The sequence below is a fragment of the Melanaphis sacchari genome, unplaced genomic scaffold (assembly GCF_002803265.2).
Source record: "Melanaphis sacchari strain LSU unplaced genomic scaffold, SCAv2.0 Contig23_pilon_pilon, whole genome shotgun sequence".
In the NCBI taxonomy this organism is placed as follows: domain Eukaryota; kingdom Metazoa; phylum Arthropoda; class Insecta; order Hemiptera; family Aphididae; genus Melanaphis; species Melanaphis sacchari.
The window spans coordinates 4,976,994-5,043,096 of NW_020271114.1; the positions used below are offsets into that span (position 1 = coordinate 4,976,994).

A 66,103-nucleotide genomic window follows, 5' to 3' on the forward strand; every position below is an offset into this window, starting at 1 on the left:
AAACCCGTGGCTATCTTGGCGTTGGGAGTTTTATGGATTTGTTCGAAGTGAGTATGGCAAAATTTTGCATTGGGATTAAGTCTTACCAGTGTTTTTTTTTTTTTTTTTTTTTTTACTTTCCCATTCTAATTTTGTAATTTTGTTTTTCCTAAGGACCCTGAAGACACTCCTCCTCCTACAAAAATTGAAACCCGAGAAGAACGACTTGAGCGCCGTCGCCGTGAGAAGGCTGAACAGGTGGCATACAAGTTAGAGCAAGAAATTGCTTTATGTAAGCATAGGATTAATGCCTTCTTTGTTTATACAAAATATTTAAAATATGAATCAACATTTGTTCTTAATCTATTTTAGGGGAACCACATTCAGTTGCAAATGCTACAACAGATCCATTCAAAACATTATTTGTTGCTAGAATTGTAAGTAATTTTCTACTGTGTACAGATTGTATATTATTATTATACTACTTGGTTTTAGTTCGTTCTCTATACACAATTATAATTGAAATAACCAATTTCTAATTCTAAGAAATATAATTTAATACTTATTAAATTTAAATCATACAATAAAAATAATATATTTTATTCCTAATTAGAAGTATAAAAATCATTAAATATAATTTGAAAATTTAAAGTACTTAATAAATAATTTACTGTTGATTTTTTGTTACTAAATATAGATTAACAGTTGTTTTTTTCATTAACTAACTAAAGCACAAAAATAACATGCCAAAGATCAATTTAACACTATACTAAGTACTGTAGCCAAAAAATCATATTTTATATTTATAAATTAAATAAGTATTATATACCATGCTTTATTAATGCCTATTATTATTTATATTTTTTGATTAAAACAAGTTTTATAGTGCATTAATAGATCATACAATTAATTTTACCAATTCAGTTATAACCAGTTTAATACCAAAACATCCAGAAATTTAGCTTATTACTAGGGCTAGGATTTATGTGCAATAAAAAAATTGTAAAATATGCATTTGCTTTACTAAAAATGTGCAATTAATATTATATAAGTCAAAAATATGAAATATACACTTAAAACAAAACGTCTTAAAATTAATAAATAATATTCTTAGCTATTCATGCTATTTAAATGTATTACATAAAACAATTACATGTCATTTAAAATTTTTAAAACTGGATGGTCTTTTATTAGACCTTAATATAGCTATTTTTGAACAGCGCCAATACATACTGTTGCATTATATAAATGTTTAGTAACAAAATATTCCATAAAATATGCATTTTTTTTTTGCGTTTTTATAGTTTAAATATACAATAATATTAATTGTATTCTAAATATGCAATAATATGCATTTTGTCCAAAATATGCAAAGTAAAATTACCTCTGTTTATCTTATCATGAGGTGATTCGTGGACATTACTTCTAAAAGCAATAATAAGAAGTTACAAAAAAAATATACTGTTGCATTTAAATGTTAGTCTTATACATTACTCTAATACATTTAGAGATTTCTATATTTTAAAATTGTATTTGATAAATATAAAACTGCCTACCCATTTAATTTTAATGAGTGGTAGATATACATTATACATATATGTTCATATTGTATAATTGTTTTTAATTCAATTGCTTATTTCAGAATTATGATACATCTGAATCAAAATTACGAAGAGAATTTGAACTTTATGGTCCTATAAAAAAGGTAATTTATTGAAATTATTTTATTTAAACATTTTGTATTTGATGTTAAATTACTCTTGTATTTCATTTATATAGATTGTTGTCACACATAATAAGATTGATGGTAAACCGAGAGGGTATGCTTTCATTGAGTACGAATATGAACGTGATATGCATTGTAAGTAATTAATATTTAGATTATTTTTGATTTTCACAAATTGACCTGGTGGTCTCAAATGGCGATTGTTGATGTTAAAATCTATCAAAATTGATTTTACTGACCTATGAATATTTTTGAAATTTGTTTGTTGATTTTCAACCTATTTATCTGGGCATTTAATTTCTAATTTCATTACTATTAAAAAATTTTTATTCCACTAATTTTAATTTACTTTTTATAAAAATGCAACTTTTCTTAACATTATAACAACCTATGTACAAACAGATAAACTATTTGTTGTGAATTTTGTAATGTTAACTGGGAGTTTTAAAAAACATTCTGGAGTCATTTTTAATTAGTGAATAAAAATTTCAAAATATGTATGGATTAGTACAATCAATTTAACTAAAAATTATTCTGAAAAATTTCAAGATCTAAATACTCGCCAGTTTTGAATAATTATTTTTTAAATATTTGTTTTATATTAACCCTTGCGCGTTCTTAAAAACAATGATCTTTAAAATTCAAAATTTAAAAAAAAAACATTCTGGTACAGTTTTAATAATTGTATTTTGTTCTTGATGCAGTGAACTGTGAAGAGCTCGCTGATTGGAGCTTCTTTAATGACCCTGTGATTATACGTAGACGACTTTGTTGATAATAGGTTTGTATGTGTGGTAAGCCCAACATACAAATTACAAAATCAATTAACCCATCATTTCAGTTTCCAAAAATTTTCTCAAGTACAATGCATTCTTAAATGTACATTACTTAGTAGTTATTTCAATAACCCGTATTAATTGGTAAACAAGTGTTATTTACTTTTTTTTTTAACTTACATTAGTTAATATACAAAAAAATAAAACAACTTATGGGACATTACACAACTTGGGGATATTACAGAATATGGTAAACTGTATGTTAGTAACATTACAGCATATGGTAAACTGTAATGTTTTTTGTTTAAATAATAGTATAATATATTTTACTTTATTCTTTCGAGCATGAATATATGCAAAGGTAAGATAATGTGATATTGGTGGAAGAAAACATGATATTTTTATTTCACTTACACTTTCTTCTTATTCTTAATTTTACTGGGTAATAAAATAATTTTGCGCCCATGTGTAAGTATTGGCGTCCCAGGTAAAGTAAAAAAAAAAAAAAATCGACAAATTTTGGATTCACTTGGCATTACAAACTACACTATAAAAACAATCTGGGAATAGCAAATAAGTATAATTGGTAGGTACTTAAATATTTGATTATTTTCTAATTTTTTCTATGAGATTTACATTTTTGTTTTTATGAGGTTGGTAAGTCCTGGTTCTGATACATTTCAAAGATACAATCTGTGCTATTTTATCAACTTTTCAATTAACAAATTTAGTTCAAGAATTTCAATAATTAGTTATACATTTTCATTTGAATTGGGACGGGTACTATTCAATTTTCAATTTTTCTTATGGACAGCAAGGTTTTTATATACAGTCTTAGTTCAGTCTAATTGTTTTCCCCCAATAATATTTATTATAGCTGCATATAAACATGCTGATGGAAAAAAGATTGATGGACGAAGAGTATTGGTGGATGTTGAGAGAGCACGCACGGTTAAAGGATGGCTTCCCAGAAGATTAGGTAAATCAATTTTATTTTTATCTGATTTGTAATTATTAGATAATAAAAATTATTGTAATGTTATATTTATGGATTTTTATTAATTTAGGAGGTGGATTAGGGGGTACAAGACGAGGTGGACCAGAAGTCAATTTGAAACATTCAGGTAGGGAAGATAATGAACGAGAAAGAGAAAGGTATGCCCGTGAAATGGCTGGTAGTCGTTCCGGACGTAGTGTTACTACTGAAAGAGATCGAGAACGTGATTATCGTGACCGAGATAGAGATCGTGAACGTGAACCAAGACGTCCTCGTAGTAGAGACCGTGAAAGAAAACGTCACCGTTCAAAGTCGTACGTATTAAATATATTTTTAACTTACTCATGATAATTAAAACCATTGATAATACTATTGACCATAAATTATTAAGATATGAATGTCTGATTACCAAATTGATAATACATTTTGTTTTTGTTATAAAACAGTCTTTTTAAACAGTTATTTTGAACAAAAAACTTGATTTTATAATATTTTTTTCTAAATTTAATATTTAACATTGTTCAAAGTGTTAATCTTAAAATTTAATCCCAAGTTAGCTATCAGTATGTCTTTGATTTAAAAAATTACTGCTTAATTTTTTATTAAAACTAAATAATTGGAGTACTTATCTTATTTAAGACCTAACATATTTAGATACTTATTTTAAAACTGAATCATCATAATATTTAAAGTCAAATTAATCTTAAAACTAAAATAAATATTTAATCAGTTTTATAAATGTATAATATAAAATATATATATTGGTATCATATTAAGTGAAAAATTTGAACAAATATATTTGATTTGGCATCTTTTTATTTTACAATTTTTTTTTTCTGTTTTGAAATTCAAACCAAGTTTTCAGAAATTTCCAATTTTGAAGTTAACTATCAATAATTTATTATTTAAATATATCTGTTGATGGGCACTTCTTGCTTAGTTCTATTTTGCAAATCAAAAACATCTAATTTGCTATGCAAAAATACCTGGGGTAGGCGACTGTGTAAAAACTAATTTTAAAAGATAGGAGCACATAATACAAAAGTTGTGCATTATTTTAAAAATTATTTTTTTACCAATAAAATAAAATAACAAATTTAAATAATAAGTGTCCTGTAAAATGCATTTATGCTAATAAGTAATTGTTATTAATATACTCAAACTTTATTTTATAGACGTTCACGTGAACGCAAGAGACGTCGTAGTAGAGACCGTGCTAGGGATGTAGATTATGATGAAGTTGAAGAGGTTCCTGTTTCTAAATCTAGAGATAAAGATCATGATCGTGAAAGAAAAAGAAAGCGTAGCCGTTCTAGGGACCGTGATCGCAAGAAGGATCGCAAAGAAAGGGATCACCACCGCCGAGACAAGTAAAGTGTCATTTTAGTTTTTTTAGATATTTCATAAACTAAAACTTTTATGTTCCACAGGAGTAAAGATCGCCGTGACAAACATGATAAAGACAACTCTGAACGTGATGACAAAATTCACATTAAACAAGAACCTGTTGATGGTAAGTTTATTTGCCTTTAATTCTGAGCAATGAATTGGTTTTACAATGATGTATTTTGAAATGTATATGTCTTATGGCTGTGGGTCATTCTGTTGATTTGTGCAACACCATGAATGTTACCATGACTTCGTGAGCATTTTTTGTATTGTATGTGAGGGGTCTGGTTACCCGAAATTAGCGATTATATGAACATTATCAAAATCAGTTGGCGTGTGATCTAATAGTAATATTAGGTACAGCCTGTTCTATAACAATTGTATTCATGATAAAAATAACTTTTGATTCTTATGTCAACTATTCAGTAGAAACAAGACATACATATACCGATGTATTTGCATGTAGTGTAGATACTCTTTATTTTTTTTTTTACTTTTGTGTCTTAAAAAATGGTAGAAACATTTTTTCAATCTTTAATGTTGATAGTTGTTTTCTCAATTTTTATTTTTATTTAAATATAACACTTTAAGATACTAGTATAGGTATATTTTTCAATTTATTCTATAATATAATTCAATAATGTCACATTAGGTGTCTTTTTGTCTCTTATTCATTGACTACCTTTTTTGTCGAGGGTGTATAATCCTACAAATTGTATTGTCTTCAGTATTAATTAAATTTAGTTAATCCAAGAAACAAAATTAAATATTTATAATTTTTCATAATTAATCTACAAATTAGTTAATATTTTTAGCTATTATTTAAAAATTAATTTTATCCAAAATAAATTTACTGAATAAGATAGCAGTTAACATGTTAAATAGACTAAAATAATTTATAAATTTATAAGTATTAAGATATAATTTGTAACGGTTGTTTTTAAATTAACAATATTTAAAATTGATTAATTATTTAAAATCTAAATTGTAATTTAAATAGATTAAAAAATTATGTTTACTGTTTAGTGTTTAGGTACCTATTGTGAATAATTTGAATTATTTACCTACTTAATGTTTTTATTTATTTTAGAATATGACAATAATTATGACAATTACAATAATGAGTATGATAATTACAATAGTCCACATGATGATTATGATCCAGACATGGTTAAAAAGGAAGAACCTGATGAAGAAAATTCAAATGGTGGCCGTTACAGTAATATGATTTAATAGACTTATCTTGTATTATTTTTTACATAAGTAAAATTGTAAAACTTAAGAAATACGGAATTAAAAAAGTAATGATTATTATTTAGTTCAATGTTTCAAAACAAGTTTCTGTTTCTATGTATTAGTACGTAAATAAATTCCGCATCTTCAAATTTTTTTTTTTATTGATATTCCTTGTGTATTACTTTCTATCTAGTAAAAAATTATTAGTTATTTAATCATAACAAAACATTAAATTGATTAATGAATAATGTAATCAGTGTTATAAAAATTGAACAGTCATAATATAAGTGTTGCGTTAAAAAAAAAATTACTTGTATTTACTCAATTTATCATAATTACAAGTAAATTGTAATGATTATTATGTTATGTTAAATACTTTTTCTTGTAGTTTTTCTCTTGTCAGATCTAACAAAAACTTAAAATAGTTTGAATTTAGTGATTTATAGTTTCCACGCTCTTAATAAATTGTCTTAAATATTTTAACTAATTTAGGTGCAACCAAGTTTATGTTTGTACGGATAGAGATTTATGTATTCTATAATACATAAATACATAATACTAGCTATGTAGATGTTATATAAAAAAATACTTTTTATTGGAATTAATATTGATTTATAATATGAATATACTAACATTAATAAAAAAAAATTGTTTCGCATTTGGAAGGATTTAGTTTAAGTTTTCATTTCAAGAACCAATGTAATAATTTATGGAGGGGGAGTCTTGTAGATATTTTATTGAAGATTCAAAATTTTTATTTTGTGTGATTATTGCTGTGTCATCTGCAAACATTGCCTGTCAATTGGCAGTACTGTAGTTGTGTGGTGTTGGACGTTGGTATGTCATTATATATGTCACGGGTAATGTTAACATTCGGATAATGTCGACATTATCCGGCTAATGTCGACATTAGCCATATGTTAACATTACCCGCCATGAATATTATTAAATGTCGGCTAATGTTAACATTAACCGGTTAATATGACATTAGCCAAGGACTTATGGATAATGTCTTAACAACTATAAAATTGCATCATGCATGATAGGAAATCATTTTAAATTATTAGCAATATTAAATATATTTTAGATACAATTAACCATATGCAAAAAAAAAAAGATACAATAATTACTAATTACCATAAAATACATAATACGAGTATAATTTAAATGAGCTTATTTTTCATTTTTAATAACCTAATCTACTAATAATACAATATTAAATTTTATTTTATATTTTAAGATTTTTTTTTAAATAGTATTTAAGAATAGAATGAATGTGTTATTATTTATTATTACACTTAACACTGTACTGGAAACTGTCACGCGTGAAAACTGAAACAGACTAACAACAGATCGAAGCGCGACGTCTCATAGGTATAAAAATAGGGATTAAGATAAATATTAAGTTCATATATATTGTTTATTTTATCGGTAAGATAACTGACTAACTCAGTTATAAGTTAAGATAAGATAAGCTGGGGTCAGTGGTCACGTTAAATTAATATACCAAGCAGTGATGAAACTTAAATAAATTAAATAGTACATAACTTTTAACATTATCCAAAATTGACTGGCTAAGGTTAACATTATCCGGATAATGTTGATATTTCAAGTTTATAAACGAAAAATTACACATTAGCCAACATGGATGGCTAATGTCGACATTAGCCGGATAATGTCGACATTATCCGAATGTTAACATTACCCGTAACATATATATGTATATATTAAATAATGTTGGGCCTGAGATTGATTCTTGAGGAACTCCTATTTATATTTGCTGTATTTTTAAAAAGATGGATCCTATTCTGAATTAGGAATTGTGATTTGTAATAAATAGGTAACAAGAGTTTTGTAAAGGTATGTTGGTAGTTTTAGGACTTTAATTTTCGAGATAAGAGACTAATTATGTATTTTTTATTTTCAAATTAATTTATTATGATTTTGAAGATTTGTTAATCAAACATTAAAAGTTAAAACGGTGAAGTCCTCAAACGGTAGGTCCTTGTTAATCCGGCGCTGATTAAATTTTCTATTTTTATTGCTAAAGTAGAAAAGTTTATAGGTATGATGTTCCTCTTTTAAGTAGCTTATGGTGAAACTATAAAATCTAAAAAATAAGTAAATTTTAATAGATATTTATTGTAAAAAAATATTGACTAAATTACATTTGTTGATTATGAATAACATTGTTTATTTTTCGTTGGTACTTGAAACTTTTATGTACCTATATAGGTACTATAAATTTAGTCACACTGTTTTATAATAAAGTATATTGTTATAAAATTTATAACAATGATAATTATTATTAGTATAATGTTTTGTGAAAATTAAATTACCTTCTGTAATACTATTAGTAAAATCAATTATTTTAATAGCTACAATTACCAAAAGACATATCATGAAATATACTTATCGAAATAGCCTGTCAGATCGTCTCCGCTACGATATTTGATTATATGCAGCAATGTATTATTGAATTAAAATTTTATACATACATTTTATTGACTTAATCAAAATCTAATATACAGCAGAGTATTGTCCACTTTCTGATCTTTTTAAGATTTTGCTGAAATAAGCAAAGGAAAACTCAATTGTATACCTAAGCATTTGCAATCACGGTGATACGTACCGTATTGCGGTATCTACTAATTTTAAATATTATTATTGTAATAAACAATAATAATTAATATCTACACTTAAAATAATAAAAATATAAATTACAGTTAATTATGTTTGAATATAATATAATTTTACATCAAGAAAAAAAACAAATAATGTTAACTTTCTAAGTGTAATTAATGTTACATTAGTTTAAAATATGTTTTTATATTTGAATCGAGACGGGCTATAAATATATATAGACGGACTTGATTAATTTATGAATAATAAATCGTTCTAGTATTTCAAATAATTATTATATAAAAAATTTTTGAAAAACTTAAATATTATTTGTGGATTGTGGGAGCTGTATCCCCCCAATACGGACTCCTTAAATCCACATGAATGGTCTATATGTAGATATTTTAGTTAAGTGACATCATAAAACATAGCTGACTGTTGCAGATGACGTGCAGATCGCTGTAAGACACTTGTGTTTTCATATTTTTCTCTCAGTAACCGAGTACGATGAGGATTTTCGAATTTAGCCACAATTTTCATGGAATAAAAACCACGGCAGACCTGTGATAACCAACATAACCTAACGAACAGCGAAAAATTTGTGTCTGAAAAGACATTAATATTGTGTATTATACATTTGTACATTTTTTTATTTTCGCTACCACTGTGACTGTAGAGTAGACTACACAATGCTATATACAATGCTCTAACACTATTTTTTATAGTGTTTAATATAATACTGATAGTAGTGTGTTCTTATGTTTTGAAACATCGTCAAATAAAATGATTTAAATGCGTTGATAATTTGAGATTTTTTTTTCGACTTATTATTGTTTTATTTTATGTGAAAGTGTCCTAGTGTCTGAAATTGATCGTGCTGCTCTATGTTGCCGCATCAGTTTTAGTTTTTCGTTGGACTTACGGTATCATTCAGATTCCGTACTTGAAAAGTCCACTGCGGTTACGGCTAAACGATCTGCGCGATTTGACTACGGCGATTGTAGTCGGGAAATAATAGTTGATATTCACCAGTACATCGCCTGAAAGAGGAGGAACGAAGTCTTATATATACGGGTATTTTTTTTTTCAGTCTCCAATCTTTTAACCCCCCTCCCATCCCTTAGTCGTACACAACAAATCTCCAAGGACCATCATCAAGTATTGCTAGATCATTTATTTGTGTCTAGACTGATGTGACATGTTTTTTTATACATTCAACCACTTTCATTTGATAGACGACCATCGTGCTCTGATGGTGATTTTGTGCCAATTATGAGTAGTGACCCGCTGGGAAGGAGACGCACTAGTATCATGAACAGTACGGTGCCAAAGAAGAGGGGTAACATGCGTGTCAAGGCATTCCCATCTCGTACTGACGAGAAGTTTGTTGACACCACCTGGGCGATGCTGAAAAACGCCATACAGGAAATACATAAGAAAAATAACTCGTGCCTGAGCTTTGAAGAGTTATATCGAAACGCATACACTATGATACTGTTAAAGCATGGTGAACGCTTGTACAATGGTATGAGGGAGACAGTTTCTGCGCATTTAGAAACCAAGGTGCGAGAGGACGTTCTTGTTGCTTTAAACAACAACTTTCTGCAAACATTGGATGAGTGTTGGAGGGATCACCAAACATCTATGGTTATGATTAGAGACATTCTTATGTACATGGATAAGGTGTATGTGAAGAACAACGAAGTTGACAGTGTTTATAATCTTGGACTTGTGCTCTTTCGTGACATAATTGTACGACATGACCGTATACGAGATCACTTACGCGAGACACTGTTGAGCATGGTGATGAAAGAAAGGAACGGTGAAGTGATAGACCGTATTGCATTGAAGAACGCCTGTCAAATGCTTATGATATTAGGTATACAAAATAGGTTAGTTTATCAAGAAGATTTTGAATGTCCGTTTCTTGCTCAGTCTAGTGAATTTTATAATGTTGAAAGTCAAATGCTTTTGGCTGAAAATAGTGCTTCTATTTATATTAAAAAAGCTGAATCTCGGATAAATGAAGAAGCTGAACGAGCTAAAAACTATCTCGATGTTTCTACTGAAAGTCGTGTTATTCAAGTAGTTGAAGAAGAGCTTATTAAAAAGCATATGAAAACTATTGTTGAAATGGAAAACTCTGGATTTGTTTTTATGTTGAAGAATCAGAGAACAAAAGATCTGGCCTGTATGTATAAGTTACTGAGCAATTTGTCTGATGGTTTAAAAACCATGTCTGATTGCTTGAGTAAGTATTTAAGGGAAGAAGGCCGATCATTAGTCAAAGAAGACGAGACTGATTTAAATCCCGTCACATATGTACAAAGCTTATTAGATCTCAAAGACAAATTGGATTATTTTTTGTATAATTCATTTGGAAGTGATAAAATGTTCAAACAAACAATATCTTCAGATTTTGAACATTTCCTTAATCTTAATTCAAAGTCTCCTGAATATATGTCATTATTTATTGATGATAAATTAAAAAAAGGAGTGCGCGGTATTGATGAAAATGATCTAGAACCTGTGCTTGATAAAGCCATGGTATTGTTCCGATTTCTACAGGATAAAGACGTTTTTGAAACTTATTACAAACAACATTTAGCTAAAAGATTGTTGTTGAATAAATCTGTAAGTGATGATAATGAGAAAAATATGATCTCAAAATTAAAAACTGAATGTGGATGCCAATTTACTTCCAAACTAGAAGGTATGTTTAAAGACATGTCTTTGTCAAACACCATTATGGAATCATTTAAACTGTATCTATCTAATTCGCCATCATCTAATTGCAACAATATTGATTTATCAGTTCGTGTGCTAACTACTGGATTTTGGCCATTACCAACAACTACTCCAAAGTGCAATGTTCCAAGCATAGCACGTTTGGCGTATGAAGAATTTAGAACTTTTTATCTTAGCAAACATAATGGTAGGCAACTTCGACTTCAGCCACAATTAGGTTCTGCAGATTTAACTGCTATTTTTAATGACAACCGTAGAGAGAATAGTGCAACATCTGTAATAAGTTCAAATGGAAGTGGTAGTACTGTTGTATCAACATCTTCTACTTCTGGTACTAGCATGAACAATTCTAATTCATCTGTGCGTAAGCATATTTTTCAAGTATCAACTTATCAAATGGCAATATTGATGTTGTTTAATAGTTATGAAAAGATGACAATGGAAATGATAATGAATGAAACTGACATCAATGAAAAAGACTTAACTAGGGCATTACAATCTTTAGCAATGGGAAAGCCATCGCAAAGGGTGTTGTTGAAGAGCCCCAAAACAAAAGAAATTGAACCACATCATGAGTTTTCTGTTAACGAGTCATATACTTCAAAATTGTACCGTGTTAAAATCCAGTCAATTACTACCAAAGGAGAAAACGAGCCAGAGCGTAAGAAGACTAAAGACAAAGTAGAAGAAGATCGAAAACATGAAATAGAAGCAGCACTTGTACGCATTATGAAGGCTCGTAAAAAATTAACTCATAATACACTTATCATGGAGGTAACAGAACAATTAAGATCTAGGTTTATGCCTTCGCCTGTTCTTATTAAGAAACGCATTGAATGCTTAATCGAAAGAGAGTACTTAGCACGCACACCAGAAGACCGAAATACTTACAATTATGTTGCATAAATCTTTTATCATACCACCATCTACTTATACATACATATGAAGAAGGTAAATATAACCAATTTTTTTTATATAGCAATGAGTTAAATTTGTAATATATATTTAATACATAATAAGTACTAATGAGCAGAAATATCTTTATATATTTACATGTGAGACTTATAATGTTCTTAAAAGTTATTTCATACTTATTTTGTATTGATAATATTTTGTAAATTTAATTTATTGATTTCATGAATTTGTATGAAATTTTTGCTATAACTTTATAAACTTTCATATAACTAATGTATTTAACTAATATTTAATGAAATGGTCAACATTTTGTTGTAAAAAATATAAAGAACTCAATGAATTAGTTTAAGTAATAATAACCGCATTAATACGTTTCCAATTTACCATTCAATTTTAACTTAAATTGTATCTCAATATGTTTCTAATGTACAAAATAATCTCTATATTTATAAATGAAATATGTTTTGAAAATGTATTGTCCAAAAATTACAAAATGTATGAAATAATAAAAACTTTATATTTCTTCAAATACTTTATATTTTGTTTATAATTTTATAAGGATATCATAGTTGTCATATGTTATCTCTATAATATTTTTACTTTAAAATTAGATAATAGGCCAATTTATTTAAAATTTAAATAATTAACACAAGGATCAAGGACTCTTTTGTACAAAAATTTGCTATGTTGTTTGTTTTTAAAATGGAGATAATATATATGCATGCAGTATCCTCTTAACTCATAGTTAGTTTAGTCTTGTGTAAAATTGGAAAAATGCTTAAAATATCAATATACAGCAATAATAATTTATCTCGGGAGCACTATTTATTTTATGAAATTTAATAAATTTAATTAATTATTAATAAAAGTAAATTGTTAGGTATATTATAATAATATACATTATTTAGTTTCATGTAATATTCTAACCTGGATCAAGATCTAGAAGTCCCATTATTTCCTTGTTTGATGTTTTAATATATTTTTGGCTAACTACATTTTTTTACGTTTTAAAATTTAATGTTTTTGTTCTATAAAAATTATAAATTACCATTTAATATAATTTTAATCTGATAGCATTATGAGCTTTTTATATACTTAGGCTTAGAACCTGGCCTACCTATATATATATAGGTAATTCCTCAAGCATGCTCATCCCTATTTTTTACTTTATTAGCGAATTCATTCGGTTCTTTTGATATTACTTAAGCCTTTTCTTGGATTCCTCATAAGTTTGGTATGTTGATGCCATGGGTATACAACATTTTAGACTTTTACTGCAGCCTTTGTACAAATTAGAATTTAATATGCACACAGTAGGAAAAAAACAATGAAAGTAGCCCCCTCAGAAACACCAGTGAATGTAAATATTTATATTTTTTTAATACAAGTCTTAGGTTTCAAAATGTTATCCATTAGTTTGTCACTCAACTTATTTAATTTTTTTATTATTATTAATTGTATACTGGTATGTAGAATATTCTACATTTTTGAAAATTACTACTTTAATTTTTTTTAAAAATAATATTTAAAAATTTGAATATAATAAATATTATTTATTTTATAATTGTTGAGTTATCATAGTTTAATACTAATGGCTATTAAGTAAAAAAAAATATAAAAATTATATATTATTTATATTAGGTATACTTTTATTAGTTTTATTTTAAATAAACAATTTTAATTGATCTAAATAATTTAAACCTAATCAATCTAGTTATTTTTAAACTGATTAATATGGGCAGTGTATAGTTTTATTTTAAATAAAAATAGTTTTGTTACATTATAATAATATAAGGTTTTGTGCTTAATAATGTTTATTATGTTGCATATTGTATTATAATAAAACATTTTATTTTTTATTCACAGATTATTGGTATTCAAGAAGAATAAATACTATGTTTTAAAACACTGAAGAACACATACATTTCAAAATTACTTATTATGTTTGGTTTTAATTTAAATTTAATAAAAAAAACCCATGTATTCTACCAATTATTTTATATATATATATATTTTTTTTTTAATGTTTAAAATAGAATAATACTTAAATATTATCTCTATTAAAATGTAATAATTGAATATTTTATAGCTTATACATTTTTTAGTTACAATCTTATTTTAACAAAATTGATTTTAACTTTTAAAATTTGAATAAACAAACAAGCTGATTTGAAATGTTTAATTTTAATGTAAAATTAATTATATTCAATATTTGTATAGCCAGTAGGTATGGTATACATTTTGTTTATATGTCAAACATGAATTGATCTGGTTTTCAATATGAATAATTTAGTATTTTATACAACTCAGTATAAATATTTTGTTTTATATTTATATACAATATTCATATCGTACATCATTAACATCTCTGTGCTAAGGTGCAGTTTTTAAAATAAAATATAAAAATAAACATCATAATTATTACACTTATATATTATAATATAGTTTATATACTTATACAGTTAATTTGTATGCCTATATTTATGTTATATATATATATATATATATATATATATATATTATAATATTGAATAGTTTTTGATTTTAATTTTATAAAACATGTATTATATAGGTATATATCATTGTTTATAAATAAAAATAAAATACATTGATTTTACTATTGTATATTTTATATAGGTTGTAAGAATTTTTATTGTACTAAAATTATTTATACAACAACAATTGAAAAAAAAATTATTCTGCTATAAATTTGAATATAGATATCATTAAAATTGTTATGATATAGAAATAATGGAAATGTATATTTGTTTCTACTAAATGCAATAATATAGTTGGAGAAACTAGCGTGGATAGGATTTATCGATAAGGTAATGTACCTACAATATACTATATACTATTATACTATACATAAACTGGTGTGTACACAACAAAGAATTGATATTGTAATCGAGCCGTTTTAGTGAACCCATGTATTAAACAAAATCAATTTAAAGAGGAGTCGGGGAAGGGTTACAATTCTCAAACCTCCTCGATAACACCAGTGATTGAGGATTTTCAAACAAGTTATTGTATATTTACAGATTTTGTATGTGCTCTAGGCTCTGAAAGGACCAAATAAAATAGTCGATATATTTTAAAAGAAAGGTTAAATTATGAATAATTAATTTAAATAAAACAAATTGATTAATTTGAAAATATATGAAAATATCATATCCTATTGGTATTATTATATTCGGTTGGTAGTGTTGGTACTATGGTACAAAAATTAGTTCAAAGGGTAGATGGGTACTTTGCTTTGTCTTTATTAATATTTACTAATGTGAAATGTCTACGATGATAATAAAAATATTTATGATTAATATTATGTTAGTAGGCATATCAAATCTGTCGAAACAGTCTTTTTGCCTGTAAGAAATTTAACGATTGTGTTAAATTTTTTTTGTACTTACGACGATTCCGCCGGCAACAAATTCCGAATATTTGTACATACGTCATACAGTTATAATATTTACTTTTGTAATTACTATCAAATACTCAATTTGGCTCTAGATCAGGACACCAGGTAAAAGCACAGAACAAGTTTTTGTAAAAGTATCAAACTATATGGGCACGTTTAAGACTATTTCCAATATCATCGAAACGAACAATGAACAGATGTGAATCATTTCATTCGAAATCTTAACACACAAATACACAATTTACTAAACCACATTTTAATGTAAGAACAATTTTATTATTGTCTTTGATTACGACATAATAATATGTGTATACCGTGTAACCTACCTACTGGAACTTATGCGAATAAGGCATTCTTTTGCTTTATTAAATAAAATAATATGAACATTATTAAATGTTTATGATCTCATATGATCCACCATTCACGAAAAATGTATAACATTTTTTTAGCGACAAACCATTTTCTTAAAGTTTTAATAATAAATGTTCATCAGCTATAGGTAATGGTTATTGCGGACCATGGTCATCAGCCTTTAATATTAACTAGCTGTCATTTTTAAAATCAAAATCTTCTTCTTGAAATGTATCAGTATTTTTTTTTATTAAATACCTAAATGTCTGTAATTATTGGAACAAGTGAATTGGATCCCAAATATAGGTAGGTACCTAGTAAATATTTAATTTTTAAAAAATATACTTGAATTTACTAATTTATCATTAAATTGATTCCGTAGAAAGATACCTAACCTACGTAAAAAAATCTTTGTTAGGTAATAATGGTTTCAACAAGCTAAAAATTCAAATGAATCAGTCAGTAAATCTGTTTTAGAAGAGAAAATAAATTTAGCTTTGCAATTACGTATAGATAAATCATATTGTAAGAACTTATAAAAAAATTATTAATTATCTCACATTTTATACAATTTTAGTAATACTATGGTACATTATTATAATGTCAAAGGGGCCTATTCGTTCTTTTGGTGCAGCGTATTTTATTATAAAGACTAAAAATGTTCTGTATACACCTATAATTCTATCCCGTCGACGATCCTTCTAGCTTCACACACTCACCCCCACTCACTTTTTCAAAATCTCAAACATGTGCTCTCTATTATACCTTTCTTGACACACACATGCTGATCCCAATGGAATATCTCCATCTGGTCATTTCTTTGTGTTACCCCTCGTATGTGACTGTCTTCAAGAGCAGACCTGTACTATCGCACAGTCGCAATCTATATACATTACACACATACACACACTTGTTGTCCGTATTATTATTATCGTTTTAGTGTAAACCAAGATTATTTTTGTGTTCAGTACAGATAAACGTCCACGACTACTCAGACGTTCCTACAATCGTCATCAACTACTCAAACGTTCCTACAATCGTCATCACACGCAAAAAAGTACGAATATTTATATTTTTTTGGTATCAAAACAAGGGAACAAATTTCAAATTATCCACGGCCGATTATTATCGGTGATTTATAGTACTATATCATGCAAAAAGCTATCTATTCGGTACAACAGGTAACTCCGTTGAATAATATATATTTTTTTAATTTGTAAGCGAAGGTTGAACAGTTTTAATGGATTGAATTGTCGTTGATAGATTAAATAAGCTAACTAAGTATTTTTTTAATATATATATATATATATATATATATATATTTACTTTAAAAGATAAATTATTGAATTTACACTAGTAGTAATTATTTTACACCCTTAAAACCTTGTAGACTAATTTGTTATCAAATTGTCCATGAGCTAATTATTTAGATGCTAATTAGGTTAAGTATTTATCTATAAATGCGTATAATTGGATACTTGGTAAAGTCACCGTTCTACGTAAATTATTGTTAGTGTCTATTATTTAAAGTAAGTAATTATCAGAAGCAGTGACGTACTGCAGTCGTATATGGATATTTTTAATGGGGGAAAAGTTTTATTAAAAAAGAAACCAATTCATTTATTATATTATTAATATTCAATTATTATAAAAGTATAAACTTATTTTTGAATTTCAACAGAATAATTAAAATAGTAATTTTTTGTTTAAATATCTGATTTTGATCATACTTTCTGTTTGTGAAAAGACTGTGCTTTTTGGTTTTAATATTAGCTACTTATGAGAAACTTTGTAATACATTTTCAAGTATTTTGATCGAGTGAACATTTTTTTTTTAGTCTGGTTTCTATTAATTCGTTATGAAAAAAACTCATTCGGGTTAAATGGGTTTAAACTGTTTTGATTTCTTAAGGGTGTATATAGGGGTTTAACGGGGTCCAAATAATTCGGGTGCAAAGCATGGTTATAATGTAATGAAATTTCATACTTGCAATTTTGATTTATAGTTAATTATACAACAAGCACAACGCACATGTTGGTCAACCCCCTTTTACTACACATACACACTTATTATATTTTAATAATAATTATGTTAGTGTGTCGATGTGGTAAAAGTTATAAATCAATAGGACTTTGTTTTCTTTCCACCTTTCGCCTTTTAGTTTGCGGTTGCTTGACCGAGAACCCGTCCGGCGGATAAGTATAAAAAAACTGTCCAGTGTCTGAGAGCCACAAACGGCAGTGCTCGGCGTCATGGTGGACAAAAAATAAATCGAATTACTGCCGAAATGCATCTCGTCGTGCGCGTGTAATTTGGAATTCATTTTATTGGACGGGTACATATCATGATGGTTGCCCGTCGTTGATCGCGTATTATTATTATTATTATTATTATTGTATATTGTGCGTTTGTGCACATGGTGTAGGTAGTGTATGCACGTCGGCGAGTGTGTGCACTGTGCAGCAGGTGTTTTTCAAACTCACATTTACTCACAACCGTTAGAGTGCGAGTGCATTAATTTAACGTACTCGGTATTTTCGATTACCGCCACTGTAGTTGGCCGTTGCCTGTCACTAGTCGAGAATCGCAACCGTAGACATTCATCCTCGCTCGTATTATATCGCTGCAGTATCGCGACAAAGGCCACGCCGGTGCGCTACGCGAGCGTTTATATATATATTATGTCATATCCGCGTACAGGTGTTGCGTTGCCGTTTGTCCCCTACCAGTCAAAATAATAATTCAAAAAATGATTACTTGATTCATCATAGTAAATAACTTGACGGTAATAACGAGCGCGCGTTAAAGGTCGGCGCAACTATTTGAGAAACTGGAAAGTTCGTTTTAGAGGACGAAGACTCTTGAACGACAAGTAAAAAATAATCATGTTAGCGGGATTGCCAAAAAAAGTGAGTGATGACAATAATATAATATATATTTTTATTATTTTATCCTCCATGGTAGTTTATACGACGAAGTTTGTAAGGTTCGTCTGTTTAAACATTTGAAATATTAAAATAATTCAGGCACTGGCGGACCTCTGTGTGTTTTCGTACAATAACCGCGAATGTTTTTTTTTTAAATTAATAATAAATTAAATCATTTTTTTTTTATTTGTTTTATATACTCATCACGATTTTTATTGTCATTAATCGAGTATATACGTGAATACCGACTAGTCGAGTATATGACAAATACCTATTGTAATAACATATACCTAGGTATAGATTTTTAATATTAAAATGCATTTTTTATGACACTCAAACATTTTTATTTGAACAACTGGGCACTCGGAATACAATGACATTGATTTTTTGATATTTATAATGTATCTTAACTTTTAAGTAAAGTATCTAAACAGTAATCACGATTTACCAATATGAATATCATTTAATTTATAATATTCCGCATTAATACACAAGTAATATAGGTAGGTATAGATAATTATTCTTTAATTTTAATTAGTTTAATTATTCTTTGTTCCAAAATTTTGAAGACATGTAAGTAAAATGTGCCATTGTTATTTTTTAATAGAATACATACTGTTTAATATATATATTGATAATGTATAATATTATGTTGTGATATGGTTGAACAGAAGGTACCTAATGTCGAAAAAGACACATTATTTGGTTCGACATGATAGTAGATAACACGTTTTATACATTTTGTAGAATCGTATTTTTAATCTTTTTTTGTCGCTATTATTAATTTATACCTAGTGTACCTTATACCTTGTGCCTGAACCCTTCTCTTTTGGGCTACGCATAATTTGTTTAGTCTAATTATTAAATCTAGAATATAATATGATTAATATGAATAAACATTAAATTATCAACTAATTTTGTGATTGTGTAGATTAAATATATGTAACGATGGTGATATACTGATATGTTTCGTATTATGATGTATTAAAAATTATAATAGAACTATGAAAAGTTTCATAACGTTTAACATATCAAACAAAGTATGAGTCCCCTTTAAAAAAAAATATTTTGGTTGCACCAACATAACTAATTCAATCATTAATTAATGAATTGCATGATTTGCCATTTGGTAACTATTTAAATGAAAAATGACTTGCATGCTATGGGACTACAAAATAGTTATTTATAAAGAATAGTGTGTTAAAGTAAACTTTAGAGTTAGCTTTATCAGGAATGTATTTTTGATTATAACTTAGAATTATTATGAAATTTGTAAAATTATAATTAATAAATAATCTACAGCATTGTTTTACATGAGATTGATATAATAAATGTTATGAAAATTAAGTTGTACATACGTTTATAAATTATAAAAATTATTATTTTTATATTTTATAAAATTTTATATGTATTTATAAGTATTGATATAATATATTAATATATACATTTTATTAGATTATGTGAGTGATGTATTGAAAGTACTAGGTTTTTTGGAAACTTTACTGATGAAAAGTCTTTCGATCTTTAAATTCTAGTTTTTTCCGTATTATATATATATTTAATTGATTGAAATTAATTAAGAACAAATCATTTTTCCCAGATAAATGATGATATTTATGCAACGCTAATTTTTAATGAATTCAATTTTTTGATATAATTAAAAATGATTATTTTAAATTTATGTACAATGAATATTGTATTTAATAGGTATTAAACATTAACTTTATAACTCTATCTATTTATGTATAATAACATGTTATGTGTTCTTGTAATTAAAAAAGATAATACTGAGTCAGAAATTACAAACTTTAAATTAATTTGCCACGTGACTTGGTCATACTTGTATTATCATGATTTTACTTAATTTTATAAACAATGTATTTATTAATTATTGATTACGACGAGTGTGTGTTTGTGTGGAGGTGAGGAGTGAATTGACGTGTGTATTGTACCCGTTGTATAATGAATTATTTATTAAAGTTGTTCGAAACTTTATTACATTATAATCAGGCCTAAGTGTCTAACCTGTACACCCCTGGAAACCCTTAAGAAATCAAAATAACTGAAACCCATATAACCTGAATGGTATTTTTCTAAATGACTAAATTTACTGAAATCGAGAAAAAAACAATGTTAAATCGATCAAAAAGCCTTAAAATGTACCTAATACAACGTTTCTTATAAGTGTAATTTCCACTAAAATCAAAAAATTTAAAATGTAAAAGCATAAGTTTTTTTATATATATTTAAATGAATATTATATGTGTAAGTTCATAGGTACTGATTATTGGGATATGGAATTATAGTATATTAGTATTAAATATAGAGGTTTTCAAAACAAATTTTTTAACCTTATTATACATAATATGTGTATAAGGTGGTCTTAAGAAATATTGTAGAATATAGATATCTATATAAAAAGTAAAAACTCGTGAGAAAGTACATTTGGTTGAAACTCATTAAATTTTTATAGATTTCGTTACAGATTTTGTTGTACTTATTACAAAAAATATAAATATTATTTTATCAAAGTAGGTTCTCACAGATTTCTTAATTTCACTAGATTAGGTAGTAGGTTTAGTTAAAAATGTAGAGGAAATGAAATATTAGAACTATTGTGATTATGAATTTGTTTATGTGCTGGTTGGAATATTTTATTGGTACATTGTTAATAATTTTATTAGAAAGGTTAATTTTTTTGTCTTTATATTTATTTATATTCTTGTTTCTAGATTAGTTATCATAATTGATTTTAAATTAAACGTAAATTATTATAAATTTAATGAAGTTATTCAAGTTATGTTAGGTATTATATTAGACCATTGGACCTTGATTTTATAACAATAAGGATTATACTGTTATTGTCATTTCGTTTATTCAACCTTCAGACATTGTTTGATTACTATACTTTGTTTCCACTGTATTTTGTAAAGGTTCGTCTATTTTTAATTACATTTTTAATCTTTTCTAAGGAAGGCATATAATAAATGTATATTGATTAAAAAAAATTATGTGTTTTCTTGTTTTAGAGCTTATCAATTATTTGATCCAATATTATAGGGTAGTTTTTCACAGAAATTTTAATCTATAGTTTGTATTTGAAAGATTGGAGAATTCTCATTTATATATATTTAATAGGGAAAAAAATGTATTTTGTATTGTTAAAAATGGTAATATTTATGCGATGTTAATATTATGATTTGTGTAGGTAATTAATTCTTATTTATAAATAATAGTATTTTTAAAATATTTTGACTTTTTTTAAGATTTATATATATACATATATTTAAATTTTTGATAGTAAGTAACAGAGTATGTAAATGCGTTACAAGATTCCTCACAAATTAGAAGTTTAATTGTTGACAATATGTTTTGAAATCACCAAAATTTAGAAAAGTCAATGAGATTTTTTAATAGAATAGCTATGTATTGAAAATATGATATATCGTCCCAACTTCTTTATAAGTCTTATGCATTATTATCTGTAGACCACCTCCTGATTTTTACAACATTACATTATCGTATGTATATGCCATTAGTTTGATAGATTCTCAATCATAAGTTTGATCTCACGCCAGAGTAAGTACTTTTCTGGCTATTTATTTTAATGCAATTTCGAACAAAATTGGTGAAATAATCACGTTGTCTCAGTCTTGTTTTAATATTAAACTAATAATTAAGAAACTAGTAAAAGTAAATCATTTTTGTACAAAATCTAATCGAATAATTTTTACTTGTGTAATTGTTTTGATATTCGTACCATGACTTCTCAAGCTGTTATGAGAATTACTTTTAAGAATCTTTTTAAAATGTCAAACAATGTATGTTTTTGCTTGATGAATTGAACAAACTCTTCAATTTTCTATGAAATAATTCAAAATTATTTATTGTGTGCACTGTTGAGAATACAAATTAGTTCCCTATCTGTGGAGGAAACAGTGTCGTTGGTTAAATATATTTCTAATATGTGTTCAGTATTATAGAATTATTTCATGGTTGAAATGTGTAATTATATCGTACAAAAAAAAAAAAAAAAAACAATAAACAATATCAAAAATTAAAAAAGAAAGTATAAAAAATAATTAATAAATTTTATGTTAAAAATTATTTATTTAGTATTGTTGTTTATAAAATTAGGCTACAATTGCTGTTTTCCCGTACCAAATTTTACCTAAATGAGATCTACATATTTTTACATAAAAAAAAGGCAAAAATATTTTGTAGTATTATAAATATTTTTTTCAAAATCGGGATACAATCGAAAAGATTTTTTTTTCATGCTCTTTTAATTTTTTATTATTGAATTTATAAATAAATAGTCACAGATAAATTTTGACTTATATTAGGAAACTATTAGAAATTACACAAACTCATCTATGGTTAGATGAATTCATAAAATATTTTTATCGATACAAAAGATAATAATGAAATAATCTATGAAATTAAACTTAAGATTTCATATAAAATAAAAAATATTTTAATAGCTAAGGTATGAAAATGTCATAAAAAGTTCTTTGTAAGTTTTTCCTATTTAAAAATGTCATAAATATCTATTTTTTTTAAATAAAAATTTCAAATGCAAATATTTTGACGTATATATTTAAAGACTTAAATATGTTTGTTACAAATTTATACGCTATGCTTAATGAAATAGTTGAACCTATCTTATTATTAATAAAAATATTTAAATAAAGTATAAAATATTCTAAGAAGTTAGGTTGAAGAATGTTTTCGCTCAGAATCGTTTTTTGTATGCAATGTTTATTACTGAATTCAAATTTAATACAGTTATCTACCCATGTTTTTTTACGTTTATAATCTATGTATTTTAATATCAAGCTATTTTATTTATGTTTTTATACAATATTTTTATTAATTTATATTTAATTGAGTAATTTAAAGCAGAAATATATTTTATTTATAAAAAGTTCTAAATAAGAAACTACGCATTAAGTGACTAGTGCGAAATAAATAGTTAATTTTAAGAACTGTGTCCTAAAATTAATTATTGCCTATTTATTTGACATATGAATAAAATAAATGATTGCATATTATTTTATCATCATTATTCCTTGTTAAAGGATGTATCTACTTCTAAATATACACATAGAAATAAATGTATGCAATGAATGAAGTGTTTTCAGGCGCAATGAACAAAATAAAAAAAATAGGATTATATTTTATATATATTTTGTTGTATCAAATCTTTTTTTTATTTTTTACAATGATTTAATGATTTTTTAAAATTATTATTTAGTTTGACATATATAATATGTTGAACTATAAGGTGTAGTTAATCTTTAGTAATCATTGTTCATAATTTAGATTAGTTCTTTAAAAATAATAAGTTTAAGTTATAACAAAATATTGTAATGAAGAAATTATAATTTGTTATAAATCATATTTTATAGATATTATGTTACGTATTATGCTATAGTATTTTTATACCTATAAAAACTGAAAATTTATGTACAAGGGTAATGGTATTATATTCATACTATATTTTTCTATCTATTCATCGACAATATATAAATAATTATTTATTTTTGTTTAATTTGATGATGACTAAATAGGTAAAAACAATAAATGATGTAATATTATAGTATTAAAACGAAGTAAAGTACTAGTAAATTGTTCACTTTTGAATGTTGGTATAAAGGGGGGGGGAGGGTCAATAAGTCAATGTTATTACTAATTAATTAATCTCTGTTAAATTAAAAAATTGCATGATTTAAATATTTTTCCACAGAATAAAGAGATGTATTGTAAAAATTCAAGGTTATATTAATCATATTAAATTACTTTTATTTAAGATTTATAGTATATCAAAATTAATTTAAGAATTATCTACATCATGTATGTTTAAGTATAAAATGTTCAAAAACAAAAAAATTAATCATAGTATAGGAATAATTACTATAGGGATATTATAAAGTTTTAATTTTAAAAAGGTAGGTTAAATATAATATGTAAATAAATAAACTATATAAAAGTTTTTTTTTTATTGACTACATTATTAAAGTTATTATTGTAACCTGAATCCTGAGAAATTAGAAAATAGAAAATAAAAATTAAAGAACTTTATCTACTTTATGGACGTATAGAGTTTGTCAAGTGTACATGTCCGTGTATCTCGTTATTTAGTATAGTTTGTTTACTTTTATTGTCAGCTTTCATTGTTGAAGATTAACCGCAGCTGAAATATTATTTTACCATGTTTATCTTAGAAAAATGCAAGCTAAAATTGATTCTCAGAATAACAAAGTTTTATTTGCCAGACTCACTAGAGTGTTAACAGTGTGACTTTCGTCGTCACCGTTTACAAAAGCCTGCCGCCTGAGGTTATTCTTATTTAAAATAGAGTATACTTAATGATGACATAAACCGTATACTCGAATAATCGATACATGTTAAATTGCAGAGCGAATTCTCCAATTTTTTTCTATTTTCTAATTAATTTGAATATAATAATATACAATAATAACTTCAATAATTTATTTAATAACTAAAGTTTGATGTACGAGTAGTTTATAATACACTATCTACATATTTAAAATTAAAACTTTTTTTTTTTTTTTATTTAAACGTAATTACAATTAGTTTTAACAATTGAAAAAAAAAAAATTAAAACTTAATATTATAATTTAAAAAAATGAAAATTTTAAGTTTTAACATACATAATGTAAATAATTTGTAAAATAATTTTGATAAATTGGGAGACTTAAATGAAAGTTATTCAAATTTATCATTGTAACCTGGGATTTTAATCTTTAATTATCTTATGGGCCAATAGGTTCAATGAATATTATGTTTAATTTAAATTTAATGGTAAATTATTAAATAAAAAAAATGGTTTTAAGCGGAGGTCTGTCAACTTATTTTTGTCAAAGCAAAATCGTTTATATTATAATATTATTTTATATTGTGTTGCTTTTTATGAACTTATTAATCAATACCGAAGTATGTATCGTAGGAAGTTATGAATAGGTTCCATGGTATAAATTGTTTCAATTTAATCTAAATGTTTTTAAATTTTTACTGACCATTGTGTGTTTAATAAAATTTGATAATATACGTTTAAGTTTTAAGTTTTCACACATATTTTGAACTACAGTAAGGTAACTGTCTATGTGTTACGTTTAATTATTTAATTTTGTTCAAATTTTAATTTTAAATGTCTATTTAAAATAAATAAATAAAGTTACATACTTTTAGATTTATAGGTTTCAGCAAGAACTATTTGTGAGGAATTTTATATTAAACTTTAAGCCTTAGCTTGGTTAAATTTTTTTGTTTATCATTACAAGAAACAAAATAGATTTTGTCGAAATTTAATTTACGTAAACATTTCAGTTTTTTTCTAATTTTTTTTTTTTTTTGTTTATTCCGATTATTTTGAAAATTATTGGAATTTTTTGATCTTTAAAGTTCTACTTAGATCCAATTTGCTAGCAATAACTATCTTCAATGTTTAATCGAAGTATCAAACACAAATTATACATTATTGTAAAAAAAATACATTCATCGTTTCACTCAAAATCTAAAAATATAGATATTTAAATCTACGAGTAAAAATATTATTTAAAAGTAAATAAATTACCTAATAATATAATATACTGATTTTCATTTAGCTGAACAATAACTTTAATGATTTATTAAAAAAAAAACTTCATGTAAAAGGTAATGTATATTGTATAAATTATTTAGTACCTATTCTTATAATTAATTACCTATACATAAACATTTAGATTGGAATTATGATAAAAATATTTATTTATTTTTTTTTAAAAACATAATTGTTCATACTACAAACATTTTATCATCGTATTATTATAGCTGTTATAGTTAGTTGTTGTTATTGTTATTGTTATTATTATTTTTATTTGGTTTAGAATAGGACACAATGACACACCTTGGAATTTTTGTAAATTCTTGTAAAGTTAATAAAAATATTTTTAATATACTATTAAGAATAATAAATAATAATACAATTTATATAATAGAGTGAGTTTTTAAATTATCATAAAATAGTATAGTGAGTAATTATAATTTATAATATATTTTTTAAGTATTATTTATAAATTTAAATTTAACCAAGTATATGAATGAACAAATTACACAAGTATAATAATATTATACTAAAATACCTAATTATTAAAGTTTCATCTTTATTACCAATTAATTGAATAGTATATTGATATAAGTAGTTAAATTTATAATATTTTAATTATAAATAGAATTATAGAACATTTTGGGAAATATCCAATGTATATGTCTGACTTTTGACAATATGATAGAATTTAAGATTTACGACACTAACTGATATAATTTAGGAATTATCATTTATTATTATTATAATTTACTGAGATTTAAGTAAATATATTTATAAATTGTGAGGTATAAATATTGTAGAGAGTAAAAAAATAATTAAATATACACAAAAAAAAAAAAAAATAAATAAATAAATAACCATCTAAATAATGATAAATCTATTTCTTTGGGTTTTAAGATTGTTGTATGAAATTGTATTTAAATTATTAATTGACCTTCGATAGTTTTTTGTTTTTACTTCTTACAATAGTTACATTATTGGATACAATTAACTTAAAAAACAATATAGTACATAAAATAATGTTTGAATAATTTTTTAATTTTTATTACAAGTGCTTTTACCTATAAAATATTGATGTGAGAAAATTATTAAAAGTTTATATTATAGTACCCTTAATTTTTTTCTGAACTTTAAATATGATAAAATAATAGTCATAAAACATGATTATTATTTCATATTTGTCAATATGTAACTAAATAACTGATTTATAGTTGGTAAATAATGTATACATACGTTTGTTCTAAATTGTAAATTATTATAGAAGGTCATCTAGAATTCAAGGTCATAGTGAAGTCTTTAGATGTTAATTATTGAATGATAACTTTTTTATTTTTTTATTTCCGTATATTATTTTTCCCTCGGTAGCTAGTTAAGTTTTAATCTTATATAATGCTATTGTTTATAAAATCAACGATACTACTAATACAATATGATTTTATCACTTAAATATAAATATGATCTACACGTCAAAAACATACAATGTTTTTCGTTGTAAACAATACAAATTTATCTATTTTTTATATTTGATTTTGCTATTGCATACGTCTTTTATAGGTGTAGGTACATATAAATAAATTATTATTTGCACATGTGAAATATAGTCTATACAAACTAATAAGTTAACTGTTTATTGTTTAATTTCTTTTGCAAAGTTACCACGAAACAAATGTACTCGTATAAAAAACTAAATATTTTTAAAACTTATATCTTCAATTATTAGCTATCTATACCTAGTCTATATTAACCGGATATATGAGGTAATACACTAATTTTTTCGGTTAATTTTCATATATTAATTTATTATTATATTTTCACAAAGTTTATACAAATAAATATCTTTTCTATTTTTATAATTCAAATGGCAACAGCTGTTTTTAATTTTTATACTGATGATATCCATGATACAAATGACATCTGGCGGTAACTAATCGGAATAACTAGATTTTAATATTTAGTATGGAAATTATGATTTTTTTCTTTATTTTTTAAGAATATTAATTATAATTTAGAAAGAAAAGTAGAAAGAGGCTAAGAATATGTTATATGACGTTTGATAACTGTTAAAAAAAAAAATTAATGCGAGGAAATTAATTTATTAAGCTCTATATTATATAATTTAACGTTAAATGTGCGTATAATTAAGCTGCATAAATAATCCAAGTATAAAAAAAAAAAATTATATATTTTCAAAAAGTAAAATTTAAGTATAGAGTGGATTAAAGCCAAATGTATTATATTAAAATAAAATTAATCAGTAAACTCTGAATGACAATGTGAAAATTGAAATATTTCATGTGAAGTGATTTTAACGATTAGGAGTGGTTATAATTTATATGAATGAGTCTACATGGTAATAATACTAATAATCATACCTATGTTACAAAACTAATTGTCTGTGATTGTTTTAGGTTTTAAAGATATATAATAACATCAGTTAAAAATCATAATAATGAATGAAATACTTACCTATAGGCTACAGTTATAAACTTATAGGTAACTTATAAGATATATTTTAATATATTTTATTTAAAATGTATTAACATTATTCGATGTATTGTAATGTATTTTCAAATAATTGGTGTTAAGTTCCTATTTCCTGTTAAATATTTATATATAATAATTTAGATATAGTTAGTTTTAATGTTATCATCTATGGATAACTTCATTATTAGTCACTAGTACATAATTATTAATATTAATTTTATCATAAAACGGTTTATGTTCAGAATAATGAACTACTCGTATAAAATAAGACATTAAAAAAAAAAAAAAAAAAACTACAAGATAGGAAATAACTTCCCGTCTTGCCTTCCTCGAAAACTCCTCTAGCTTACATCCACTTTTACTGTGATGTACTGGTGTATTTATTTTTATAATATCGGTTTATAGGTCAATAGGTACTTATTGGCCTAACATAAAATTTAAGTATCAAAATAACCATTTGAATTTATTTACTCTTTATTGTATTAAATATTTATAAAACCTACACAGAGATTTTTTTAATTTTTATTTTTACAATATCAATTTAAGTATTTAAAATTAAATACTGTTATGTGATAGTATTAATAGTAACTATAAAATGCTAACATGATATTAAATAAAAATCTATTTAACCGATGATCTGATAGTATAATATACGAAGAAAATCATTAAATGACTCTATTCCGGCATACCTACATACATATATGTAGCAAACTAAATGATGATTATCGTTGGTTTTAAAACATATTTTGAAATCAATGTTATTACAGTTTATAAAGTAATCAAAAATACCTACTTATATCTATATGTTAGAACTCTGTGATAATGCAGAACGAATGCAAGATGGTACGCGCGTCTGGGATATATATATATATATTGTAATAAAATATAAATACTATAATGGTAGTTATTACCATTATTGTATCTATAGGTATGATCACACAAATTTATTTGCTCTATATATTAAATATTGGTATTTAATTTACAAAGACATTTTTTTTAAGCTTTAAAAATAGAAGTACTGTAAGTGTGATTAGAGTGAAGTACTTATATAGACTAAGTTAGGTATAATTAGATTGGATAGTAAATGTTTTGTCAGTTAGTCTTAAATTTAGATAACATTAATTTCCACGCTGTAATTTGCTTTTGTTCAATTTGAAATTATAACAAATTTGCTTTAAAAGTAATTCCCTACGATATCTTGTCGCTGCCTCACATTGTTGATATATTTTTAAATTGTGTATTTGTATCTATGAAATAGTAGTAAGTAGTGGGTAAGTACAGAAATATTTATTGCAATCAAAATATTCAAAATAATTGTGTTAAAATCTTATTATAATATTAATTATAATAACTGTAACACTTTCATTCGGTGGATATATCTATACATTAATCCTATCCCTATGTAATATTAATTAGTATACTATATTATTGGTTGATAGTCAGCATGTACAATTTTCTCAACGGAATCTTGGAATCAAATGATTTTATTATTTGTGAATAATAATTTCATATTATATTATGTAATAAATACTACATAGTATAATATAGTATGTATTATATGTAAAAATAAATGTATGCGAAAACAAAAATCACCTTATTTGAATTTTGCCGTCATTGTGTCGAGTGTTGATTACATGATTATCATTTATAAATAAACATACGTAGAATATGCATGCTTTTTGGCATTTAAAACATTTGATTTTGATACGAGGTTGGCAAAAGAATTTCAACTAGGTATCATGTCTGTTGAAGTATTATATTATGTTTTAGTCTGCTCAATACTAGCTAGAGTATGGTTATATTGTGCGGAATTCCCATACAGCTGGCGATTCAAGGTAGCTTGAGAGAGTATAATTTTTGCGTTTTGCCAGTTATGTATATTCAAAATTACTTATTCACCTCATAATTATATTCCAGACTGCTGGTAGAAAATATAATCGATCAATTTTTCTTAATTTATATATATATGGTTCATCGAAAAATTGTTAAATGGAAAAATTGAATCTTCCACATTTGTTTTATAATTATAGGCCTTGGAAGTTATTGCATATGGATATTTTTTTTGAGCTATTAAAATTATTGCTAAGTAAACTTAAAATTAATATCACGACCTTACGAAAATAATATTATACGTAAGTTTATAGTGCATATATTTGCATTTTTAGTGGTTTTGTATTTTTAAGAGCATATTTTTCTATTTTACCACTGTTCAAGGCATTTTTGATAATGATATATTTATAATATAATTTGAAAATTCGGGAACAAAAAAAATACTTTATAGTGTATATTTTATTTTGAATATTTTCACCTCTAGGTATTATTGTATCGTGTTTTTTAAATCCTTAGTTGACGTACGATTTCTCGTTTTTATTAATTCATATTCAGTGAAAATTATAAAATATTTGTATCCATGAAAATTGTGAGTAGAAAAAAATATAATAAGGGCATATTTTTAAAGCATATTTATTTTATACTATTATAAACGTATACGTTAAGTGCATGCATATTTAGTACTTTTTAAGTGTACCAAGTTTCGAGCCGTATACAGTTATGGATCTATTTAAAGTAGGTACCTCAGAGTTCAACTCGAAAAACTGTTCTTTTTACGTTCCACATGCTACTACTAGTTATTTTGCAAACGAGTCACTAATACGATTATGTCAACTTATATTTTAAATTTAAATTTCGTGAACTTAAATTTTAAATTTAAATTTGTAGTTACAGTTATATTATAATGACTATTCAAATACTGTTATGTCAACTTTTATTTGTATTTTAAAACGTGTTTGTTAATGTTATTTTAATCATGTATATTACTGTATGCTTGCCGTCGTGTAGTTAAATTAATGAATTAAAAATTAATGTATAACTATGTAAAAAAAAAGAAAAAAAAGCCTAGTCAGTCAAAGTAATGATAAATAAATCATATTATTTTAAAATTAATAACATTTACTAATTATTAACATAACGCATTGCAATAAGTTTTCGTAGATATACACTAATATTATAATATTATATTATTGTATGCAACACATCAGAGTCGTTACTCAACTATCATTGCCCATTATTAACGTACGTATGAAATAATGTGTTGTATGTGTGCATTTGCAGATCACAAGGTCGGTGTCGAACATTTCGGCGATGCGCGGCAAGAATGAATCGACGATGATGACGTCGCACGCCCTGTCGGAAGTGGCGAGCGCCGAAATGTCGTGTTACGGCGTGTTCCGCAAACTGGAACCAGTCGTCGGCGGCGACGGCGGCGGCGGGGGAGAGCGCATCACGGCTGCAGGCCGGCCGCCGCAGTCACGACTGCCCGTGCCGCCGCCGCCGCCGATATCGTCAGTCAGACCAGTCAGTCCGCGAGTGTCAGCGTTCGCGTGCGCTACTGCCGTAGCCGACGACGAACACGAAGACGATAACCGTCACGGCCACGACTGTTGCAATTTCGACCGCGAGACGTATTTGGCGTGCGGTAGTGACGCGGCCACGGCGGTAACTACGACGTCGACCACGGTCACGACGGACGCGGCTTCAACGGGCGGCCGGGACGAAAGCGGGCTGAGCGATTTCGGTGGCGCGGCCGCTTGGGACGAGTACGACTGCTGCTGTACCGCGACCGACGCGGTGGGGACCACGGCGGATTTCCGCGGGGGCGCGGCCGCCCCGTTCAGTCACACCCCAATGGGTTCGACCACTAAGCTCGTGGGGATCGACGCCAACAGCGATGACACGCCAAAGGTACGTGCCTACTACCTATACGTACCTAACCGGTTGCACGCCACCGCGACACCGACTAAATCCTGCTGCAGGCGATCCTGCAAATAACAAATATTTTATTTTGACAATTATTTTGTCAACTATTGCAACACTACACTCGTCGTCCATACTTGTAATGAACAGTATTGGCGTGTACATTACAAACATTAATTATTCGCGCCCGTCGTGGCGCCGCGTCCACTATGTATTACCGGCGGGAGTTCGTAAACATCGGAGTTTTCGCTTTTCTTCTGATTTTCTTTTATGGTCTCCTAAGGCTTAAGAAACTGTTTTCTATTATTTGCGGGAGTAGTTCACGATATTGTAGTTTACAGTTTGCGACCGTACTTATAAAAAAAAGGTCTCCCGATTGTTAACTCAAGTTAGTCGCAAATGTTCAACCGCCTCGGGGTGCGAATCACTGTATAATAGGGGGTGGAGTTTTAAGTATCTATAACTCCAGCCTATAAAAATTCGATCGCTAAGTACATTTGATCATTTTTAAATTTTAAATCTCTTTCAAATTAAAAAAAATTGATCGAAATGAAAAAAGGACTTTTTGCGGAGTGCTCAAAATGAGTTTGTGGATCGTCAGTTGGGATGGGGACAAGTAACAATTGCTATACATAGTTAGGACAATATACACTGTATATGTGTTGTTTAAAAGCAATGAATGTTACATTAGGGTGAAAGCGCGCTACAAGTATAGTCGGTATTATAGATATGATATTTTAAGTACCTACATTACACGTGGATCTGTTTTGATCGGTTATATAAGTGTTTTGTGTTTTTATAAATAATGTGTTCGTCACACCTTTGTGTTGTAATGTTTGTCCCAGACACACATTACTATTACTATTATTAGTTACTCAAAGTAAATCAGTAAATATCGTGTATTTATAAGAATAATCTTTAATGAATTATGTTTGTCTGTATTAAAACCTAACTTAGGGAGTAAAAACCTATTTCATGTAATTGAATAATTTTTTTATAAATTATTAACTGGATTGAATATGTGTGGTTTTGTATTTATTGAAACAGTAACATATAAATTTAATATTTTTAATGGTAATTATAAATTATCTATCATTTAAATTAAAATCCAAAAATATTTGTATAGTTATTTGACCGTTTAACTGAAATAAGTTGCACGTTTTTATATTTTAAATATTATTATAATACTTTAAAGGTAATGTTATCTATTAATTTTATTTATATATATGACAAATTTAAACGCACTTTGTATTACAATATGTAATTAATTATCATTACATTCAAGGTTGTAATAAAAAATTACACATACCTAATGTTAGTAACGATTTGGTTATTAATTTTCTGTGTATATTTTATACTATATACCAAATATCTTGAAAATAAATTGCTTAAATCAAAATAATATGCACGTGTATGGAATGTGCTGCTACTGGCAAAATTTAATTGAACTACAATCAATGGATTTTAGTTTGAACAATTTGTTGTTATTTTCCGTTAGAAACTAATTGCACATCTTCAGGGCTTGAAAACTAAACAATAGTAGGAATAAAAAAGAAAATATTATACATTAATGTAATTCTACCTGTGTATGTGTCGTGTAGGTTCTAAAGTTGTTACTTTCTAATGGTAGTAGGTACCTACGTCAGTTATAGTCAAGCGATCAATAAAATTAACCGTTATATTAATTATGCTGAAGTTTGTCATTTACCAAGTTAAAAACTGATCGTAATGACTGATAGAGGCTTGGATTTGTATACATTTGCATATTATTACTGATGAATCGTACAGTAAGCACAAAATATTATGTGTCATGAAAACGTGATTAAAAATATGAATTCTTTTGGAGTATTTTTGTGCATTTTTGTGGATATTTCACTATTTTACAGTTTTAAGAGCATGTTTTACAATTTTAAGATCGTATAAGATTTTTTTTGTTTATGAAACACTAATTTGTAACTAAAATAAAAACTTGACGTAAAATGTCAAAAAATTAATATTTTTATTTATATATGTATTTTAAAATTATTACTAAACAATAATAAATGAATGAATAAATATTGATTTAATTTTGTATTAATAATAATTATTTATTTTTTTAATAACATCGTGACTTTACTAGTATATTTTACAGTATTTTTGGGAATTTTTAGTACATAAACGCATATTTTAAGGAATTTATTTCGTGATTTTTTTAGCACATATAAATTCAAACCTTATTGATAACGAATTTGTGTATGATGCAAATTAGCATTTCGAGCTGAATTTTTGATTCAATTGCCGTAGAACCTCCAATTATAATAAGTAATAATAACATTAATAACTATATAGTTTCGTATGCGACGGCCTTGACAAGGCGAAATTACACAGGTCGTTAAATTCTGCGGACCGTGAACCACACAAATCTGTTTATTCAAATTATTTTAGAAAAAAGGGACTTAAAAAATGGAAATAGAGGTTTTTTTTAAAGTTTAGTTGATTTGTTTCCTGAATAAATATAAGAAACATCACCAAGTCACCGAAATATGAGCGTAGTAAATTTTCAATTGTGTTAAAATCACGTAATATTAGGGTTAATAAAAAACGAGTGCAATATTTTTGACAGTTAATGATGTTTTGTGTGTTCTGCTTATTATTTTGCTGTACAAAATCATAATGTTCAATTGGTTATGCATATTGCATACATTGTATTAGAAACGACCATCGAACATATATGTATTATGTATATAGACAGGTGTAGTTTAATATTATAGAGAAAAATTCTTGCGACTGTTTAGGAGATAGATGATTAATAATATTTTGTATATTTTAAATAATTTTTTTAAATTATTCAATTATTACTCATACACATAAAACATTCTATTTTGAAATATAAGTATACGTCATTTATTTGGTTTTTAATTTTATAAATTATGATGTTTTTGGTCGTTTTAGTTGAGTTAGTAAGAAGATTAAAAAGCTTCTTAGTAATAATTTGAATATATTTATAAATGTATAATATTATTATTATATGTGTAACTAATGAAATGCATAAATCGTAACGTTGGTAGGTAGGTTTTATGGATTATATTTGTCACATAAACATAAAATAGATGATAGATTTCCAACACAACAGACATAAAAATATTATACTTATTTTAAATTGTATATAACAATATATATCTTTTATCACTATAGTATCTATTGAACAATTATATAATATATTATGTAAAATGTAAATTAACAGAAATATAATTGCATTTTTAAACTATTTAGATTTATAGTGTAATAATAATTAATTCTCAATTTTATAATGTGTTTTTAAAATAATACTTGTTTAATAATGTGGTAGGTATACATTACATAGACATTTTAATGTAACTAATATAAAATCTTATATATGATATATTATTACGTTAAACGTGATTTCATTTGACCGAAGTTATAAATTATAATAATAGTTTTTTCTATGATATAGGTATTTAATTTAGGAAGCACGAATCAGGATGGAGATATATTTTATTATTACAATATGATACGTTCTAAGTTCTTGATAAATTTTAAACATCAAATATAATGTTAATTATTATACCTATTGAAATTTGATATATTTGTTCTCCGTGTAATGAATATTGATGACTAATATTATAAATGATGAATAATAGTACAGTTATAGATTTTAGTGTGCTATGTAGACATGTGGTTTTAATTTAGGATTGATATTGTACTTAAGAGGACGTGATCTGATGGATTAAAATGTCATTTTTACTTGTTGTCTTGTTATAATACGATAAAATATGGAATATTGTATTACTTGATATAGCGGAACTAATAAAATTTAATTGTAAATTATTTACATTTAGGCAAGAACAAAAAAATATATTTTTGTGATAAACGAGATAAAATTCCTTCTGGTTCGTAACTGATTATGGTACACTTTAAGAAGTTGTTTTAATTTTTTTTTTTTGATCATCGGTACTTAAAATCATATATTTAAATATAAATAAACCAATAATTTGTGTTTGTGTTATGTGTATTGTGTATAGGTTTAGTATTTGAACTATAACTTCTAAACTGCTACCAATTCCACTTTTATCGGTATTCTGTAACTCTTTAGGTATAGAAAATTAAAATTATTAAACATTTATCTGTTCAGAAGCATCTTGAAAGTCTACTTACAAATCCAACGAAAGTATGGGTGTATATTAGGCTGCAGATTAAACTCTTCTGTATGTGACAAATTACTTTATAAGATGATTAATGTTTACACTCATTATTTTTAAAACGTATAATATTTTTTTTAAGTATAGTTTTTACATAATTTGATGTCATTTTACAACTTTTCTTACATACAATATGACAAAATACATTTTTGATTTCATTTTTCGTAGTATTCTGATACAAACAAATCTAATTTCAAACGATTAGTAGTTAATTAGTTATAATTTTTGAGTATTTAAAGATTTAAAATTTTAGATTAGCGTAGTAGAGTAGTACATTAAGTAATTTACAAAATTTTAGAATATTACTCGGGCATTGTTTATGATGCTCAAGATCTAGTCATTGTATCCCATCAATAATAACAAAAATATTGTTTTCGTCCCGGTGACGCATGACGTATTCATTATATATGCCCTTAAGACCAACCACTCGAATCTTATATTATATAATCGAGTTATCATTCTATTTTATAAATTTTATCTTCGTTAAAATTAATATTCTTTGGACGACGGTACGTGTCGGTCATTGTTTGTGTGACACCATTTGAGCACGAGTCTCTCACCGTTTTTTCTATAACAATTTTTTTTTATTGTACCGATTTACATTCTATTTCCTTCTATGTGTACTGTAAATATATATATATTAATAATAATAATAATAATAATAAAGGATATGTAGGCGATTCGTAATGGTTATAGTCTTCATGATAAGTACAAGGTCCTCGATGGACTAAATACTTAAATATTATTATTATTACTTACAGTCAACGCGAGGAGCGAATAACAATGAGTGCGCACCATACACACACTGTATTTATATAATATAATATACACCTGTAGGTAACGGAGACGACTGTAGTAGATTGAGGTGCAGTGTGTGTGTGTATGTATAGACATATATACGATATTCGATTACAATGGAATAGTGCGTATATATATACGCTATTCGATTACAATGGAATGGTATGTGTCGTACATATGCACGACCGACACGAAAATTAAAAATTCTCATTTATGTATAGTCTGTACATACGCGATGACAATGTCAACGTGCAACGGTGCTTATTGTGCCGGTGCGCGCCTAGTGCCTACAAAAAAATAAAAATGAAACGATGACTGTGTGCGCAATAAATATAATACTAATACATATATTATTATTAATATTATTATGTATCACCTTTATAATTTATATACACAGTGTAAGTGGATATAAGTTTGGCGTGCGTTGTACTATTTTCATAGTAGTGAAGCTGTGTATAATCGACGTCTGTGAACATTGGATAGGTACAGACATTTTTTTTTTTTTTTTTTTTGAGAAAGAAGATTGTAGAGCAATGTAACCTACGTATTCTCAATAACGTACTTGTCATAATTCAGCCCTATTCGTATTTAAAACATAAAAGATAAAAGTGATCCATTAAAATGGTTATAAGTATTAGGTACTTATTGTTTCGAAAAGATTTAAAAGTTTTTAATACGTTGCAAAACAACATTTTCTATTTTTTTGAATGAAAATATGCATTTTGAATTTTATAATACTTCGAAGTAAAATATTTTTCAAACGTGTAGTTATACTTTATAAGTATTTAAATTTAGAGGAGCGAAATAGAGTAGCACCGGAGAATTCTGCCAAATGTTGATCTACTACTTCGCATCTCTGTTCATTTAAGTTTTAAATATTATTAACTAATAAAATAATTCGTTAAAAGAATATTCTGTTTGGGAATATAAAATGAAAGAAGTATGCAACAAAAAAAGTAAAATCCTTAAAAATTGTAAAATTATGATGAATAATTTAAAAAAATATTAGGTACATTCGTTTTTTTTACAAATTATTCTAATTTTCTTTTCTTAAAGGATGATGCTAACATTTTTAAATGCATTGATGATTTGGGAGATGCCAAATTTTAGTAAAAAGATCTTGTCATAATATTTTGAATTTGGGTATTCTAAAAAACATGTTTCTTATTAAAATGTGTCGATGTACTTTTTCAAAAAAAAAAAAAAAACCTTAATGATATTTATTTTAGTTATTCATCATTTATCTACACAGTATATTATTTTATTTTCTTAAATTGAAGATCTTTGTGGAATATTTGAAATTAAGCGTTCATTTAATCTAATTATTTTTTAAAAGCTTTTTCTATGTTAAGCTTAATGAAATGTTATTTTTATGATTTTAATGATCACTGTTTACATTAAAAAGTCTTTATACAACCATTATTCGTTCACTAATCACAAGTATAACATTAAACATGCATAGATTATTTGAAAAACTAATGATGTAAGTCATTATGTTGTACTTGAAAAAAATCCAAAATAAAGTTCTTTGATATACTCATATTTGTTTCTCAATTAATTTCAACATGCCTTCTTATTTAGGTTATGACAATATCTTTATATATCTAAGTTTAAGATCCTTAAAAGACAGAAAAAATAAATCGTGTATGCATATTTTATAGGAATTATTAACCAATAACATCAAAAATCTCTTTTAATTTGTCTGATTAATTTTTTAATAAAAAATCATGATGTCCAAAATAACAATCGTTTTTACTTTTTATAACCTTTAAAAAATAAATAAATATGTTCTCCTCATATATATATATATATATTATGTTATCTGTTGGTAATAGAGTAAATAATATAAATCTTTTTTAAATAATATATTATATTTTTATCATTTTCATTAATATAGGTTTCTGTAAATTGTTAACATCTACTTTTGTTTGTTCTATTCTTATTGTATTAACTGAAGTTACCGTTTCATATGTTATCCTCCAATTAGCATGTTATTTATAAATATAATTTTATCAAACCTATACTATGCTTTGGTCTAATTTTCGTTTTAAATAAAATAACTATTTTTAAAAATGCTGCTAAGGAATGTTATTATATTATTTAAAAATAATGTTGGTGTATATATATTTAAATGTATGGCACATTGGATACAATATGTATGACAGTAGGCAGATTGAGTCTATGTAAACAATAGGTTCGATGAATATTTAGTGTATACTGTTAGATGTATATATACACTTGTGGCAATGATCTAGCTATAGGCGCGGATAAACAATTGACGACGGTTTTGTGATTCAATTTCCAACTGCTACCTACAGCTATCGTTGTCTTCGGTAATTATACACGACTTTCGTTTTTTTCTTTTTATTATTTTTGAGAATAATGATTTGTATTTTATTTGTAATAAATAATATAAGCCATAATACCATAAGGTATGTGCATTTTGCATTAATATAGAGGTAATCTATACATCGCGAAGATTTTTGGTCGTTCGATTGTACATTTTAGTTTTTTTGTAACTTTTTAATTCGTTTCAACTTGAAGTGGAATTATTCTCTCCTATTATAGTTTATTCTTATGTATAATAAAATTATTAGTTTTCGTCTTATTGATAATTATTTATTAAACATGATATTGGTCATTCATGTAATATTGGTTATTGATCTAGAAAAGTTCTTGATGTTATGTCTCAAAATTCAAGAAAAATTGATATACTTTTATAAATGACAATAATATATTTATTTTTCTCATGAGACATTAAAAATAGTGTTTATTGTATTGTTATTGTGAGGGCATGACCTCATGGCAAACTTTGAAATCAATTTTAAATTTCATTAAAAATCTTGAAAAAACTACTATTATCGTATACTTATTATAATTTATAATATTTTACTTTTGTGTGATTTAAATTCAATAATAATGTAAGTTTTTGATGTCACTTATATATTATTTTATAAACTTAGTAAGTTTAAGTTACTATTTTTTATTATGTGTGTCAACTCAATATTGTTAACTCATTTGTAGTAAAAAAAAATCTTTAAATAGTAAATTATTAAGAAATTATTTATTGATTTTTCAATAGTTTTTTTTTTTTATCATAAATAGTAAATAGTACATATTGATTTAATGAGTTCATCAATGTAAACGTGTAGGAGAAAAACAAGTAATCGAGACAGGTTTTTATAAATATAACAATTATATTAAAAGCGAGAAAGAATAGATATCACTATTAACTATATTATGGTTCTATTTCATTGCTTATTCATGGAAAATATTAATTTTTTTTCAAATACCATTAAATATCAAGTTATGACTATCCCATTGTGTTTATAAAACTACAATACAACAATGTGTTTCACTTTATATTTGCTTACTTACATTATATATGTAATAGAAATTTTTTTGTTATTATTGTTCAGTTCTAAAAAAAAGTATTTATAAATGTTACATTAAATATTTAAAAATATAAATTACATGAATTATGAACTAATGAATATGAATAATATAACATACATGTTACAAACGAGTATGTCATTTAATACTTGAATGGATTATTTTTTTTTAGTATACATTTTAATTTTTCAAAAAACCCATAAATCGTTGAAAGAGCAAAATTAATATGGATTTTTGTTAGGAAGCATTAAGTTATTCAAATAAAGCAATTTTTTGATAAATCGACAAATTCAAAATAATACATATAATATATTATAACGTATTTATGAAGTATTGATGTAGGTTGTAGGTACACGCATTTGAAATAATTATTCTTTATTCGTATTTCGTAAGCTGTATTTAAATCAAATATAATTTTACAAAATCTGTATTAAAAATGATGTCATCACTCATTAGGTATCAATTTGAAACTAACGTAATGTACCAATATAAACTATATATTATGATGAAGGTACACTAACGTATATCTATTATATAAGGTCATGTTAACGTAAATAATATGTAAATAAATAACCGTTTTATTATTATATCAATTATATATTTTATTTATATTTGTAATTTTTAAACACCATATATTTTTTCGTCTTTTTGTATGCTATTTAATGTTTATAGACATAGCACATTTATGATAAATTACAATTTAATTTAATTTAACCAATGAAACAATAAAAATAATATTCGTTGATATTTAATATGTATTTATTACATATATTGTAGAAGCTATGATCTCATGGAAAACTTTGAAATCTATTTTTTTACACCTCTCCATTAAAAAAAAAAATATATGCACTTTGTTTTAACAACACTTAGTTTAACTTATCGTATTAGTAATTTACATAAAAAAAAAACAAAATATATTACTAAGAACAATAAAATATCCTTAATAATATTTAGGTTGATTGTTCGTTTTTATTCAGAATGGTTTTTCGTATGTGATGATTTATTATTGAATTCAAATTTAACACATCCATTACACAGTAATTTACACAATGGTCAGGTGTACTCGACATCTATCATACAACATAGTGACCTCATCAGTTCTTTTTAACTTCGAAGTTTTACCATAACCTCAATTTCGGTCTAAATTTAAGTATTGCGGTTACTTGGTTTTAGAAATCATCATAAAATCAATTTACTTCGATTAAATTTAAATAATATGACATTCAGTGGTTAAATTTGTTCGTTAATAAAAATAACATGTTAAAATCAATTTGTACTTTGAATGAGGTGGTTTATTTTAAATTTAAATTTAACGTAGGTATTTATTATTTGTGACCTTTGAATAATTACTTTAATTATGTTTTAAATGGTATCAAATATTGTATCGTTGTAACATTACCATAGCCTGGATTTATTGTACTGCGAAAGTTATTAAAATATTTAAACGAGTATATCAAGTTCGATGACTTTTCTTTTAGTTATTTCTTGAATAGGAGAAGTCGTTATTATAAGAAGATTGGTATATAATGTATTAATATTAGACATACTGCATTATAATACTAAACATGTTTTTTTTAGTTACCCGGGTAATATACTAATATATAATGTATAAATTTCAAGTCGACTAAGTTATTAAATATTAAGTGTCAGTATTCCATTGTCGATAAAGTGATTTCATGTGTTAGTTGATAAAATATAATAATACAAAAATTAAAAATGGTAAAATTATTATCATTTTATTGAATGTATATATTAAATTATTAATCATTTGATATTTCTCATGTATAATGTATATTTATAATATTAATATTTATTTAGATTAAATTTACTAACTAGTCTTAATTTAAAAGTAATATCAACCATACCAAAAAAAAAAAAAATATATATATATATATATACATAATACATATATATGTAGATAAGTAATGACGCACGTTATTTTTTTTTTTTTTTGGAATTTATTTAAACTTGTTTGTTAATGTTCTTGATTTGGTTTCAAAAACATATTAATTCAATATAAGAAACAACGTCATTTCTTATCTTACCAATCACCGTCATGATTTAAAGTTAAATGCTTTAAAACCATGTTTCAAATGCCGCAGTAATGATAAGTTTAGGTAGTGACATGGAAAGTTATAACCGGTTTTTCTTTTGTGAAGCACATTTTTATGTTTTATAGATTTTTTTCTCAAAACGCGCTTAAACTTGTAAAACGTGTATTATTAAAAAGTAAAAACACGATTAATAATAATAATAAAACTCGTATTATAGACGTCATACGTGCGCATCATCTACGTAAGTATGCTATGATAGATATGTAGTTTAAAAAAAACATCGGCCAGGAAATATTTACTACAAAAAACCGTGTCATGAACGAACGAGCTGTCGCACGTACTATCTATCTTCACGTCCCTGAATAAGGTTAGAATTCGATTTCTCCGATAGACCCGAGATTATTATTATTCATAGAAGCTATAGATCAACCTTGATAGTTTGTTGTATCTATTATATTTATATTGTCTCCAGTGATTAAAGAAATTGTGTGACAATTTAGTAGTATTTTACTGTAGCTGCAGTGCAACCGTTTAAGTCGCATTCGATTTGGAACGAATTTATCTGTGTGATAACTGATCGTACAAAGCTATAAACTAGTTTAATATTATCAAATATTGATGAACCTCAAACTTAGTTAAAAATCAAATGAAATATCATATTGTTATCTTTATTTATTTTTTACACCCATTCACCGGCAGATTTTTCATGTGTTATATAATGTATATATTATATAACACTATATTAGGTAGTTGATTATTTCAACAGTAAACCCTCTTTATCTCAGAAAGCATGAACTTTTTTGAAAACATTTTTTATACATATATAATTTGAATACATTTAAAAACAGTATAATTGATATATTTTTTTTATTTTTTTACAATACAACATTCATTTTTTATTACAAATTGTATTTTTATCATTTTTTTGCGTCTAAATAATATTCGAACCTAAATGGATGCACCTAAATGTCCTCGCGCCCAAACGGGTGCGACCATTTTTCCTTGTGCGTTGCACAAACAAGTTTTTCAAGTATTTACGAAGTAGGTAATTCAAAAAATAAAAATATTATAGCCAATAATACATATTATTATGATGATTTAAAATATGAGTTAACGTGAATAACCATGAATACAAATTAAACAAATCTGTAAAGCTTGTTCAACGAGTTTGGTTTTAATTTTATATAATAGGAAAAAACAATACATACTTATAATATTTTAAATTCTATATAAGCATCGTATAAACTAAGTTATTGTAAAGAACCTGTTGTTTTAAAGACACATAGAAGAATTTCAATAGAAATATTTTTATCTAAACAAATAAGTAAGATTGAAATGTCTGCCTATTAGTTCAAGCTAATAATCAAACGTCACTCGAAACTGCATATTATCTTACTTGTTGATTAAGAAAAGTTGTGTACAATTTATTTACTTATCATGATAACGTCTAGAGTTAAATAGTTTTATTGCTGTGCAAGAAGACTAGGAACTTAAATTTAAATAATAAACTTGATGATTTAATTGGTAATATTTAAAAGCAAATGATTCTTTGGGTTGAATTTATATTAGATATTTTATTTACTAATACTATATTTCTCCAACTTATGCAACTAAAAATTATATAGAAAATAAAATGTCAAAAATAAATTTTAATTTCTTTTAAAATGTTTTATACTTTTAATTAATACTTTGGTATAACAAAATATATTAAATAATATTATCGTAATGTACTCGTAAAATATGATTTCGTGGTTAGTATATGATTTTTTTAATGGTTAAAATACGTGTTATTATATATTTGGTATATTATATTTTCGATATACGAGTTATAAAATATCTACATAATTTGAAGTTTTTAAAGTAAGATTATTGCGATATATTTACTAAACTTAACTACAACAAGATTCTAAGACTTAAGTACATATAAAATATGTTTTTGTAATCAAACTAATTACGTATATTTTAATATTATTTTAACATTTATCTTTTTATATTAAAAAGTTTTAGCGATTTTTATTAACTATATAACTTTAAGAGTTCTATAACAGTTCAAAATTAAGTGGTAATCCATTTATTTGCAACTAAAATAAAAATAAAAATGTCTTACGCTTATAAACTTAAATTAATGTTGTTAACATGTAATTGAATGTTTTGATTATTAATAACATGCATTGTTTTTAAAAATAATAATTGATTTTTCGCTTAGGTGACTTATACTTACCTTTATTATTCATTATTCTATCTATACAATAAGTGCTACTAGAAAATATATCCACAGTATTTCTTATATTGATACATATACCTATTACTATTTATTAAAACGCAAACATAGTAATTAAGTTTTATATTTCACAAGACTGTGACTATATGCTAAGTGATGATAATGGTGTTTATTGTCTACAGTTTATCGGTGAAATAATAGAAGACAGCTGTTGCAATAATAAAAAAGACATAAATGTACAGTAAAAATGGCTTTTTAGAATTTAAGTCTTTTTAACCACCAACAGCTCCGAATGCATGTAAGAGTATAAAACTAGTGTACAAAACTTGGAAAATATTAACTGTGCAAGTGGAGTTGAGAGGTACCTATAGAAAGTTATACACGTTACGATTAAAGCGAAGAATAATATTACTATATTATAATATCTTACTAAAAACCATCATCTCCGAACTGATGATGTGTAGAAGGCAAAGTTGTGGGGAGAGAAAATAGGTCAAGGCAACCAATCACGAAGGACACGTGGTGAATATAAAGGAAGGTATCCTTGGGATCCAGAAGGGATGAACAACAACGGGGAGGCGTCGATTATATTATACCGTGACCGCGTCAATAATTTTTACCGTGTATATGGTTTTATTTACATCACGATTATTTAAGTAACTACACATTATACGATAGGTACATATTATAGCCGGGTAATATTATACAGGTATGTCGTCGTCATCGACACGTGCTCGTACATACATTATCGCCGCTGCATGTGTGTAAACAATCGTCACGTCGCGATCATTGCGCGCGCGCGACGCACGCGTCTAGCGGGGGAAGGCAAATACTTCCGCTATATAATAACGAGGCTAGTATCGTGGTCTCTCTCGATATAGATAGACCTCTATATTATTTTATTATTTTGATACTGTTATTGTCGTATTTGTGTTATTTTATTTGACCGTCCACCAAAGTTCGAGTCTCGACGTTAGGTTATAATAATTATTATTCGCTCGATTCCGTGATGGTTACTGGTCACGTCATTCGCGGTCTGTGCGCGTGTGCATAATAATAATAATAATAATAATAATATTAATAATAGTAGTAGTCGTAGTAGCAATAATAATTATTATTGTAGCCGTGTTACATCGATCCTCCGCTCGTTAAGTCGGCTTTCCGTGCACGCCAGCCCCCGTTGAACTATACCGAACATGTATTATAAATTCCGTGGTGTTGCGGCATTGCACGTTTTTATTTTACCAGTTTAACATTTTTTATTAACTCCTTGATTTCGTTTTGGTGCTAGTTGGTAGTGTGACTTATTCATACCAAGATGATAACGTGATATTAAATACGTTGGACGACGTATCGTGAAAAGAGGAAAGAGCGGAGTTCCGCACATGTGTTTTTCTCTGACGGCGGTCATCCGCCAAAAGTTTGCAGCATTAGACATCGTGAACTTAATAGTACGAAGTTTGGTGTGTATACATGATATATAAATAAATGATATATGCATCACTTATTCACGTGTATATATTGATGTGACCTCTCCAATGACGCGTTAGAATTGTTGTGTCGCGATCGGATTACGACTTCCTGTCTCGCGAAGTTTCCCTCTCACCTGCTTTAAACTTCCTCACGATTACACCTACACCTACGCTAAAAACTACTTTATAAGTCATCTCTAACTAGTACATCCAAGTGCTATATCGTTATCGAGCGGTTAAATTTCCAAAATCCGTTTTAAGTTTTCCCCGACAAAACAGATAGTTATAATTCATCATATTCTTTTATTGTGGGTCAATCGGGTTAGGTGATTCGTAATAATTACTAATTAGTAATATTATACAAGTATCGTCACCCTCACAACATAATCGTTAATACTATATACAAACAGCATATATGAAAATACATGTAATACAAAAATCAAAAAGATTTATCACAATAATAATTATTATTGTTACTATTATTTATTAAAACACTGTCTGTTACGTTTGAGATTAATGGAATTAATACGTATTGTAAGTAATAGTTTTTGAATATGCTTTTGATTACATTTAAAAGTTATAAAGTTTGTTCTTAATAGGAAATTTCAGAATTGTACGGCTGTCGCTTGAGTCTTGGTTGATGATAATTTTTATTTATTGTTGTATATCTTACATGTACGATACATAATATATTAATAAGTTAATAAGTCATACGTTCAAGAGAATTAAAAATAGTTGAATATTTTGTTTAGTTTGTTTTTTTTTACGTCTATAGGTGCATATTACGTATTTATATTGGAATGTTGAACACGTGTTTACCGTATTATTAGTTATTCATGATTTCATCATAAATATTAAATCAATTTTTAAAAATATTTTATTGCTTCATTGAAATGGAATATTACGCGACATATTAAAATGAATGTTTACAAAAAGTATTTAGTTTATCATGTATTTTACTTAATATCGAATTGTTTTGTTTTTATTATTTACTAATATGTGTAATAGAATATCGTGTTACTGTGTTAGTCAATATTGTTATTTTAAATTGGTTTTAAACAAAAGTTAATTTTATTATTTAGTTCATAAAACTGTAGATTTGCTATCTACTGGTGAAAATGAAATCGTGAACGTAACTTGTTGTTAATTAGTATATTTTTAGTATGAGAAACCGTGGGAAATTAAAAAATTAAATACACATAATTATGATATTTTTCATGATAAATGCTTAGTTTAAAATGATCCATAACGTAAAACAGTACATATATAATGTTTTTATATACTATCCATTCTAAACGCTTTAATAGTAGTTTTTATTTGATATTTAACCGGCGAAAGTACTGCAAGGTCTACTAATGATACACGTACCTAGCAAAATTTTATTTTGGATTGCGACGTAAAAATTAAAAATAATATTTTTATACTTGTTATCAATGAAATGATTGTAAATAATATACTAAATATTACCGCGTAAATTGTTAAACACGACTTAAAATTCTTGGATTGTAAATATATATAATATGAAGAATCTATATACACAAGACTAATTTTTTGCAAACCAACCATGGTTGGTTGCATACATGTAATTGTTTATTATTGTGATAACTTTTTTTAATGACATCAGAATATACGTAGTTAAAAAAAAAAAAAAGTTTTATATGTACCTACAAAAAAAAATATGCATAATATTATATTATGTAAATAAAACTATTTCTTATAAAAAAATAAAAATAAAATTTAACTAAACGCTAACACGCGAATGTTTAGAGTTAAAAATCTGTTTTGCTTATAATAAAATGTATAAACAAAGCTGGTTAAGTTACTTTGGTACCATACAAAAGATATATGTGTATAATATGTAGTATTGAAGTATAAAACAGACTAGGTACCTAATTCTTTTGGATCCCAAAAATCGTATTGTTATTTGATAAATACGTATAGTACCATAGAATTGGGTCTGTACACCCGCGTACTTAAAAATAAATCATACATAATATATTTTCGTATTCAGCTAATTGAGTACGCGGCGAGGTCAAGTGTTTTGAATTCAATCGAGTTCTTTTAAAATAATATGATGTATAATGTAAAAATAAAATTAGTAATGTTCAAGTTACGAAAAACACATATTACTGCTTAAATCTAGTCGCTCGTTTCTCGAAATAAACTACTCAGGCATCGCCATTCGTGGAGTACCTAGATATTTCGATAGCGATGGCAAAACAATATAATAGTACAACTGTAATTTATTGTATAGAACATCTAGGATCGATTTATAATTATTACTTCATGTCAATTTTTTTTCCTCTCGAGAACTGCCACAGCTTGTACACACACACACACACACACACACACACACAATAACACAATACATATTGGTACCAATGGTACCTAGTTGCTGTGTAGTTCGGTCAAATCGTTAGCGAACCGTATCGTCATCGTCCAGCGCCACACGCGTCTGGTCAGCGTACAACAACAGAAATAATAATAATACAACATAATTTAATCTCCATGCACGGTTAGTGCTAAAAACAACATAATTTTCTATAATTATTTGATTTTTCTTGTGTCACGATCGGGTTTGGCCGTCAAAACACAAATCTTTCCTCAATTTACACGTTTATATATATATAATATAATATAATATAATATACGTTTTATATGTCATATATCGAAACGGTGCCGTTTATAGATCGTATTCCGTTATGCAATTTGGGCGTGCGGAATTCGCCGTCTCCCCGAAAAAGGCGACTATGATAACGACGTTCTTATTTGTATTTATGAATTACATTTATATAACATCACGAACCCACCGTACGCATTCGATATGTGGCTGGAATTTAATTTCGCCCGCGGTCATTCTTCTTCGTCGTACCGCGTCAGCGGAATTCGCATTTCTATTGAGGCCCTCAAGCCCCGAGGGGATCGTCTTCGTGTCACATATAATGTAATATAAATATAATTATAAAAATATGCATAATATAGTAATAATACCCGTGAGCGTACGGTAGCACCCGCAGTGATAGAGATTCTCAGAGATCCGCCGATTACGTAAAATCTGACAGAAAACGCGTACATTTATATAACATTATGTGTGTTATAATATATAAGATTTTTCGCCCCCTGGTTGTATAATATCGTTAAATAGTAGACTGGCAAAATATTATAGTTGTTTAGTGGCAGAAGTATCGTACCCATTATATAATATAGATAGTTCCGCATAACATTCTAAGTGTGGTGATTTTTTTGTCACACTACTTGTATGCACTGAAATTTATGCGTTAATTAAAATTAAGATTTTTGAAATTTTTAAAATATTCTTATTGATGAAAATAAATCCTTCGAAATAGTATTCTTTTAAATGTTTGTGATGAGTAGTTTAAATCTTAGTTTACTTAAAAACTAAAAAAAAAAAGAACAATGATTTTTGAGTGAACGCTGAATACTTTTTGTCTGCGTTCGCCTAATTGTGGGCTTGACAAAAATATAACAATAATAAAAAAAAAAATGTAAAATAACGCTATAGCGATTATCTTTTACAACCACTGTACCACATTATCTTAAATTGGTACATTAATCCTGTGTTCTTTGACGGCCACGTTGTGGTGCTTTAGATATTTAAATTCATATGGAATACCAATTAAATGTACATAATTATATAATATTATATTGCTGGAGATTATTGTCGTGCGTATTTTTCGATAGTCAGGAATTGACACACGTGAAAAACATTTTATTATAATATGCGAAATATTCACACTGATTGCAGTCGGCAGACCCATTGATTAATATGATTAAATACAAATGTAATCAATTAAAAATCATTCAATTAATTGTATTTAATTAATAGAAGATATTAATTTAGCGGTAGAAGCTATACGAAAAATATGTGTAGCGTTAGTGTTCATGACGTGTTCGTTGTCCGCGTGGTTGAATATTTTAATATATTATGATATAATATATGTGCATATCGCTACATCAGTATAATTATAAAATTAAATTAAAATAATAACTTTATCAGCGAAAATAATATTATACAAACAATGCTCAAATTTTTATGTTTAAATACGTATTAACTATTTAATATATATATTAAGTTTCATTAGTAACTCTTCAGTTTGGTCGAGTCATTAAATAGATGGAAAATAAATCATGGTTCTGTTTTACAGTAGATGTGAGTGTATTTAGTCATTGAGGAGTAAGTCACTCTAATGTATGTGTTAAGATTGAATTAAACGGTAAATAATTACACACAAAAAACGATTTTGAGTGATGACGGCTAGTCAGCCTATATTACTAAGTATCTATAAATAAGTATAGTATTTTATTATTTATTTATGTTGCAATGTTGCAGTAATTTACTTTATTATTAGTAAAAAAGGTTGAATTAATTTGTATCGATATTTTTGCATTTAAAAATGTCACCGTGTGAATATAATATAATTTTTTTTTTTTTTTTAATTTTTTTTTTATTGTAAGATGCTCCTAGCTTAGACTATCTACATCTATGGATATATACAGATCATTGAGTTTTGACTATTTTAACATGATAAACTAATATTAATGGTGTTTATACAATGAGAAGACAATAATACTAGTAATTATATATATGGTATAAAATATTATAAATAAGATAATTAATAATAAGTATTTGTTAATATAATAAATTGGACGTTTCATCTGAGCAGACGAATCTTAACTAAGAAGGTTGTGAGAACGACCCTGTTTTAGTCGGCGTTGAGGTAGTTGTGCGTGTAAGTTGTAGTACATTGAACCCGTTGAACTAAGCAATGAGTTGTAGAAATTTTTGGCCAGAGTAGTGATATATTGTTGAAGTTCATGAATACAATATAATGATATATTATATTAAAAGTTTCAAGTACCTACAAATAATATTTTTAAATTATTATACAATAATAAGAAAATCGTTTTTTTTGTTTAAAATAAGTATTTAATTTTGTCTAAACTAAATATTTATATATGATATTGTGATTATTTTTTTTTTAGATTATTTGATTATATTATGAATTATTTAAAAGAAATATCGTATTATATTTTCAATCTATACAAAAAAAAAAAAAAAAAAAACAGAAAATCTTATAAATTTGGATTACTTATAAAATTATTTGCAAACTTTTATGATTTCGACGAATTTTGTCAACATTTTAACTTAAAATGATATAAAAATTAATTGTGAATATGTATAAGCTTGAGTATTGTTTAATAATTTTATTATTTTATCGACTTATGAGGAATTTTGTTTCAATTTTAAGCTTTTTTACCCAGTGAAAAATTATTGTAATCATACATTTATCTTATTGTGACTAAATCTAATTAGTATAATTATAGCAGAACTTATAATCATGTATACAAGGGAGAACTGTTGGCGGAGTCTAAACAATTTTAAAAATTTTTTTACAACGTTTATTATTTGTCGCGACATCGGGAAACGTATTTAGACGGGACAAAAATATAGCTGTGGGCAGGATTTAAAAACAGAGTAATTAGTTAGTTTACGGCAGCCGGCGGTGCAACAACAATTATTATAACTTAAAAGCGTTAGGTTATCGTTTCGCGCTGACTTTATTATATTGTAATTTACGCACCAAAATGTTCATCGGTGGTTAATATGTTTTTCTTCCCGCGAAACAGAAGTGTACCGTTCAATATTTTCAGATACAACTATAATGTATATAGTATTTAGATAGTAGATACCTATATATAATATAAATATTAATATTATACATAGTTATAAAATAACCGTTTATCGATTTTTCACACCAAATTTTAACGTTACGGTTTTGTTTTTTTTTTTCAGATATATTGCTGCAAATCAAATTGTCTGCAGAGTTTTGGCACGCTGTTGATGACCGTCTCACTGACATTAAGTCTAGCGAACGTCATACGATTGCCCCGGATGGTGTTTCTGTATGGTGGCGGTGAGTACCTCTAAAACTGTAAAATATTGCAATACAGTATATTATCTTTGTTTTGATCCAAAAATCTACGAATTTATCGCTACTGCTACTCTGCTGCAACATATATTATTGTAGTTATATTAGAACATATTCACGATCGTGTCGTTAAGTTTTCTTCCATTGTTTTACATTCATACAAAATTATTTTATTGAGAAAATATTCGTTAAAACTATAAAATAATTATATTTTTAGTATGTAATATATTGTTAGTATATAGTTAATACACATACTGTGGAGTTTGTATATATATATATGTTTATAATGCCACGTGAAGTGTATACGAAACGCGACAAAATAACTGCAGTGCGTAATATTATGTTACCATAAAATGACGAATTATCATATTGTACTATTATGTGTAATATACACACAAGTGTTCTTTTTATCTGGTCACATAACGCTGAAATATGCTATACAGTGTGTAGTACTGTAATTATAATATAAAAAAGTTATGTGGTCGACGATAAGTTTCCTCAATATACCTACCTACAAATTTATTGTTTTACTGTTCTCTTTGTTCCGTCGATACACTACAGCACTATTTTAAAGACGTCAGGGATGCAATAAAATGTATAGGTATAATCTATTTTATTAACTATTGTACGCTTAAAAACACTAATTATTGATTTTTTTTTTTTTTGATTGATTCACCGTAATTTATTGTACTTGAGTGGTCTATGCATAAAACTAAGGTTTTTGATCTTTATAATTTATTATCTGTGAGTCGTCAGTACAAGCTTGGTTTGGCAATATGATTATGTACAGAGTGATTCAACATGTATGCTCAATGCTTACCTTCCAAAAAAATTAATTTGTATTGTTAAAGAAGTACCCTGTGGCGATACAAACTTCTATTTTTCGAATGAATACCGCCTATTTTTTACTTTAAATTATTTATTAGATAATTTTTTGAAAATTTTGATATAAAGTATCTAATTCAAAATGTAAACAATTATTTTCTTAGTTTTTGAAATATTTGTATAAAGGATTAGAGTTTTTAAAAATGGTTTTTATTATTATAAAACCGATAAAGTATTGGATTTTATAAAATATAAATATTATTAGATAAATAAAAATTATGACAATTTTCAATCACCCACATTCCAAACCTATTATCATAAAACTTTTATCTTTAATAAACAAGGTCAAACAACTCAAAAACTATTCGTTCGAATTTAAATTTTGAGACGCCGAAAATTTTAGAAATTAAATCTATTAAATAATTTACGGTAAAAAAGAAGGTTTTAATTTGAAACTCAGAATTTTATATTTCTACAGGATACACTTTAAGTAATGTGAAAATATTGTATTCGATTATATTTAACATTTTCAAAAGTCAATTTTGAATAACTGCATTACTGAAGAAAAAAGAGGGAGGGGTAAGCATGTTTGGCAAATCACTCTATATTTTATCAAGAACTAGATTTTCAAAAATACAAGGACATTTTAAATTATTACTTTTTAAACGTCAAAACATACTATTTATTTATAATAGTGTAGTAATATTAGAATCAAAGCATTTTTCTAATTCAATACACATCATTTTTGAATATTTCTATAAATAATACACATTTAAAATTTGAATTTTGTAGTAGAAGGATATTGCAATAGGTATGTTTTACATATTATATAATTATGTAAATGTATCAATGTAAATAAATTAATTGCACTATGCACGTAGTATAATATATAATAATATACTGTTTAAATTAAACTGAATTTAAATAATAAATAACAACAACGCATAAGTTATTAAAATTATAATTTAAGCATAAAATTTAAGTCGAGTATATCTCACCATTAAGTGTGTAAATTAACGGATGTGATGACAGATGGAAAATAAATAAAAGCTATTAATTATTTTTATGATGTGCAATACTTACTCATAAACGATCATAAAATAAATACCTATTTAATTTACTTACAAAATAATATTATTAATTATTTGATTGACATTGTTCGTTATGTATAGGTACGTTTTTGGTATCATATCTCGCAGTTGCCATTGTGTTCGGTGTTCCTCTTTTATTTTTGGAGATAACGCTCGGTCAGTTTTGTCAACAGGGCACCACTAAACTATGGAGGGCCGTACCTCTGCTCAAAGGTATAGTTTATTATAATATCATAGTTGTCATAAAATATTGATCATTAGATACTTTCTTCTATAATTTTACGAAAATTTTTTTTTTTTTTAATATTATAGGTGTCGGGTTTGTCAAAGTCTTAGCGTCCATGTTACTTGCAGCATATTACCCAATAATCATGGCGTTATCATTATTTTACGGCTCACGTAGTATAATAGGAAATATTCCGTTTCCGGAGTGTAGTAATTCAATCAGCTTTTATGTGAGTTTAAAATAGTATATTTTTAGTACAAGCAATTTTGCTCAAAAATAATGATTTTTCAAAATTGGTTTTCAAAATTGAATGTTAATATCGTTAAAGAATATTGAACATTAATATTATTTTGTATTTATAGCAAGGGGAGAGTTCTAACTCTATCAGCAGTGACCAATGTCTTCAGCAGACTTTTATAAAGCCTCCGCACTTGGGTTGGCAGTGGATTGTGATGGACATTTTGCTAATTTTACTTATTTGGATCATAGCCGCTATAAGGTACACATTTTTATTTTGTTATTTTATTAATCACGTCGAAAATGTTTAGCGGTCAGTTAAACCAATTGAGCCCAATTTGTTTTCAAATGCGTACAAAATTAAGTTTATTTACAAAATAATAATCAGTTATTGGAACAATATGATAAAGTTGTGTATAACTATTATTTTAAAATAGAAATATAAGCAATATAATTGTTGTATAGATATATGTTCTATATTTTGATCAAAAATATTATTACATTTTTATTAAATATTTATAATCTAAAAAACTATGTTTTTATTGACATTTATATCGTTGTTAAAGAAAAAGGTAAAAAAAAATCATATTATAATAAATGTTTCAAAGTAAAGCGTTATAAATTATTTGTTAATCATTAAATTAAATCGACATAATTGATTTACCGACTACACGGCTAAATAAATTTTGATGTTTAGTACAACTAGCCCATGACTATTGTTTTTATTATTATAAAGTACGAAATAAAATATGTAGGTGCTATATTACAATTCACAGTCGTATAGTTAATATAGCTCAACATTGCTATATCCCTATCGCAAACGTTTCGCTTTTATTCCTGAGATAATTATACACTATGACTTCATTATTATACAGCTTTTTCTCATTGTTATTTCATTAAAACCTACGACGTTGTTTACATGACTAAACCTTCGCATTTAATATAAACAATATTGTTACGGGTCAAGGGTATATTATTAGAAAAATATTGCACTTATATTACGTGATTTAATGTACGTAGTCACTTGGGTAATTTAAATAATATATACATTATTTACCAAGAATGCTCGCCCCCCTTTTTTCATTAATAATACAATTTTTCAAAATCTAAACTTTAGAATTTTAAAATATACTCAAAGACTACATTTTCAAATTATTGTATTTGTTTTTACTACTTTAGGAGTATTTTTTGGCGATACAAACTTCTGATTTTCAAAAAATATTATTTTGATTATTGATTCTGACACGTCAATATTTCCAGAAAAATTATCCACTAAATAATTTACGTTTGAAAAGGGGGTAATTTGCTTTAATCTCAATTAGAGATGTCTAAAATTGAATAATTAATTGATAAGTAATTATTGCAGTCAAAAATCCATTAATTTATATTATTTTTTTAGTCTAATAAAAAACAGTAAATCATACAGAACAGTGGCATTACTTGTCGTACCTGCAACGTTTGTAACAATAGGAGTTTTATTGGTCAAAGGATTTAAAGCCAATCAACAAGGACTGGAAATACTGCTGGATATTCAATGGGAGACTTTGTGGAAATTAGACGTAAGTCCTTAAGATATTTTTATTTTTAAATTGAATATGATGGTTTTATATTTTTAAAAAAAAAATCTTAAACATCAACATTAAGTAATCTAGTAAATTTATAATATTTTAAAATTAATTATTTGATATTTCTGATTAAAACTACTGTTCTAAATATATTATTATGTTATAATAATATATTAGACTGTAGAGTGTATCTCAATATGTTTGTTAACCTGTAAATAACTTTGAATTTTATTAATATTTTTTATATTTGATTTTAGATAATTATTATCACTGTATTATAGAGCTTAATATTATCAAAGTTCATAATAGTTTTTGGTTTACTTAAACTCCAAATAGAAAAAAAAATTAAAATTAAAATTCACTATTTTTTTTATTATTAACTTATTTTTTTAAATGGTTGATTAATTTTTTTAAATTTGGGTAGGAGGCGAATGTTAAATATATTAAACATAGAGTATGACCGTTGCAGATATTTATTTTTTCAGATTTGGTATCACGCCATAGTACAATTTTTGTTTACTACTCATCTGGGATTTGGTAATATCACAACTTGTGCTGGTCGACTGTACTCAAAGTCTAATCCTTTTTGGTAAGTATCCAGCATGATTTTTTTTTCTATTGTCATTTTGATAAAGTGAAGTTGACACATTTTTTTTTTAAAATTATTAACAGGACTTCAGTAATGCTTACGGTGGTTAGCATTGTAGTCGGCGTGTGTAGTGTCTCAATTGTTACAATGTGGATATATGATGTGCAATTACAAGCTGGAGAGAAAATGTCGACTACGTCAGCCATATCGGAAGTCTGGTTCTTGACATTTGTGTATGAATTGACGATCAAAGGCATTCTATCTAATATGTGGGCTGCTTTGGTCTATACGCTGGTTTTTCTTTCCGGATTCTTAAGTTTGGTAAGCGACTAAAAAACATTAATAAAATGGTTTTTCAAAATAATTTTTACTACATTTTGCTTGAATACTTGATATTTAATATTAAAATTAGTCTTAAAATTATTCAAAAATTTTTCTAAGATTTTTTCAAGATAATAAATCACGAAAGAAAAAAAATTATATAAAATATCTAACAGTGGGATAATCTATAATTGATAACAGTGGGAATATGCTTGTACTTTATTACACAATAAAAGTAATCATAATCAGATAAACATTGAAAAATATATAAAATAAATACATAGTATAATAATGCAATAAAATTATTTTAAGTGATTATAACTTTATTGAATCACAAAATAAAAATTCAACAAAGTTTTTACATCATAAAAAAAAAATTAAATACGATTCAAAATCAGAGCATGGATGTATATGCAAAAATAACAATGAACTAATAATTTTTTCCCTCGATTTTTAGATAGCAGCTATTTACACCGCTATTGTAGGACTATCCGTGGAAACCAAAGAAAAATGGAAATGGTGGATATTGACTTGTATGATATGTTTTATCGGTTTCTTGGTGGGTGTCCTGTGCCTTTTGCCCGTAAGTAAACGACGCAAGTGCTTTAAAATAATGTTATTAATTATATCGACGCTATTTTGAATTTAAGGAAAACCTTCAAGCCGTGCACTTATTGGATGAGTATATCATTGGTCGCATGATAGTCACATCCACGGTACTGGAACTGATTGCTTTCGTCTGGATTTACGGGTTAGAGTCGCTTTCCAACGACTTTGAGTTTGTACTCGGATATAAACTGTGCTTCGTTTGGAAATTTGTGTGGCTAGGCACTCCGATTTTGTTTATGGTACGTACCCCTGAATACGCCGTAGGTTTGTCTTCATAAAATTAAAATACTGTAATATGTTATTGTTGTAAATTTTTTTGCAAAGCAAATATTTGCCTTCAATTATACCTCCTTTAAGTATCCCCGGAAATTTGAAATACATAGTAGACATTTGAAAACCTTTTTTTATGATTTCCCGGTTATAAAATTTTTTAACATAAATTATGCTTAATGAATAATTTAATCACTGTAGGGGTTCGAGTTTTGGAGTCTGTTCGTGATGCCGCTAACAGAGTCTGACTATAGCTCACACGATTCCATGTGGCTATACGTAATCGGTTGGATCGTTTATCTGTTCATGTGGTCGATGATTATCGGTATAGCTGTGTGGCAAATATCTGCTCAGGTGGACTACAACTTTTCGCAAGTGAGTGTTCGGTTTGCTGGTTGCCGTCGGTGCTGGGTCGTATTATGTCATGATATTTTTTACGCACTTGTTGATTTTTGTTTTCCACAGAAATTCCTGAGTACCATCAAACCGGCGCGGAACTGGGGCCCGGTAGACCCAATATACCGACATTGTTGGGTGCAGTGGAAAAAACAGTACCAAGTGACGGGCGAAAGGGACTTTACATTGAGACGACGTGGCACTAAGGACTATACGCATTCCATCAAGCGGGGCAAACACGCTGCACCTCCAGGCACGGCATACAGTGTGAGCCCGACGTCGTTGGACCGCACGTCATCATTTTACAGCATAGATGGTGGTGGAGGTTCATCTCATCAGCGCTCTTCTGATAAACATTTACAAAATCAACAGAAACAACAACCACAAAACCTCCAACAGTACCACTACAACCACGCAATGGCCGACCAAAGGCGGTGGATCGCCACGGAACCAAAAAATAACAGCGGGACTTCTATCAATTACATGTGATCCGAAATGGTTAGTTTTTAACACGTGTGTTTTAGTTATATTATTATACGTAAGGATATTTTACTTTATTTATACGGAAATGATTATTGAAGCGTCTGATTTGTTTAAATTTTTTTTCTCTACTTGCTTATTGTGTTATATTTGTAAATTTTACATACATTTTATGAACTATCATTATTTTAAAAAGAGTTAAGAGAGACATTTATATGCTTTTTGTTTTTATTTGTACTCTACGAAGGTGTCCTATAACTAATATTGTTTGTTTCAATTTTATTTGCGATACGAATGTTATATTATACCGACATAAAAACCATTGAATTACATTTATCAAGTAACTATCAAAGTCTCTCCTAACTTTAGAGTAAAGTATAGGATTAATTTTATGTTACCATCATTGATAGACGTGTCGATTTCTGTTGTAGTCTAACGACAGTGGTTTTTATTTACACGTATTTTTTTAAAGGACTGATTTGTACACATTTTTTTTTTATGTTTAAGTTGTTCAAAGGCTTAACATGCAATAATGTTGACCTTTATTTTTTATTAGTAACTATATTATTATTACTTCGATGTAAATAATAAAATAATATATTATAATAAAGTTGTTTATGAAATTGTGTTGTTATTGTTTGTACGACAATTATTAACATGAATGTATATAATGTAATCGAAAATCGAACTACATAATAGTATATTTATATATATTTGAACTACAAAATTCTGTTAATGTAAAATCATCTGTTATATAAATTATTAGTCTTAAACAAAACTAATTTTAAAGTGTACGTATTATTTTAATTTTTTTTAAATGTACTCAGCTAATGTTTAAGACTATAACACAGTATTCGGTCGAAATATACTAAGATAAAATAAACTGTTCCTCTTAAAAATTTATCCTGGATATTGACATAAGTTATAGTTAATTATAATTATATAATACCAAATAATATAATCAAAGCTTATCAAGTTAAGCTTACGATATATAACACATTATAACACTCAAATTTAATCATTTGCTGGAAATGTGAATTCATTTACATAAAATTGAATGGTAAATTATGTTTGTATAATATATGAGATTTGAATTGTATAAATTAATAATTTTAAAATGATTATTTATACTTAAGGTATAAACTTTGGTAGGTATTACTCCGATTTCCTTTCAAAACGTAAAGATCTTTCGCCTTTTACTTAAGGTATACTATATATTATATTACGGCAAAAATAAATTCTTATTTTTATTCTTTTTTTTTCTATCATACATTTTAACATAAAATGAAAGTTGTAAATAACATGAAAACAAAACTAATTTTTACCCTGATACATCAATGTTGTCATTTTTTTTTTTTGAATGATTACATTTTTTCTCGTGCTATTTTAATGTGGTTAAATACTTTCCTTCACATGTAAAAAGATTAATTTAGATAAAATATTATTTATTTATTTTTGTTGCTATATAATATTAAATTCATCAAATAATTTATAAATTAGTTGTTTTTAAGGTTAAGAAAATTTTAATTAAACAAATTATTTTTGAAAACTTATAAACTATTTTTCATAAGACGTTTTATTTTTTAACGAAGATTTGAAAATTTAATAAAAGATTCTTTTAAGTTTTTCTACATTTAACAAAAATAAAATGTTTACCGGAAAGTCGCATTTATTTTTATGAATGTTTGAAGTTGAATTTTTTGTGATATTGAATATTCATCCGTATAATATTACTGTTTTTCTTCAAACGACAATGATTTTTGCTATAACTTAAAAAAGGATAAGTAACCATAAATACTTGAAATTTTCATCAAATACTTATGATTCAATATCAGGGTTCTAGAATAACACTACTGTAAAAGTTATGAATTTTAAATTTCATATGTATTGTGAAATGCATTATAGCATATAAATGGAGTAATAATCTGTAAAGTAATAAAAAATTAAATTGTTTATTTTTAGTTGTTATTAATTATAATAATAGCCCCGAAAGAAAAACTATAGGTTAAATAAAAATAAACTTAAGACATCATATACAACCGTAAAGAAACTTGTCCAACGTTCAGTTTGCATAAAGTATTAAAAATAGTTTAATTAGAAAAAAATGCTAAAGTCTAGGTATATATATATATATATATTATGTATAGGTAATTATTTAGTGTAAGCATATTTCAAAATAATATAAAATTAATTTATATTAAGACAGACGGTATAATTATGAATAATAATCATATATTACATGAAATAGATTATTAAATAAATATGAATCCATATAGTATACCTTTTTATTAGAAGATTCAGGATAACAGTATGAAAAATTCCGGACACACGGCAGATAATATGGGAAAATTGTATAAAGTATAGTCACAGAATAAATGAAATAATTAAATTTATTCTGTATAATAGGTATTAATTATAAAAAAATCACTAATAATTATTGAAAATATAGTATTGGATTAATGTGCTGAGAAATTTTTTATTTTCAAGGATTTCAGGAATAACCAGAAGGTAGAAAATTCTAAAAATAACGTAGCAAAAATCATAGAAAAATTTTGGTACCCAATTTGAAGTGTTTGAAATAAGTGCCAGTGTGTCATCTTGACGGACATTTTCTTCGCCTAATTCAACTTAATTTATACATATAAGTTAATATAATAAAGTTATTATACGTTACTCGCACTGGCTAAAACTTCAATAAAATACAAAAAATGACCAGAAATTTTAGCCTAAGTTATTCATCTGTGTATTATGATTACTAAATAATAAGTATAAATATCATTAAGGTCGATTCAGCAGTTGAGGAGTTCATAAGTCACGAACAGACAAATATTCATTTTTACCTATATATTAAATATGTACTATAATATAGGCTACAAAGTAGATATTTGTAAATTCGATAAATTCTTTATCTAATTAATCGTTCATTAAGTAAACATAAAGTTCAGTTGTAAGTAATTCAAAAATGATTTAGATCAGCGTTTCTCAACCTTTAACTGTGGCGACCTCTTTTTTGAATTTCAATTTTTTAACGACTCCCTATACATATATTTTTTTTGTACACTCGCGTAGATTATTATTAATAAATCATACGTTAGTGACCCTAAATAATAAGTTGGTGACCCCTAATCTATTTCTTTACTAAAAGAAAAAGAAATAACTTTTATCCGTATAGATGAATTGTATGACATCCGTATAAATCGAGGCGATATACCGGTACTCATTTTTAAATTGTCTTTCATTCGCGATTATTTATCATTGAGTTCAAATCTATCACAGCGATCTGCTCAATACGACGCATATTCCAAATCTTTTTGCAGCAGAATGACTTCCATGGTTTTTGTCAGGTACAAATGCCCCGTTTTAAATTTCCCACGATTACGATTCCGTTGTCCTATGCAAGATTTCCGCCGTCGACGCACATATATTTACACTGCATTTATCTTAAGTCATATCTGGAGTGCTCTGGACAGAGGATCGGTATAGATGTGCTTCCGACCGTATCCAGCCTCGTCGTCACTGGTGCCCTCGTCTGTAGTTTATTCGTCTCACGTTTGTATTGTCAAAGCCCGCAGTTTTTTGTCGGTTACGCGGTACGTTGTGCGAACCAGTGCACCGTCGCCGTCCGTCTATGGTTTTGTACTCCACCAGAGATCCTACAAATCATCATACTGCCCTATATACTACATTTTTCTTTAAACGTTTATGTACGTTCATATTATTATTATAAATATTTCATAGTCATGATACAATTATTATAATGTAAACATGAAGTTATTATAGGCTACTGACAAGTAACACTTTATAATTATTATTCGCTTTAACGTTCGTGAATGCCACCCGTGGGCTGTGACTCTGCACATGTGGTTCGATTCCGTTCTAATGTACTGATTTGAGTTTTACTTTAGTTATAATTTTGAAAATTTATTTTAGTTTTTTAAGTATGATGTTTATTTTGTAGCCTTCGAGCTAGATTTAGAAAAATTAATTAAAACTGTACTTTTTTCCACTGAAATTTTTAAAAATATTATATTATTTTCTAAATTTCATGTGAGATTTTCTTACTTTAAGAATAATATAATATAGTATCTAAATAATTTTATGACCTATGTATGATTTATTTTATTGATATAAACGTATTTTTATTTTACTTCAATGTGTTTCTTGTTTTATAATTTTTAATTAATTTGAGTATTTATTTGTTAAATCGTATTATTAATGGTATTAATGAATGATTGTTTTTTTGATTATCAATATTATGTTTATTATTAGGTACCTTAATTATTATTACAATTTATAATAAAATCACAATTTTATTAATGTTATTAAAACTTAAAAAAAAAATCATAGTTAGTATTCAGATAACAATAAAAAACGAACATATATTTTGTTTTGTAAAAAATAGAATAGGTGTGATTATTTTTTGAATGGATAGGTATCTATAATATACGTAATATTTTGGTGTTTATTTATTAAAATTCAAGTAAACATTTCATGAATTCATAATATAAATAGCATTATGTTAAATCAATATTAGTTTTAAGATCCATATGAAAAAAATAGGGTACACATATGGCTAGTAGAATCAATAATACTGATACTGAAGCGATATTGAAGTTTATGAAAATACCACATTTTGACTTATTTTAGATTTCGTGCAAATCGATAAATGTATTGCATTTACAATCATAAGTGTGTGGTTTTTTTGTGTACATGCACAATTTTTATAGATAATACAATTTTCCTCTCTTCAATTTCAATTTTTATTTTAACTAATCTAAGATACATGTTTTTCAAATCTTATTGGATTGAACAATCTATTGATTTTAAAATGATTTATCAAAGTAAAAAAGTTAGGCAAGTGAGTACCACTCTGTTGTAAATAAGGTTTTGAGTGGATAACTTTTACGAATGTGTTAAATTTGAATTCAATAATACATCATTGTCTACGAAAAACGATTCTAAGCAGAGACAGACTGCCAGATTATATTACCAAATATATTGCATGATATGTTTTTTGGTATAGCTATTAAAGTAATTTATTTTACTTAGTTGGTTGATAAAATTTTTTCTGTTCAATGAATTTCACGTCAAAATTCTAACTTTAAATGCATGTAAAAAAATTGTGCCTATGAATTTTTGATATTTTTATAAAGATATTAGAACAACCTATGTGGAATATTTTATTATACTTTTAAGAATTTTGACCCAGCTAATAATACTTTATCAACAGTTATAGAAAAAAAAAACTAAATTAAATTAAAAATTTGTTATGTCTATAAATAATTTAAAAAGAGTTAAAATATTTTGAAATTTTTTCATATTATTAAAATGATAATGTAAATATTTGGTGAATATTTCAGGTATATTTTAATTTTTTTTTTTAAAGTACAACAAAATATAAAAAATTATTTGAGGAAAAATAGTTATTTTATTGATGAATAAATTATGTCGTAAAAATTTAAATTTCACATGTTAATAAAAGATTTTACTTTTATGGATGAAATTTTTTTTTTAATTTAAGTTAAATTATGGGAAAAATTCGCTAAGTGAAAACATTTTCATTTTTTATAACTTTTTTTCTGGTTATCAAGAAAAGTATTTGAAATTTTCCATTTTTTTTTTTTTTTTTTTAGTTTGAATTAAAACATTTTTAAAATTCAATAGAGACTCCACAAAAATGTCTTGTAGTGAATAATTTTTTTTTTATAAATCACAAAAGATTGTAGACGCCTGTCAACCTTTTTTCGTGTAAATATATCGCTAATAATAAAATTTCTTTACTAATTTCTTTTACTATTGGTTATACAGTATAATGTATATAAACTATAAATAAGTAATACCATAAAATTAATCTAAATGTTTATAAATGTCATTGTGTGTTTAACATAGAATACAATAATAAACGAAAAAAGTTTCAATATACCTTATGACTATATCAATGTTTATTACTATATTCAGATATAGATATCTGTATTCAGATACATATATTTCATTGTAGCTATACTATTATTCACTAACTTTGATCTAATGGAAAGTTTCCAGAGTAGGGTTCAGCTCATATTTTGGACACCAAACGGACAGACGATGCAGCTATGAACATTTGAATACAATACATGTTCTACTCATGTACATATAGTATTATCTATGGTTTTGTCGTTTTGATATATCAATCTGTCAAAAATACACGATTATGCATTTGTTTTTTATTACACATATTTCTAATATTTATGTATTATTTTAAACATAACAAACATTTACGTGTTTTAGGGTATTAATACACTTCCATGAGCTAATTTTTTAACTTATTGTTTGTACACATTGGCGTTATTGTACGTATTTAATGAGAATGATGAATTAAGATTTTTACCTTAATCATGGTTTAAATTTTAAATGATATAACGACAGTGCCATCTGCCGTTGTCATTTTGAACTATTTAATTAACGCAAAAAGAATCATTTGTAGTTGTTGTTC

The 66,103-nt window shown here is 26.2% G+C and overlaps 3 protein-coding genes across 7 annotated transcripts in view; all 3 read left to right on the plus strand.

Annotated features, from left to right (window-relative positions):
• Positions 1-6,270, plus strand: part of LOC112594559 (U1 small nuclear ribonucleoprotein 70 kDa) — a 6,794-nt gene extending 524 nt beyond the window's left edge. The window contains exons 1-10 of the mRNA XM_025339392.1: positions 1-47; positions 154-271; positions 352-416; positions 1,622-1,684; positions 1,759-1,840; positions 3,359-3,460; positions 3,549-3,792; positions 4,654-4,848; positions 4,909-4,991; positions 5,958-6,270. The exon at positions 1-47 is cut by the window's left edge and continues 524 nt beyond it. Of these exons, the coding sequence (XP_025195177.1) occupies positions 1-47; positions 154-271; positions 352-416; positions 1,622-1,684; positions 1,759-1,840; positions 3,359-3,460; positions 3,549-3,792; positions 4,654-4,848; positions 4,909-4,991; positions 5,958-6,100 (1,142 nt within the window). The 3' untranslated portion in view covers positions 6,101-6,270. The remainder of the gene's footprint in view (positions 48-153; positions 272-351; positions 417-1,621; positions 1,685-1,758; positions 1,841-3,358; positions 3,461-3,548; positions 3,793-4,653; positions 4,849-4,908; positions 4,992-5,957) is intronic.
• Positions 6,271-9,365: 3,095 nt separating this feature from the next.
• Positions 9,366-14,374, plus strand: LOC112594644 (cullin-3-B-like). The gene is made up of 2 exons (XM_025339548.1): positions 9,366-12,424; positions 14,255-14,374. The coding sequence occupies exon 1, from the start codon at positions 9,998-10,000 to the stop codon at positions 12,377-12,379; it is 2,382 nt and encodes a 793-aa protein (XP_025195333.1). The 5' UTR covers positions 9,366-9,997; the 3' UTR covers positions 12,380-12,424; positions 14,255-14,374.
• A 2,890-nt stretch (positions 14,375-17,264) lies between these two features.
• Positions 17,265-60,216, plus strand: LOC112594634 (sodium-dependent nutrient amino acid transporter 1-like). 5 transcript variants are annotated; one of them, XM_025339528.1, is made up of 13 exons: positions 17,265-17,338; positions 32,293-32,922; positions 52,887-53,007; positions 55,020-55,151; positions 55,251-55,393; positions 55,527-55,663; positions 56,801-56,960; positions 57,452-57,555; positions 57,639-57,876; positions 58,334-58,459; positions 58,527-58,724; positions 58,957-59,130; positions 59,221-60,216. In XM_025339528.1, the coding sequence occupies exons 1-13, from the start codon at positions 17,309-17,311 to the stop codon at positions 59,638-59,640; spliced, it is 2,613 nt and encodes an 870-aa protein (XP_025195313.1). In that variant the 5' UTR covers positions 17,265-17,308; the 3' UTR covers positions 59,641-60,216. The 5 variants fall into 5 exon arrangements, with proteins under 5 accessions (XP_025195313.1, XP_025195314.1, XP_025195315.1 ...); XM_025339529.1 differs by lacking the exon at positions 17,265-17,338 and adding an exon at positions 18,766-19,067; XM_025339530.1 differs by lacking the exons at positions 17,265-17,338; positions 32,293-32,922 and adding an exon at positions 46,494-47,062 and having other exon boundaries at positions 59,221-60,215.
• The last annotated feature ends 5,887 nt before the right edge of the window (positions 60,217-66,103 follow it).

Bases quoted from the DNA above. Each gene is read 5' to 3' on its own strand.
- LOC112594634 (XM_025339528.1), top strand. From the start codon at position 17,309: ATGCAAAAAGCTATCTATTCGGTACAACAG. The intron at 32,923-52,886 runs GTACGTGCCTAC...TTTTTTTTTCAG, and splicing joins ACAGCGATGACACGCCAAAG to ATATATTGCTGCAAATCAAA. The intron at 53,008-55,019 runs GTGAGTACCTCT...CGTTATGTATAG, and splicing joins GGTGTTTCTGTATGGTGGCG to GTACGTTTTTGGTATCATAT.
- LOC112594644 (XM_025339548.1), top strand. From the start codon at position 9,998: ATGAGTAGTGACCCGCTGGGAAGGAGACGCACTAGTATCATGAACAGT.